The 72089-nt window shown below is 45.2% G+C and overlaps 1 protein-coding gene across 1 annotated transcript; it reads left to right on the top strand.

The window, feature by feature from the left end:
- The first annotated feature begins 36307 nt into the window (after positions 1-36307).
- LOC137545096 (OX-2 membrane glycoprotein-like) lies at positions 36308-60828 on the top strand. The gene is made up of 5 exons (XM_068266207.1): positions 36308-36364; positions 42447-42788; positions 49394-49708; positions 59223-59353; positions 60332-60828. Exons 2-5 carry the CDS (start codon positions 42467-42469, stop codon positions 60407-60409), a joined length of 846 nt encoding a protein of 281 aa, XP_068122308.1. The 5' UTR covers positions 36308-36364; positions 42447-42466; the 3' UTR covers positions 60410-60828.
- The last annotated feature ends 11261 nt before the right edge of the window (positions 60829-72089 follow it).

The following is a 72089-nucleotide window of genomic DNA, read 5'->3' as shown; positions in this document are numbered from 1 at the left end:
GCTCATCCGCCAAGCTATTATATTGCCCTCTGATGTATTTATACATGTTAATTAGATCTCCTCTAAGGCGTCTTTTCTCTAGACTAAATAAACCCAGTTTATCTAACCTTTCTTGGTAAGTGAGACCTTCCATCCCACGTATCAATTTTGTTGCTCGTCTCTGCACCTGCTCTAAAACTGCAATATCTTTTTTGTAATGTGGTGCCCAGAACTGAATTCCATATTCCAGATGTGGCCTTACTAGAGAGTTAAACAGGGGCAATATTATGCTAGCATCTCGAGTTTTTATTTCCCTTTTAATGCATCCCAAAATTTTGTTCGCTTTAGCTGCAGCGGCTTGGCATTGAGTACGATTATTTAACTTGTTGTCGATGAGTACTCCTAAGTCCTTCTCCAAGTTTGATGTCCCCAACTGTATCCCATTTATTTTGTATGGTGTTAGACCATTGGTACGACCAAAATGCATGACTTTACATTTGTCAACATTGAATTTCATCTGCCATGTATGTGCCCATATAGCCATCCTATCCAGATCCTGTTGCAATATAACACTATCTTCCTTAGAGTTGATGATTCTGCACAATTTTGTATCATCTGCAAAAATAGCAACATTGCTCACTACTGTATCCACTAGGTCATTAATAAATAAATTGAAGAGCACTGGACCCAGTACAGACCCCTGTGGGACCCCACTGCTAACAGTCTCCCATTTTGAGTATGATCCATTGACCACAACTCTTTGTTTTCTGTCCATTAGCCAGTTCCCTATCCAAGCACACAGACTCTTCCCCAGTCCTTGCATCCTCATCTTTTGCACCAGACTTTTGTGGGGAACAGTGTCGAAGGCCTTAGCAAAGTCCAAGTATATCACATCTACAGCATTCCCAATATCCATATTAGCATTCACTACCTCATAAAAGCTGAGCATGTTAGTCAAACAGGACCTGTCTTTAGTAAACCCATGTTGATGCTGAGAAATAAGATTATTTTCTACTATGAAGTCATGTATAGTATCTCTTAGTAACCCCTCAAATAGTTTGCATACAACTGATGTTAAGCTTACAGGTCTATAATTTCCTGGATCTGATTTTTTGCCCTTCTTAAATAATGGGAAAACGTGGGCTGTACGCCAATCCACTGGGACTCTGCCAGTTGCAAGAGAGTCACAAAAGATAAGATAAAGGGGTTTATCTATAACTGAACTTAATTCCCTTAGGACCCGAGGATGCATGCCATCCGGGCCAGGTGCCTTGTCTATTTTTAATTTATTTAGTCTTGCCTTTACTTCTTCCTGCGTTAAGTATTTAATATTACAGTTAGAAGATTGAGACTCTTCCGCCTCTGTAATTTGCAACAGTGCTGTTTCCTTTGTAAAGACAGAAGCAAAGAAAGCATTTAATAACTCTGCCTTACCTTGGTCATCCACCATTGAGTTCCCACCCTCATCCTTTAGGAGTCCTATACAGTCAACCTTTCTTTTTTTAGAGTTGATGTACTTGTAAAACTTTTTTGGGTTAGATTTGATATCCCTAGCGATTTGATTTTCAGCTTCGATCTTTGCCAGCCTAATTTCTTTTTTACAATTTTTATTGCACTCCTTATAATTGCTTAGTGCAGCCTCGGTCCCCTCCTGTTTTAGGACCTTATAGGCATTCTTTTTCCTCTTCATTTTATCTTTAACCTTTCTATTCATCCATAGAGGCCTTTTTTTATTCCTAGACATTTTGTTTCCATATGGGATATACATACTACAATATTGATTGAGAATACGTTTAAAAGCTTGCCATTTCCCTTCAGTGTCCTCCCCTTGTAGTACATTATCCCAGTTCACCAAACTTAGTGCCTGCCTGATTTGATTGAACTTTGCTTTTCTAAAATTCATAGTTTTAGTGGTCCCGCTGCCCCGTGGCCTATCAGTCACCAGATCAAACGTTATCATGTTGTGATCACTATTTCCCAAATGTTCTTGAACCTGCACATTTGATACATTATCTGGTCTATTCGAAATGATCAGATCCAGTAACGCATTCCCCCTAGTTGGTTCCGTTACCATTTGAGTCATGTAATTGTCCTGTAGTGCTGCCAGAAATCTGCTGCTTTTACCAGAATGGGTAGCCTCAATACCCCAGTCAATGTCTGGAAAGTTGAAGTCGCCCATAACTATGACCTCATTTTTACTTGCCGCTTTTTCAATTTGCTGTAGTAATTGCAGTTCTGCAGCTTCATTAATATGAGGTGGTCTGTAGCATACCCCAATAAGCAATTGGCAACTTTTATTTCCACCATGAATATTTACCCAAACGGACTCCACATCTTCGCAATCTTCCTCCATCTCATCGTTGAGGACAGCTGTAAAAGAATTCTTAACAAAGAGACAAACCCCTCCACCTTTTTTCCCTGTTCTATCCCTCCTGAACACATTGTATCCTTTTAAATTGGCTATCCAGTCATGACTTTCATCCATCCATGTCTCGGTTATTCCCACAATGTCATAGCCTTTGTCATTCAGAATGAACTCTAGTTCATCTATTTTATTTGCAAGGCTCCGAGCATTGGTTATCATGCACTTTATATTTTTACCACCACATTTACCAATTTTGTTTACCTGAAATGGGCTACTTGAAGTTTTACCAACCTCCTTAATCTTTACACTGTCCCCACCCCCCTCTCCACCCCCCATAATGTTAGGCTCCCACTGTCTTTTTACCTTATCTTGTCTATATGTTGAGACTTTATCCTCCCGCCTCCCCCCAGATCCTAGTTTAAAATCTCCTCCAACCGTTTAGCCATCTTCTCCCCCAATGCAGCTGCACCCTCCCCATTAAGGTGCAGCCCGTCCCTGCTGTAGAACCTGTAGCCGACTGCAAAGTCTGCCCAGTTCTCCAGGAACCCAAACCCTTCCTTCCTACACCAATTTCTCAGCCACTTATTTAACTCCCTAAGCTCCCTCTGTCTCTCAGATGTAGCACGTGGCACTGGCAGTATTTCAGAGAACACCACCTTGGAGGTCCTTGCTTTAAGTTTATCTCCAAGTACCTGAAAATCATTTTTGAGGACCTTCCATCTCCCACTAACTTTGTCATTGGTGCCAATGTGTACCATGACAGCCGGGTCTTCCCCAGCCCCACCCAATAATCTGTCAATTCTTTCCGCTATATGCCGAACCCGAGCACCCGGGAGGCAACAGACTGTACGGCATTCACGGTTTCTTCGACAGATTACCCTGTCTGTGCGCCTAATAATTGAATCCCCTACCACCAGTACCTGTCTAGCCTTAGCTGCACTCCTATTCCCTTTCTCGTTACAGCAGTCTGCCCCTTGGTTGCTAAGGAGCACATCCTGCTGCAGCATTGCTACTCCAGAGTCGTCCTCACCAATATTACGCAAACAAGCATACTTATTAGTGAGGGACAACTCGGGACTAGCCTCCCTGCCACTTTTTCCCCTACCCCTTCTAACTGTGACCCAACTAGCGGCTACCTCTGCTTCTTGCTCCGGCTTTACTCCACCCGCCTCATCTTCAAGGGTTCCATCAAGTGTCTGGATCGTGAGATCCAAGCTCATCTCCATGATTTTGTTCTTTTAAAATGCTGTGTAAGCTATCGTATAATTGTTTATTGTTTATTGTATATATATATATATATATATATATATATATATATATATATATATATATATATATATATATATATATATATATATATATAGCTAGTCCCTCAACAGGACCCTTAAAATGCCAACTTTCATTCCAACTGACTAGTTGCTTCAGCAGCTACAATTGTAACCCTAAAGGACTGAATCAGACTAACATAAGCTATCTTTATATCAGTTCAACACCATCTTTTTAAATTTTTGTTTAATAAATGTTATAAAATCGTTTAGGCTATCTCTACGTTATTTTAATGTTGAACCTGTGTAGTTGTTTGCAGCTGCAGAGTCATTTTGCAGGAAAACAACAGGAAACTCTCGTCAGGTTTGATACCTACCTAAGTAGGGGAAAAGCTCTAGACACCATAAAGCCTTCCCAGTCTACCCTACCCTGCTCTCTGTTTCACCATTCACTGCTCAGCCTGCTTCTTATCAGCCCTGATAAAATCCCCGACTGAGCTTTCAGTCTGGCTTTGGTCAGAAATCATTAGAGCTGAGTCTGTCTTCTTTGATGTCTTTTTCAAGCCCAAGCCTGCTCCTTTCTGGCTCTGCTATAATGACTCAGTCAGGGATTTTATCAGGGCTGATAAGAAGCAGGCTGAGCAGTGAAGGATGAAACAGAGAGCAGGGTAGGTGTTTTCGCTAATCTTCCCACTGATATATATGGTAAAATACATGAGGGTGCTTCATCTCTGTTTCACTTTAAAGGAGTCATTAGGCAAAGTGACTTAGCTCAAGGATGAGCAGAAACGATGTTAGTGCGAATTTACGCATCGTAGTTCACATCTACGCAGTCTAATTTTCTGCGTGCAATTGTATGCTTACAAATGTACGCATTGGAAAGGGGAATGTATGCATAGAATAGTTCCTGGTGGAAGCAATTCAAGAGGAATTAATGCATAAATTGTTTTGCATATGGGCATAAGCATCCGCATACACTACGCTTCGCACTATGCGTAATTGCGTATTTTAACGCGTAGTCTACTACGAAATGCATATGAAGCGAATATTTGATTTCGAAGCCGTACTTTGGCGAAGCGTAATTCCGTAAAACTACGCGTAGTTCCAGCGTAGTGAAGTTGGCTGACTATGACCATCCCTGACTTAGCTAAAACACGCATGTCTGCGTGTAACTAACCTTTTTGTCCAGTGGATCACGGCCTCTGTTCCCCTCTTTAATGTATACTTTTGCTGCGGTACACTCTGGCCGGGGACCCGACCTCGAGGTTGGGCTCCCCAGCGACCCAGAACACCTTGGTAATGCAGGCGCATTGCTGCTGTCCTAGCTGCGGGACGCTAGCGCAGTGAGGTCACATTGCGTGCTTCCGTACGGTAACGTATGGCTGCGCACGCATACTAGAGCCGCCGGAGGAAGGTTTGAGCTTACCTTCGTCACTCGCAAGCCAAACCCTCCTCTCCTGTAGTGATGGGCGAACCTTTCCCGAACACTTACTGTTCGGGTTCGGGTGACGTCATTGAGCGCGGCTGCCCCCTCCCACCACCAGGGGGTGCCGGTCCTCCCGAGAGCCGGCCGGCCCCTCCACAAGCCCCCCCGCGCCATGATACAGCGGGTGCGGGGGGGCTTGTGGAGGGGCCGGCCGGCTCTCGGGAGGACCGGCACCCCCTGGTGGCGGGAGGGGGCAGCCGCGCTCAATGACGTCACCCGAACCCGAACAGTAAGTGTTCGGGAAAGGTTCGCCCATCATTACTCTCCTGCCGCCGCCCACTAAACACTCCCACTCCCTTCAGCCTCCAGCGCTCTAGTACGTGTACGCAGCCGTACCTCAAAGTACGGAAGCACGCATTGCGGACCAACTTCCCCCTGCGTTCCACAGAAAGGAAAGGGGAAGTTGGCATAATTAAAAGGGTGAATTACTTCTGGGGCATGAAAATCTAATGGCCCGAATTGCGGAGGAGCTGGGGAAGGGTTCTCAGCAAAAAAAAAAAAATATGCGATCCTGCTCAGGTTACTCGTGAACAGCTACAGGTAGGCCATTTAATTAGGTTTATGTTTGCCTGAGTAGTGGCGAAGGTTGCCCAAGTAGTACTGAAAACCTAGCAAGCCAAATGATTTCAACCGGTGATGACACAGGAAAGGTGGGATGAGAAGGTTCTATGGTATCCAGAGCCTCCTCTCTGCTTAGGTAAGTATCAAACCTGAAGCGAGTCCCCATTTCAGGTTTGCTATAAAGGGAACCTTAAAGCTAATGGGAATCCATGATTAAGTAAAAAAAAAGTTAGATACTCACCTAAGGAGAGGGAAGGCTTGGTCCTAATGAGCCTTCCCTCTCCTCTCCGGGTGCCCTTGGTGCTGCGCTGGCTCCCCCGTTCAATTCCCCTGCCACGGGGACTTCGGAAGTCTTTGGGAACCGAGTCCTCCCGAAGACAGGCAGCTCCACACTGCGTATGCGCGAGTGCATCATAGAGGGCGCTCACGCATGCGCACTGTGGAGCGACCCATCTTTGGGAGTACTCGGGCTACCGAAGCATTTCCGAAGCCTCCCTTCGGCGGGGGAACAGCGGTATTAGACCGAAACAGTCGAATATTGCTACCATGGAGCAAGCGCAACAGCGGGGACTGGGAGAGGAGAGGGAAAGCTCTATGGGACCCAGAGCCTCCCTCACCTTAGGTGAGTATCTGACTTTTTTATTTATAAATGGGTTCCCATTCACTTTAAGTGAAAGGAAAAGATAGCATTTACTTACCTGGGGCTTCTTTCAGCCCCCCACAGTCTATTAGGTCCTTTGCTGTCCTCCTGGTCTGCTCTGTTTTGCCACTTTGGCCTCAATTAAAGTTTGCAATTGACCCAGTTGTAAGCTAGTGCACATGCGTGGCCCCAGCCACATGCTTCCTCATCTTCCACTGCTCTGTGGCTGCGCAGTTGCAAGTTTCAACATACCCGGCCATGGGAGTGCGATTGAAGAGGAGGAAATGGCTGGTACAGCGCATGGGGGTAACAGTGACACAGCAGTGCAGACTGAAAAGACAGCAAGGAACCTGATAGACCGAGGGGGCTGTAAGAAGCTACTGCACATGCACAGAATACTCGCAGCCACGGGAGTACAATTGAGGAAGTGTGCAGCCTGCACCACACATACACATTGAGCGATGACTCGAAGAGTGGTTCTAGACTTTTTGCCACCTGGGGCAAACTTGTATGGATGCCTCCCCCCCCCCCCCCCCCGCTCATGATAGTTAGCCTTCAGTGGGCGGCAGGCCCGGCCCTAGACTTTTTGCCGCCTGAGGCAAACTTTGAAGAAATCGCCCCCCCCCCCCCCTTCTGCCAGCCCCCTGCAGCCATCCTGTTCCGTGCCAGTCCTCAACGATCCTCCGTTCCCCACTGCGTGCTAGTTTGTGTCCCCAACAGGCCACTGCACCTGCGCAGCTCTGGCCACGTGTATCTTTGCTCGCGTTTCTGTCTGCAATAGTGTCCTGCAAAGGCGCAGGCTGCTATTGCGGACGACTAGGCGAACAAGGCTACATGTGGCAGGGCCGCGCAGGCACAGTAGTCCATCAACTTACAAGTCGACTGGACCGAAACTAGCTGGTGGCGGGAGAACGGAGAATGGTGGACCGTGGAGGACCAGCACAGGACCGGATGGCTGTCCCCAGGTAAGTGAAACACTTTTTTTTAAATTTTCAGGTCCGCTTTAATGGCTCATAATGGCTGACTGTACTGTCTGTAGGCAGAAGGCATGTAATTTGATGGCCAGGCCATGATGGTACAGCCATTATGAGCAATCATATCTGAGGAGACAACGCGTGTGCAGGAGCCATTTCCTGCACGCGTTGAATAGGCTGCGGCGTGTCGTCGGGAATCTGCGGTGCGACGCGGAGTAGCGGCGGTAGTAATTCATTAACCCGACGGGAAAACGCCAATTTCCGGCGATACAATGCTCCCGGGTGCGTCATACCGCAACGCATCGAAACGCAGCACCAGGTGTGAAAGGTAAAATGAAAGTCTATAGACTTTCATTTTATCTTCGTCAACGCAAAGTCTCCATGCTTAAAGCTAATGTGAACCGATTTTTTTTTTTTTTTTTTAAAAGTCAGATACTCACCTAAGGATAGGGATTCCCTCTCCTCTCCGGGTGCCCTCGGTGCTGCGCTGGCTCCCCCGTTCGCATCTTATGTTTCGGCTGCCGAATTTGATCTAGAATGCCTTTTTAGCGTAGAGTGGTAATGAAACTCAGCATTTCCTCTTGTTCTAAAAGATTATTTACAGCGTAAAATCTACTACAACACAAGAAAATGTTGTAGCAGAACAGCATTCAAACAGTTAAGCACAGCACTTTGTTCTTCAGTGGAAAGCTCCTCAAGCTTCTGGCCCCATCTGAAAAGGTGATAATATTTATTTTGTTTACATTCCTTTGTCAGATACATTTAGTAAACATTAGCAACCTGCTGAAACTGAGCTGTACTGAGCTGAGAAGCAGAAAGAGTTGGAAAAAGTGATCACTAGCTAGATTTTTTTTATATGAATACAGCAGCTATGCTATAAAATGCAATGGCAGCTTTCAGAGCAATTAAACTGTACTCAGGGAATTTTTAAGTTACAGACAACAGACATTACGTTGCACAAAAGCAAATATACAACTGTGTGAGTAATTAGGAATTAGGAAAACATCTTTTTCTGTTATGTCACAGTTGTATTCATCTTTAACCTACATAGGTCAAGAAAACATGTTTGAACTGAATACATCTAGGGAAATATAGCTCTAAAAAGCCCACAGGCTTTTGTTTTTGGTCATGTTAGAAGTAATTGTCAATAGTGGTGACTCCTAAATCAGTTCTGCCCTTTCAATCTGTAAAGTCCCAACAATCCAAATAATGGGGAAAAGTCCCAAACAGGCTGTTTACAATCATGAGTTATGTAAGTCCAGACAAGTAAGGAAAACACCTTGATGAGCTTGCCCAGACCTTGTCTATTGCAGCACATATACATTGTAACAGTGACCAGATACCTATACTGATCAATTATTGATGTGAAAGGTCTCCTGTTTTAAAGTCTGTCTATATTACCATGGGTGTAGCAATCACCCCTGCGACCCCTGCCAGCGCAGGGGGGCCCAAAGGCTTTGGGGCCCTTCCTCCTCCCTCTCCACAACCACAAGCGCAGCCAGTTAACAAAAAACATCCCCGCTCACTCACAAAATCTGTGTACAGGAGCGTGTGTAATTTTTCATGCTTCCAGACATAGCAGAACACTCTCTGCTGCCATTCCTCGGCTTCCAATCACGTGACCCGCATGGAGTTTGGGGACCAAGGGGGCCCCATGCTATCATTTTTGCAGGTGGGCCCTACTAAGTCTAGTTACGCCCAAATGCTATCAGCTTCAGGAAGAGTACTGCCATACCAGTGCATTTCCCCAGCCTCCCGCTGGAAGAGGAACTGGAACTCATGACAATCACCTTGTCCCTCAGCTTAAGCAATTTATATCTTTTTGCTAGGTATGACTTTCAATTTGAATTTTCAACTGACGTGAAATATAATGAATTCTAAGGGTCTGATTCACAAAGCGGTGCTAACCCAGTTAGAGACTTTAAGCGTGATAACCATTGCACCACACTGGTGAAAAGCCAGTTTAGGCGTGATAAGTTTAGGCGTGATAAGTTTAGGCATGATAAGTTTAGATCACGCGCAAAGTCCCGCACACAAAGCAGCGCCATTAAACTTTATGCGAAGTGCACCAGACTTTGCTAGCGCAAAACTTTAGATCAGCTGTGCACTGCGGTGCTAACCCAGTTGGTGCTTAAACTTATCACGCCTAAACTGATCACGCCTAAACATATCATGCCTAAACTTATCATGCCTAAACTGAGTTTAGGCATGATAAAGGGCTTTTCACCAGAATGCTAACTGTTAGCACCGCTTTGTGAATCAGGCCCTAAGCAAGATATACAAGAGAAAATGAGTTATTTTTGCAAAAGGTGTTTTCTCATGCCCATAAACAGGTAGTCCCTGGTTAAACGGTCTCTCTGGGTTAGATAAAAACAAAGAAACCGAGAGCCCAGTATAGTGTAGTATGTATTGGAACCAGACGTAAAATTGACAAGTAAGTAATATACTCACAAACATGGGTTACCACCTAGGTAACCACTGTATAGGCAGGTGGGGAGATTAGACCTGTCCCCACTCAGGATTAAGATGTCGCTCTCTGTAGAAGGAAAAGAGGGTATAACACCCTTCCACCAGGGTGGAATCTTTGACAATAAGCTGTGCAGAGGCGCCAAAAGGATAAAAGTATACTAAAAAGTTTAAAATATTCGGGTGGCGGTGGTGGACCGGTCACTCCAAAAAGGACACGAATTCTGTCACTTGATGAACAGATAATTTAATTTAATACTCCACAATTAATTCGCAACGCGTTTCACGGGCACAATCCCGCTTCATCAGGCAATAGACATACGGAGTATCACTATAAAAATGACAGAGATGAAGGCGTGTCAAAGAGCTGCAATGTACATATGGTTGTACAAATAATAGTGGTACATGATTGGTCTAAGTAATCACGCATAAATTGTATTATGCATACATAATTCACATGAGTAACATAAGTAATAAGGTAAAAGTAATGGGGTGAATTAAGAGTGGTAATTACTTAGACCAATCATGTACCACTATTATTTGTACAACCATATGTACATTGCAGCTCTTTGACACGCCTTCATCTCTGTCATTTTTATAGTGATACTCCGTATGTCTATTGCCTGATGAAGCGGGATTGTGCCCGTGAAACGCGTTGCGAATTAATTGTGGAGTATTAAATTAAATTATCTGTTCATCAAGTGACAGAATTCGTGTCCTTTTTGGAGTGACAGGTCCACCACCGCCACCCGAATATTTTAAACTTTTTAGTATACTTTTATCCTTTTGGCGCCTCTGCACAGCTTATTGGTTTCTCTGGGTTGTTGTTTTTTTTTAAAAACAAAAACAGACGCTTCTACCGACCCCTGCAGCTGTCGCGTGCCTGCACCGTTCTCTACGATCTTCCGTTCCCCCACCACCGTTCAATTATTCATCTATCTAGACCAGGGGTCAGGAACCTTTTTGTCTGAAAGAGCCATAAACGCCACATATTTTAAGATGTTATTCCGTGAGAGCCGTACAATATGTTTCAAACTGGGATAGCGTGCATGCGCAGCAGAGGGCTCATGTTCCTGTTGCCATGGTGATGTGTATACAGTTGATCCTTACTGGCAGCGGAAATGTCAGACACGTCTTCAGCTTCTCTTGGGTTTCAGCAACATCAGCAATTTCTCCAAAAGCCAGACAGGAGAAATACAGACTAACAGCTTGTACAATTAGCTAGCTGACTTGGGGGTTGGTTCACTTTGTAGGTCCCCGCACTTTGGCCCAATAGGCTGCTTGTCAAGTGAGAGTGTGGGGATCTCGTCCTACAAAGTCACTGAACCTGACAGTGTCCAGAGTTGGACAGTTGGAACAGCCGTTTTGGGGGGAGCGTGAGTAAGTTAGTAGTGCATGCTACAGCAGTAACGTTCCTACTTTGAAAATGTTACTTGCTCTGCCACACTGAGCTGTGCTGCTTGAGCAGTGTAGTGTAGCTTAGTGAATCAACCCCTACTGATTTGTCTGTGAGCCAGATGTAGCCATCAAAAGAGCTACATCTGGCTCCTGAGCCATAGGTTCCCTACCCCTGATCTAGACGAATACAACTGCGCCTCCCGGAGATGCAAGCGGGAGCTAGGAAACGCGCGGCCGCAGGCGCAGTTGTATTCGTCTAGTTAAACGAATAATTGAACGGTGATGGTGGCGGGAAACGGCAGATCATAGAGGATGGCGCAGGCACACAACAGTTGCAGGGTACCTGTGGTAGAAGCCCCAAGTAAGTGTCAGTTTTTGTTACTCCCACAGAATCCCTTTAAAGAGACACTGAAGCGAAAAAAAAAATATGATATAATGAATTGGTTGTGTACTATGAATAATTACTAGAAGATTAGCAGCAAAGAAAATATTCTCATACTTTTATTTTCAGGTATATAGTGTTTTTTCTAACATTGCATCATTCTATAATATGTGCAGATTACACAACACTCAGCTTTCAAAATGAGTTTTTCAGAGCAGTCTGTGAAGTAATGAACTCTCCTCTGGCAGAGGAAAAGTAAACAGTTCAATTACAGTTGAGATAATAAAAGTCAGATAACAGCCCTCTCCACAACTAACTTAGTCGGAGAGCTTAATAGCTTTTTTGCATAGAGATAACAACTGGAGTTTCTCAACTCTTCCTGTACTGGAAACAATTAGACTGATGTATCTGATCTTAATGTTTTATTTCTTAGCTGTACTACTCATACAAATCATAATATCATAATTTTTTTTTTGCTTCAGTGTCTCTTTAAAGGAATACTACCACCGTTTACCTTTTTTTTCCTACATATCATAAATAGGCAGAAGGGAGTTTAACATGATCTGTAGTCCTAGTAGAAGGGCAAAAAAACATCAGATATGTCAAATATTACTATCATTGCTCATATTTTATATTAAACCCAGTAAAATGCAGAACTTAGCAATAATGCCCCTTTAACACAAAATAAATATGGCAGCCTCCACAGTAGCTTGTGCAGCAAGGGATTACCTCTGTCTGATATCCCCCCCCCCCCCTACCCCGTACCTTAAAACATGTTATGTACAATACTAAACATATTAATAACCAGGCTGTATTGCTTGGTTTATTTTGCTGCCTGAAAGAGTTAATTTCTAGACATGGAAGTGACAGCTTCAGTCTTGTCATCAGCTTGTCAGGAATACAGTAAACATCACTGATAAACAAATTGCAGCCATAAAAGTTTTCCTGGCAGAATACAACTTCAGAGGACAGGGAGGGATTAACTACATGAACTATTGACCTTTTTCTAACTCTGGGACATTTAATAGGCTTTCACTGATTAAAGACAGTAAAACATTCAACCTACTTTGTAAATGTTTAAATTTGAAATAAAACTATGGGATATCTAAAAGAAATGTCAATTTTAGGAGATGGAGGATAAATATAGTTGTTTATTTCATCAGTTTATTTTCACCTCAGGTTCACTTTAAAAAAAAATCAGATCATTCTAGTGCCAGTCAGTGAAATCCAGCATCCTTCTCCGCGTACGTTAAAAAGGGGCGCTGGGAAAAAAGGGCGCGGGGTTTTAAACGATAAACATGGATAACGTTTAAAAATATAATGTACTATATTTCGTTTAAAAATAATGTTTTATAAAGTTATAAATCAGTAAATAATGTGCACGAAATCGGCAATTGTGAAAACGTTAATCTTCAGTTTAAAAAGTGAAACGTATAATAACGTTTAAAAAAAAATCAGTAAGTAACCCTCCCTGTACCTACCCCTAACCCCTAGACCCCCGTATTGGTGCCTAACTCCTAGACCCCCCTGGTGGTAGAGATGAGCTGAAATTTTCGAAATTTCGAACTGCTTTTATTACGAATGCGAAATTTAACATTACGACCCAAATTCGTAATTTCGTAATTAATTTTCAAATCGTAATTTACAATTTCGTAATCGAAATTTCACTCCCATAATTACGAATTTCGTGTGTCCAACCGAAATTTTACTTTTTCACGTTTGTAAGGGTTTGTATCCCTCTAGATGCCTAAAATGAATAGCACAGCCAGCCAGCCTCCTCCTCCTCCTCCTCCTCCTCCTCCTCCTCCTCCTCCTCCTCCTCCTCCTCCTCCTCCTCCTCCTCCTCCTCCTCCTCCTCCTCCTCCTCCCTCTCTCCCTCTCCCTCTCCCTCTCTCTCCCCCTCTCTCTCTCTCTCTCTCTCTCTCTCTCTCTCTCTCTCTCTCTCTCTCTCTCTCTCTCTCTCTCTCTCTCTCAGAGATCTGTAGTATTTCAAAACCATACTCACATTCATGACATGTCCAGGGATCAAACCCAGGCCAACCACATGGAAGACAGCTATGCTCACCACCATACCACCAAACACACACTAAATAGACTGCTAACCTAAATCTTACTTGTAGACAGTCATATGAGACACATGCTGGGTGCAGGGCTTTGTGATTGGACCATGGACCATGCGATAGAGTGAGGTGCAAAAATGAAATCATGCCTAGCAGAGGATGGTTTCACAATGCTAAATGCTAGGCTGGCTGTGGTGCAATTGGTTAGTGCATCTGGCTGGTAACAGCAAGGTTACAGGTTCAATTCCATCCAGGCATGTCTTTTCCTTTTGCGTTCAACAGTTGTCCAAACAGAGCCAACAGAGCCCCAGATAGCCATGTAGAGTTAGGTCACAGCTAGCCTGGCTGTGGTGCAATTGGTTAGTGTGTCTGGTTGGTAACAGCAAGGTTACAGGTTCGATTCCATCCAGGCATGTCTTTTCCTTTTGCGTTCAACAGTTGTCCAAACAGAGCCAACAGAGCCCCAGATAGCCATGTAGAGTTAGGTCACAGCTAGCCTGGCTGTGGTGCAATTGGTTAGTGTGTCTGGCTGGTAACAGCAAGGTTACAGGTTCGATTCCATCCAGGCATGTCTTTTCCTTTTGCGTTCAACAGTTGTCCAAACAGAGCCAACAGAGCCCCAGATAGCCATGTAGAGTTAGGTCACAGCTAGCCTGGCTGTGGTGCAATTGGTTAGTGTGTCTGGCTGGTAACAGCAAGGTTACAGGTTCGATTCCATCCAGGCATGTCTTTTCCTTTTGAGTTCAACAGTTGTCCAAACACCGAGCACAAAGTTTTGCATGCGTAAAGTTTTACGCACGCAAAATACCCCATGGGGTTCAATGGCGCAGCGCGCGCACGCAAAAGGAAAAGACATGCCTGGATGGAATCGAACCTGTAACCTTGCTGTTACCAGCCAGACACACTAACCAATTGCACCACAGCCAGGCTAGCTGTGACCTAACTCTACATGGCTATCTGGGGCTCTGTTGGCTCTGTTTGGACAACTGTTGAACGCAAAAGGAAAAGACATGCCTGGATGGAATTGAACCTGTAACCTTGCTGTTACCAGCCAGATGCACTAACCAATTGCACCACAGCCAGCCTAGCATTTAGCATTGTGAAACCATCCTCTGCTAGGCATGATTTCATTTTTGCACCTCACTCTATCGCATGGTCCATGGTCCAATCACAAAGCCCTGCACCCAGCATGTGTCTCATATGACTGTCTACAAGTAAGATTTAGGTTAGCAGTCTATTTAGTGTGTGTTTGGTGGTATGGTGGTGAGCATAGCTGTCTTCCATGTGGTTGGCCTGGGTTTGATCCCTGGACATGTCATGAATGTGAGTATGGTTTTGAAATACTACAGATCTCTGGAGAGAGAGAGAGAGAGAGAGAGAGAGAGAGAGAGAGAGAGAGAGGGAGGGAGGAGGAGGACTGGCTGGCTGTGCTATTCATTTTAGGCATCTAGAGGGATACAATCTTTAAAATACTAAATTTCGTAATCGTAATTACGAAAATTTGCGTAATTTGCGAAAATTACGAAATTCCGATTACTGTTAAAATCGTAATTGTAGTAATTTCGCGAAATTTCGGAAATTCGTAATTAGGTCATTACGCTCATCCCTACCTGGTGGTGCCTAAACCTAAGACCCCCCTGGTGGTGCCTAAACCTAAGACCCCCCCTGGTGGTGCCTAAACCTAAGACCCCCCTGGTGGTGCCTAAACCTAAGACCCCCCCTGGTGGTGCCTAAACCTAAGACCCCCCCTGGTGGTGCCTAAACCTAAGACCCTTCTGTAGTAGCAATCCACATAGGACTCAACCCTTCAAGGAATGATTTCCATCAAAATATTTATTTGTGCATAGCGGTTCTACAGCATATAGATACGCACAACGTTTCGGGCGAAGGCCCTTTCTCAAGTGCTCAAATAATCTGGTGAAACCATGTAGAATATAAAACAAACCTTAACACACCACACCCAAATCATTGGGGGGCGGGTACATACTTAAAGGTACATTAACCCTTTTAGGGTCAGAGAACGGCAAAACATACATTCATAAGAAGCATCTGAGACTGAAATCTTCGTTTAAGCCATATGGTGACTGAGTGCCCAGCCTCTCCATCCACCAAGCCTCACGTCTAAGCAGGGCAGTCCTGCGGTCCTGACCTTCATGGAATTGCACTACCTCCAAAACCAACCATCTCAGCTGACTAACATTATGACCTAAATCCTTGAAATGTCTTGCTAAAGGGGGATCCCGATTTCTATCCTCCTCACCCCTTTTGTTTTTATTGGGGTTTTGTATGTTACTTCTATGTTCGTTTAGTCGAGACCTGATGTCCCTTTTGGTCTGACCTACATAGGCCAACCCACAGGGACATTTTATACAATAAACCACCCCTTTAGTGTCGCAAGTGGCATAATCTCTTAGTTGTATTGGGGTTCCCTGCCGTGGATGTCTGACCTCTGCCCCCCTAATAATGCCATTACAATTTTGGCAATGTAAACACGGGAAGGTGCCTACTTTTGGTGGTCCCAAAAACCTTTGTACGGGTCCACCCGTTCTCCCAATATCTGCACGGACCAAATGGTCCCTGATAGACTTACCCTTTCTATATACGAATCTTGGGGGGGTCCTACATATAGGAGACAGCTGGGCATCCACCTCAATCACCGGCCAAAACTTCAACATCGTGTCTCGTAAAACAGCAGACTCTCTGCAAACTGTAGTCACAAAATTAACTTCATTACTGTCTTCCTGCTTCTCCCTATTATATGTTCTCAATGCTTCTCGATCGAATCCTCCCACCTCTACTGCTATTTCCTCACATCTTTTTTCACTGTAGCCCCTTTTAATAAAATCTTGCGTAAGGAGTCGTGCCTGTTTCATGTACAGCTCATCTGAGGATGTAATCCTCCGCACTCTGACCCTGGTGGTGCCTAAACCTAAGACCCCCCTGGGGGTGCCTAAACCTAAGACCCCCCTGGTGGTGCCTAAACCTAAGACCCCCCCTGGTGGTGCCTAAACCTAAGACCCCCCTGGTGGTGCCTAAACCTAAGACCCTCCTTAGTGATCACTGTATTGTGTGTAGAATAATGTTTTAGAAACAGTAAGGGATAAAATATATTACAATTTACGTTACGTACTGATCGCTTTGTTTCGTGAATAATAATGTTTTACAAACAGTAAGGGATAACATTTAAAATAATGTTTTATTGAAATAGGAAACGTAAATCATCACAAGCAGTTATAAAACATGAAAAATCTTCGGGCGCCCTCTTGGAAAACGTTATTATTCTCAGGCGCCCTTTTTTCCTGTTCGGCGCCCAGTAAACGATAATTATTATGGGAGTGAATGGCGGCGCCCGATTTGTCCACTAGCCCCCTGCGCCCTTTTTTACTGTTACCTCCTTCTCCTCCCCCCTCTGTCCATCCCATGAGTGAGCCTCTTTTTTGTGACGCTGCTGGCACCTCTTTTCATCAGCTGCTCAGAGAGTGAGAGAGGCAGCCTCAGCACTGCACTAGCTCTATATGCAGCCAGACTGCCAGAAACTGTGTGTTCTGACCCCAGCAAGGAACTGACTGAATGTCCCAGGCAGCAGTCAGCAGGCAAGGCATGTCAGCCTCATAATGCAGAGGAAGGCAGAGTCACCTACACACAGCTGCCAGAAGCAATAGTGTTCTGACCCCAGCAAGAAGGTGACTCAGATCTCTTTCTCCACAGTTCTCATAAATCTCTTAGGCTCATAATGCAGAGGAAGGCAGAGTCACCTACACACACCCCATCTGCTGGAACGTCACAGACCGCCCTGCACAAGGGGAGACCACACTGAGCACACAGTGACTCACAGCCAGTGTCAGCAACAGCCAGCCAGCAAGTGAGTGGAGGCAGCAATGGGCTGCTCCAGAGAAGTAACTACAGTACACCAAACTGTTAAAATGGAATAAAAATATATACAGTATATACTTTTTTTCTTTTAAACTGAAAAGATGTGAGTGCAAATGGATGCTTCCCTGTGCTATGAAACCCCTATTGGTATGTTCCCATTATGTGTGCTGCCGAATATGAACGTGCTGCCTATTGGGTAAGCTGAAATGTTGCCTGGCTGTATAATTGACTTCAAGTTTGATGCTTAAAGGACACCTGAAGTGAAAATAAACTTATGTGATAATGGATTATATGTGTAGTACAGCTAAGAAATAGAACATTAGTAGCACAGATATGAGTCTCATATTGTTTCCAGTACAGAAAGAGTTAAAGGGAACCGAAACTGAGAAGGATATGGATTTTTCCTTTTTAAAATAATACCAGTTGCCTGAATCGCCTGCTGCTGATCCTGTGTCTCTAATACATTCAGCCACAGCCCCTGAACAAGCATGCAGATCAGCTGGATTAGCTGCATGCTTGTTTCAGCTGTGATTCAGCCACTACTGCAGCCAAAGAGATCAACAGGAAGCCAGGCAACTGGTATTGTTTAAAAGGAAACATCCATAACCCTCTCAGTTAAGGTTCCCTTTAAGCAACTTCAGTTGTTATCTATGCAAAAGAGCATCTCTGAGCTCTTCGACCAAGCTTGGTCAGCTGCAGTCCTGTTTTCTGAAGCACTTATCTCAATCTGTCTCTCACTGTTTCTTGTTTGTTTACGGCTTTACTGCAGGAAAGTTGATAGGGTCATTAGCTCTGCTTTGTTTCATCATTTAAAATACAGTGTAATTTCTAAACTGCAAATATTAGAAAATGATGCAATGTTATAGAAAAACAGCTCTATAACTGAGAGAACAAATAAGTCTCTTTTCTTTGTTACTAATGTTCTATTAATTATCTGTACTACACATACAACTCATTGTATCATTATTTATTTATTTATTTTTTGCTTTAGTGTCACTTTAACTAAGAAGAGGGAAGACACTGGATACTATTGTGCCTTCTCATTCCTCCCTGCTGCTCATCATTCCTGGATTATTGCTTTTTTTAAACTTACTCAATCTGTCTTACTCAACAGTGCAGTAACGACAGCCACTGTCCTCAGAGGAGCTCACAATCTAATCCCATATTTAGCCAAAGTGCAATGTCCTATCATATTATTATTATGTACTAGCTGATTGCCCGGCGTTGCCCGGGTATGTATTTGGCTGGTTTTTGGCTCTGCCTACTTTTTCTAACCCTAACACACAATTACTCACTGACCAAGTTTGTGAGCTTTGCGGTCTTTGGTATCAATAATCTGCATTGAAATGAAACAAATCTGATTGGGTGTGTGTGGCTCCACCCCCTTTTTTGAATTTGAACCCCAGTCACCCAATAAACAACTGTACCAGGTTTGAGGCCTGTGCCATTAACAGTTCAAGAATGGTAGCAATTAAATATTCCCCTTGAAAAGCAACAGGTGAAGTTTGATTCACTTTTGTAGGCTCCACCCACTTTTCTGATAATTAATCCCAGTCACCCAGTGACCAACTGTGCAAAGTTTAAAAACCCTGCCATTAACAGAATGGCTGCAGTTTACATTTTCCCAGTGAAATTTGTATTTGTCTCCACCCACTGATGACCCGGCGTTGCCCGGGTATGTATTTGACTGGTGTTGGCTCCGCCCACTTTCTAACCCTAACACACAAACACTCAATGACCAAGTTTGCAAGCTTTGGGGTCCTTGGCATCAATAATGTGTATATTTCCATAGAAATTAAACAAATCAGATAGGCTGTTTGTGGCTCCACCGCTCTCCAGCATTTGAACCCCAGTCACCCAATAACCAACTGTAGCAGGTTTGAGGCATCTGCTATTAACAGTGTACAAATGGCAGCACTTTAAATATTCCACTTGAAAATAAACAGGTTAATTTTGATTGGCTATTATAGGCTCCACCCACTTCCCTGAATATTAATATCAGTCACTCAGTGACCATCTGGGCAAAGATTGGGAACTCTGAAATAAACAGTGTAAGAAGGGCTGCAGTTTACACTTTCCCAGTGAAATTTGTTTGTGGCTCCGCCCACTTTTTGTAACCTGGACACAAAGTCACTACTCAATGCCCAAGTTTGTGAGTTTTGGGGTCCTTGGCATCAATAATTTGTATATTCCCATGAAATGAAACACATCTGATTCACTGTTTGTGGCTCTGTCCCCTTTTCTGAATTTGAACTTCAGTGACCCAATGACCAATTGTACCAGGTTTGAGGCTTGTGCCATTAACAGTGCAAGAATGGCAGCAATTTTAATATTCTCCTTGAAAAGTGACATGTGATTTTTCATTGGCATTTTTAGGCTCCACCCACTTTTCTGAATATTAATCCCAGTCACCCAGTAACCAGCTATGCTAAGTTTGAGAACCCTGCCATTAACAGTGAAGAAGGGCTGCAGTTTACAATTTCCCAGAAAAATCTGTTTTAAACTCCACCCACTTTTTGTAACCTTGACACACAGTCACTACTCAATGACCAAGTTTGTGAGCTTTTGGGATCCTGGCATCAAAATTGTGCTAATGGAAGCAGTTTATCCAGCAAAGAAATCTGGCTGTTTTTGGCTCCGCCCCTTTACTAAATTTGAACCCCAAACACTTAACGACCGACTGTAGCAGGTTAGAGGCCTCTGCTATTAACAGTGTGAGAATGGCTGCAGTTTCAATATTCCCCTTGAAAATCAATAGGTGAATTTTGATTGGCTCTTGTAGGCTCCACCTACTTTTCCGAATATTAATCCTAGTCACCCAGTGACCAACTGTGTGAAGTTTGAGAACCCAGCCATTAACAATGTAAGAAAAGCTGCAGTTTACATTTCCCCATGTAAAAAGTTAGTTGTTTTTGGCTCCGCCCACTATTTCTAATCTTGACATACAGTCACTCAATGACCAAGTTTATGACCTTTGGGGTCTTTGGCATCAATAATTTGAAATTAAACAAATCTGATTGGCTGTTTTTGGCCCGCTCCCTTCAGAATTTAAACCCCAGTCTCCCAGTGACTGACTGTAGCAGATGTTAGGCCTCTGCCATTAAGAGTGCATGAATGGCAGCAATGTAAATATTCCCCTTGAAAATCAAAAGGTGAATTTTGATTGGCTGCTGTAGGCTCCACCCACTTTTCTGAATATTAGTCCCAGCCACCCAGTGGCCAACTGTGTCACGCTTGAGAACCCTGCCAATAACAGAATGGCTGAAATCAATCTAACAAATCTGATTGGCTGTTCACCCCTTTAGTGAATTTGGACCCCAGTCACCCAATGACTGACTGTATCAGGTTTGAGGCCTCTGCCACTAACAGTGCATGAATGGCAGCAATGTAAATATTCCCCTTGGAAATCAAAAGGTGAATTTTGATTGGCTGTTGTAGGCTCCACCCACATTTCTGAATATTCATCACAGTCACCCAGTGGCCAATTGTGTAAAGTTTGGGAACCCTGCAATGTAAAAAATGAAGTTGTTGGCACCGCCCACTTTTTCTAACCTTGGCATACAGTCACTCAACTATCAAGTTTATCAGCTTTGGGGTCCTTGGTATCAATACTTTGTATATTCCCATTGAAAAATAAACAAATCTGGCTGTTTGTGGCTCCGCCCCCTTCCTGAATTTGGACCCTAGTCACCCAGTACGAGGTTTGAGGCATCTGCTTTTACCAGTATAAGAGGATGGTAGCAGATGAAATATTCCCTTTGAAAATCAAAAGGTGAATTTTTATTGGCTGTTGTAGGCTCCACCCACCTTCCAAAATCTTAATCTGTCACCCAATGACTAACTGTGCAAAGTTTGAGAACCCTGCCATTAACGGTGTAAGAATGGCTGCAGTTTATATTTTCCCAGTAAAAGTTGTTTTGGCTCCACCCACTTTTTGTAACCTTGACACACACAGTCACTTAATGACCAAGTTTGTGAGCTGTCAGGTTCCTGGCATCAAAAATGTGTGAATGAAAGCAGTTTATCCACCAAGGAAATCTGATTGGCTGTATGTGGCCCCGCCCCTTTCGTGAATTTTGACCCCAGTCACCCAATGACCGACTGTAGCAAGTTTGAAGCCTCTGCCATTAAAAGTGTAAGAATAGCAGCAGTTTAAATATTCCCCTTGAAAATCAATAGGTGAATTTTGATTGGCTGTTGTAGGCTCCACCCATTTTCTTGAATCTTAATCGCATTCACCCAGTGACCAAGTGTGCCAAGTTTGAGACCCCTGCGATTAACAGTCTAAGAATGGCTGCAGTTTACATTTTCCCATTTAAAATGAATGGCTGAAATTTGATTGGCTGTTTTATGCTCCGCCCACTTTCCCTGGATTTGTAACCTCGGTCACCAAGTGACCACCTGTGCCAAGTGCGGGGACTCTGGCTTGATTACTGTGAGAATGGCAGCCTTTTCCATTTTTTCCATTGACTTGAATGGGTGGAATCTGATTTGCTGTTTGTAGCTCCGCCCAGGTGTGCAGGGGGGACCCGAGACCCCCAGAACATATCATCCCAGGTAGTAAGGGATCTGTATACCAAGTTTCGTTCAAATTGGTCAAGCCGTTTTCGAGTGATCGCGGCACATACACACACACACACACACATACATACATACACACATCCGATTTTATATATATAGATTTATTGAAAACTGACCTATTCTGCTGCACATTACAGAGTACATAGTCATGTCACCCACTGTCCTTGAGGAGAGGAGCTCACAAACTAATCCTATAATAGTTATAGCCTAATGTCCTACCATATTATTATTATTATGGCCTCGATTCATAAAAGTGCTGTCGGTAAGGTAAACTCGAGCGGGGAAACACCGCTGTTGGTATTTCAGCCTTCAGGGTGGTAATTCATAAAAATGTTTCTAGTTGTGATAGGCGTGCGGAGATATTCCGCTGTAGGCAGGCGTTAGGCATGCGGAAACAGGAGAAGCTGGCCGAGTCCCTCCGTGCGGTGTTCTCTCTGCAGCTGCTTGGGAGGTCTGTCCCATTCACTGCAATGTATTCCGCACACTTCTCGCCACATCAGAGGTAGCGGTAATCCCCGTCTGCATACTGCTTCCTCTAACCGTTATGAATTGACATTTGTTACTTTTGTTAAGATAATCACCGCGCAAGGCAGTGATTTATCACTCTGCTCGCGAATGTCGGCTTTTCATGCGTAAAAAGCCTTTATGAATACAGATTTTGCTGTGTGGTCGGTAAAGTGAGCCGTTTTCAGCATATCCGCATGCGGGAATGCTTTATGAATCGAGGCCTATGTATTTATATAGCACTGACATCTTCTGCAGCACTTTACAAAGTAAATAGTCATGTCACTGACTGTCCTCAGAGGTGCTCACAATCTAATCCTACCATAGTCATAGCCTAATGTCCTACCATATTATTATTATGTATTTATATAGCACTGACCTCTTCTGCAGCACTTTACAGAGTACATAGTCATGTCACTGACTGTCCTCAGAGGAGCTCACAATCTAATTCACACCATTGTCATAGTCTAGTGTCCTGACCATCCTCAGAGGGGCTCACAATCTAATCCTACCATAGTCATAGTCATGTCACTGACTGTCCTCAGAGGAGCTCACAATCTAATCCACACCATTGTCATAGTCTAGTGTCCTGACCATCCTCAGAGGAGCTCACAATCTAATCCTACCATAGTCATAGTCATGTCACTGACTGTCCTCAGAGGAGCTCACAATCTAATCCTACCATAGTCATAGTCATGTCACTGACTGTCCTCAGAGGAGCTCACAATCTAATCCTACCATAGTCATAGTCATGTCACTGACTGTCCTCAGAGGAGCTCACAATCTATTCCTACCATTGTCATAGTCTAGTGTCCTGACCGTCCTCAGAGGGGCTTACAATCTAACCCAATTCATAGTCATAGTGCAATGTTCTACCATATTATTATGTATGTATTTATTTTTTGTATTTATAAAGCGCCAACATGTTGTGCAGCTCTGGACATTAGTTAAGGTTGCAGACAATATTTAGGGGTGACATACAGCAATAAGGCAACACAGGAATACATGCAAAGCAGACCACGCAGCACAGTATAGGTTTGACTCACTAGACCGTGATAAATCATATCATGGCCGCTTTCATGCGCAATTTCGGGTTTGCGCGCGATCGCGAATTATCGTGAATTTTCGTGCAAAAACACAATTATTTTCATGTAAAAAATGTGCGATTGCATGAGAAAACGCTATTGCATGTGTTAATTCGTGATTGCGTGCGATAATTTGCGCTTGGAAACGGCCATGATATGTGTTATCACGGTTTAGTGAATCAAGCCCTATGAGTACAAGGTCATGCTTAGTCACTGACATCTTCTGCAGCACAGAGTACATAGTCATGTTACTGACTGTTCTCAGTGGAGCTTACAATCTAATCCTACCATAGTCATATTATAATGTCCTACCATATTATTATTATTATTATGTGTTATTATAGTTCTGACATCTTCTGCAACATTTTATAGAGTACATATAGTCAAGTCACTGCCTGTCCTCAGAGCTCACAATCTAATTCCTACCATGGTCATAGTCTAATGTCCTACAATATTATTATTATGTATTTATATAGCACTGACATCTTCTGCAGCACATTACAGAGTACATAGTCATGTCACTGACTGTCCTCAGAGGAGCTTACATTCTAATCCCTAACTCAGTCATAGTCAAACTTTGTAGGAAACTAAAGAACATAGATATCACCCCTGGCTGGAACTTCTATCCAGGCTGCATTCCCCAGCGGCGTGCCCACAAATCTGTTAATTACACGAGGCGGCAGCAGGGGGCCTGAATCATAATAAACATATTACCTCTCTATAATATCCGGTGTTGGTACCTAATGATTCTTTCACCCACATGCACTAGACCCACATCCACACTTCATTATTGAGGCAGCGACTGGGAGTAGAGGTCTGCGTGGGTCTAAATTTTCAGACCCGCAACCCGCTTTCTGGTGATTCTGGTACCCGCATCCGCAGACCCACTACCTGCACCTGACCCGATTAAATACCTGAACCCGACCCGCATTTTGGGTAACCCACAGGTACCCACGGGTACCCGACCTGATGCCTTGTATGGGTGTAATTTTTCAGACCCGCAGCCCAATTACCTGCACCCGGCCCTCAACCCACTCCCTGGTGAATCTGGTACCCACACCTGACCCATACCCACAGACCCGCTACCCGCACCTGACCTACAACCCGATTTAAATCAAAACAGGTATCCGACCTGCATTTTGGGTAACCCGACCCGATGCAGGCTTCTAACTGAGAGCCTCTTCCATCAATAACAACATGGCCAGTAGAGCCAGTATAGGTCACTTACTAGGCTAGGTTCACAGTAGCTGTTGTGTTTCCTGTGACAGCAGGAACGCAACGGATCGGTAAAGCAGCGCTGCACATTGTCTGTGCATTGCGTCACTAGTGTTGGGCGAACACCTAGATGTTCGGGTTCGCGAACGTTCGCCGAACATCGCCGCGATGTTCGGGTGTTCGCGCCGAACTCCGAACATAATGGAAGTCAATGGGGACCCGAACTTTCGTGCTTTGTAAAGCTTCCTTACATGCTACATACCCCAAATTAGCAGGGTATGTGCACCTTGGGAGTGGGTACAAGAGGAAAAAAAAATATTTGAAAAAGAGCTTATAGTTTTTGAGAAAATTGATTGTAAAATTTCAAAGGAAAAACTGTCTTTTAAATGTGGAAAATGTCATGTTTCTTTGCACAGGTAACGTGCTTTTTGTCGCCATGCAGTCATAAATGTAATACAGAGAAGAGGTTCCAGGAAAAGGGACCGGTAACGCTAACCCAGCAGCAGCAGCACACGTGATGGAACAGGAGCAGGCGCAGGAGGAGAAGGCCATGCTTTTTGAGACACAACAACCCAGGCCTTGCATGAGGACAAGAAGCGTGCGGATAGCATGCTTTTTACCGCCATGCAGTCATAAATGTAATAAAGATAAGAGGTTCAATAAACAGGGACCGGGCGTCAACGCTAACCCAGCAGCAGCAGACGTGATGGAACAGGAGGAGGCGCAGGAGGAGAAGGCCACGCTTTCAGGTGCAACTCAGGCCTTGCATGAGGACAAAAAAATGTGTGCGCAAAGCAATGCAATGAGTAGTTTTCAGGACACAATGGGCTATTCGGAGGAGCTATTCCCACCCCCACAATCTTCTACCTGTGAAAGGTCAATGAAACAGCCACAAATGTTGTGCCCGGATTCACAACCTTTTTCTGTGGAAAATGCACCTTGCACTGAAATGCAAGGCGAGGCCGAGGATGAACATGACGTCAACAACTCAACATGACGCAAAATGGGGGCGGAACAGAAAGCTGCTTTCAATGTTTTAAAGGCCTTAATTGCCTCCGGTGGCCAGTTAGATGCATCATTCATCACACCCAAATCCCAGAGCAATGTGTGCAGGAATTTGAATCGCAGGAGGTGTACCAAGATCATCTGGACAAGTGACCAAGTGACCAAGTGACAAGTGACCAAGTGACAAGTGACAAAGTGACAAGTGACAAAGTGACAAGTGACAAAGTGACAAAATGACAAAGTGACAAGTGACAAAGTGACAAGTGACAAGTGACAAAGTGACAAGTGACAAAGTGACAAAGTGACAAAGTGACAAAGTGACCAGTGACAAAGTGACAACTGAGAGGTTGTTCTGGGGAGCTCCACTGCACTCAGTCGCATATGAGGAGAGGTCTCGTCGGGACTGCTGATCCTCCTCAGCTTGCTCAAAGCCTTGAGGGTTCCTGAAGATCCTCTGCTTGGAGTTCGCCGGGGTTCAGCTTGGTGTCGGGGTCGGCGGCGTCCTCCTCACTCCAACGTGGCAGATCTTCTGTTGAAGGAAAAAAAAAAAAACATTGTTAAAAGTCCAGTACCGCTTCTGAAGGACTCACCAAGAGATGCAGGAGCGCTTCAATCTACCGCACCATCGCTCGCTGGGTGATGTCCCTCCCTACGCGCTGGAATTCTACGCTGCACATGCTAGCACGCTTTTGCGCAGTGCCGAGGCGCATTCCAGCAGCTAGCTACCAAGCTTCTGTGGATCTGATTGGGCCACCATGTTGGATCTCTGCCAAGTCCTCCAAAATTTTGAGCAATCCACGTTGCGTGACTGAGCAGTGACAACTCTACAGTCAGCATTACAATACCACTGCTGTGTTTACTGAAGAAATCAATGTTGAAGATGGAAACCGCTGGCATGATGCAAGTGGGGGATTCTGAAGATGAAAACGATCAGCGTGATGATACCAACATCAGGCAACCTGCCTCAGGAAACGCTGGTCCCAGCTATGACAAAGAACAGGACGAGGAACAGCTGGAGTTGGAGCAGGAATTGGATGCCCCCACTGCCGAGGGACAGAGCGGTGCACGTTGGACTTCCACAATTTAGCGATGCTGGTGACGAATATGGTGCATCACAACAATCACAACGCTCACAAGAACATGAAGACAGAGGAGTCTGGCAGGACTCTCTGGCACACATGGCTCAATTCATGCTAGACTGCATTGAACGCGGCCCGCACATTCATTATTATTCATTATTCTGGACAACACCAATTACTGGGTTTATACCCAGTTTATACAAACACAATGTTAAAAAACTGATTGAAGAAAGTGTCAGACAGGTCAAAAATGGAACAATTCCAGCAGGCCCTTGAGGATGGAGACTAGGGATGCTCGGAAAATTCCGCGGAATTATAAATTCCGTGATTCCGGCCAGAATTAGGTCAATTCCGATAGTCAAATCGGAATTCCCATACCTCTCAAACGGAATTCCACAATTCCGCCAGAATTTTCCGGAATGACATAATCTCTCTCTCTCTCTCTCTCTCTCTCTCTCTCTCTCTCTCTCTCTCTCTCTCTCTCTCTCTCTCTCTCTCTCTCTCCATCAGGGAATTGCAGATTTTCAAAACAGCTTATATACCATAGCTGGGATTTGAACCCAGAACCTAGTGTATAGTAGGTATCTGTCTTACCCTCTAGACCATGACCCACACTACATGCTAAAACTGCCGGTAGCATAAACCATACTTCCATTATGATCAATTCGATAGAAAAAGTAGCATGATTAAGGATTTGTACTTTTTGAAAAGCATGCTTATTTATATACCATAGCTGGGATTTGAACCCAGAACCTAGTGTATAGTAGGTATCTGTCTTACCCTCTAGACCATGACCCACACTACATGCTAAAGCTGCCGGTAGCATAAACCATACTTCCATTATGATCAATTCGATAGAAAAAGTAGCATGATTAAGGATTTGTACTTTTTGAAAAGCATGCTTATTTATATACCATAGCTGGGATTTGAACCCAGAACCTAGTGTATAGTAGGTATCTGTCTTACCCTCTAGACCATGACCCACACTACATGCTAAAGCTGCCGGTAGCATAAACCATACTTCCATTATGATCAATTCGATAGAAAAAGTAGCATGATTAAGGATTTGTACTTTTTGAAAAGCATGCTTATTTATATACCATAGCTGGGATTTGAACCCAGAACCTAGTGTGTAGTAGGTATCTGTCTTACCCTCTAGACCATGACCCACACTACATGCTAAAGCTGCCGGTAGCATTAACCATACTTCCATTATGATCAATTCGATAGAAAAAGTAGCATGATTAAGGATTTGTACTTTTTGAAAAGCATGCTTATATACCATAGCTGGGATTTGAACCCAGGACCTAGTGTGTAGTAGGTATCTGTCTTACCCTCTAGACCAGGGGTCCCCAAACATTTTGGGTTGAGGGCCGGGTCAACATACTTCAGACCGCTGGTGGGCCGGAGTAAACATAAAATGATGTAGAAGTCTTTGCGGACCAGACAGTGAAGCATACCCAGGTGACAATCTGCAAGCCAATTGGACAGCAGTGTCACCTGATGTGGAATTTGATTGGAAACCAGCAAAATTTCTGCTTTCTGGCTTCCATGTGGATGGGGGGTGCTGCACTGCTATTCCATATGTGGACCACCAATATTTAAAGATGTAGCTGACTGCATTTATAAGCAATACATTTTCTGTGTGGGGGGCCGGTAAGAAAGCCTTAGGGGGCCACATTCGGCCCGCGGGCCTTAGTTTGAGGACCACTGCTCTAGACCATCAACCACACTCAGGGCCAGGCTTTAGCATGTAGTGTGGTCAGAGGTGGGACAAGGTCCTTCAGCACCCAAGGCTGAGACAGCAAAGTGCGCCCCCCCATCCCTCCCACCCCAGCTGTCACACACTGATTGCTATTACACTAAGAGGTGCCCCAGCCCCCCCCCCCCCCCCACCCCCAACACCTTAATCTCTACTTATCTGGCTTGCTGTCGCTGCCATGTATCACCTTTTCTTATTTCTTTCTGCTTCAAACACAATTGGGAATGACAGCTGAATGAATTGTGCACCCCCTCCTACACTGCGCCCTGAGGCTGCAGCCTCTCCAGCCTCAGCCTTACTAGTGGGCTCCTCTCCTTCTCCCCGCTCCGGAATGGCTCACAGGCCGCAGCCCGGGCGACACTCGGTAGAGTGTCGGGATGCTCCTTCCGCGTATGACGCGGCTGACGTCACACGCCGGCCGCCTCGCATCATCACGGCGGCCGGCGTGAAAGTACTGCGCATGCGCGATTAAAGCGCGCATGCGCAATACTTTCACGCCGGCCGCCGTGATGACGCGAGGCGGCCGGCGTGTGACGTCAGCCGCGTCATACGCGGAAGGAGCAGCCCGACACTCTGCCGAGTGTTGCCCGGGCTGCGGCCTGTCAGCCATTCCGGGGCGGGCAGAAGGAGAGGAGCCAGGACGCCGGCGTGGGACCTCCCGACCAGCACTGGGCTGGAGAAAGCCCCAGGTGAGTACAACTTTCTTTTTTTGGGTGAGCTCGGAGTCCCTTTAAAACACTGCTCTGTGTTAAATCCAATTTTTTTTCTGGGACTTTTGATGTGTATTTCACTCAACCATGTCTTCTTCCAGGTATTAGACCCCTTAAAACATCTTTACTATAATTTTTCTAGTCAGCAGAAATGTTTCAAAATTTTTAAGTTCACCTCCCCATTGAAGTCTATTGCAGTTCGCGAAAGTTTGCGCGAACCAAACCTTCCGCGAAAGTTCGCGAACAGGGTTCGCAAACCAAAAATCGGAGGTTCGCGACATCTCTATGTACAAGAGGCATTATTGTGGAAAAAAGAAATTTCTCAGCTTTTATTTACATTTGAGCAAAAAGTGTCCAGTCCAAAATGATTCATACCCTTCTCAATAATCAATAGCTTAGAATTGAATGTGTTGAATTAGTTCATGCTTCATTAGCACTATCCAGGAGCGCCACGGGGAGGCTTCCCAATGCCCCCATACAAACGGGGAGCCGCGGGGCCCCAAGCTCTCTCACTTCCCGGAGACCACAGCAGCACCCCGGAGGAGGAGGCTGGGGAGCGCAGGCGACCCCCCCAAGCGTGGCCAACGCACTTACCTTAATGTCCATTGCGTTCTGCTGCTGAGCATGACTTGGGGGCACCACATAAGACAGGAGTGAAACATGGGTCACCCCAAGCTTGTAGAGCTCAGGGTTTGGCTCACACAAAGAACCCCAAGGGGGGGGGGGACCGGCGCAGACAGCTTACTCCAGGGCTCACACCACCTAGAACAAGCCATCAACCCCCCGCCTCCAAAGGGGGGATAGAAATGAAATCCTTACACAAAGAATTAAATGTGTGCATTAAACACCAAGTGAACACCTGACTTATCTAGCTTTGAAAATTTGGCCTTATTGGCTATTCATGAGGCAATGCTCATGCAAAAATGCATTTGCTTTCGCATGCCAAACTATGCAGGGTCAAAAACCAACACTGCAAAGCAGTTGCCCTGCGGGAATTAGTTCATGCTTCATTAGCACTATCCAGGAGCGCCACGGGGAGACTTCCCAATGCCCCCATACAACCGGGGCAACCGCTTTGCGGTGTTGGTTTTTGGCCCTGCATAGTTTGGCATGCGAAAGCAAATGCATTTTTGCATGAGCATTGCCTCATGAATAGCCAAAAAGGCCAAATTTGCAAAGCCAGATAAGTCAGATGTTCATTTGGTGTTTAATGCACACATTCAATTCTTTGTGTCAATAATCAATAGAAATGCCTTTATTGGCTATTGGCTTTATTGGCAAGAAGGCCGCAATAGCAGTATAGGGGGTGCTATTGTGGCTGGGAACGCGAAGAATCACTCGCGTTCCCTTGCCTGTCAGCCGGTGACGGCGAAACCGGAAGTCGTCGCCGGCGGGTCCAGGAGCATCGGACCGGAGCTGCGAGGGCACTGATCAGCTGCAGGGGGCTGAGGGGAGCCCCAGGTGAGTTAACCTCATTTTTTAGCCCTGACTTAAGTATCCCTTTAAGGACCAGAGCCTTTTTCTCCATTCAGACCACTGCAGCTTTCACGGTTTATTGCTCAATCATACAACCTACTATCTAAATGAATTTTACCCCCTTTTCTTGTCACTAATACAGCTTTCTTTTGGTGCTATTTGATTGCTGCTGCACATTTTAGTTTTTATTATATTAATCAAAAAAGACATGAATTTTGTCAAAAAAATGTTTTATTTTACTTTCTGTGATGACATTTTTCAAATAAAGTAAAATTTCTGTATACATTTTTGTCCAAATTTATTGTGCTACATGTCTTTGATAAAAAAAAAAACATTCAGTGTATATTTATTGTTTGGGTAAAAGTTATAGCGTTTACAACTATGGTGCCAAAAGTGAATTTTCCCATTTTGAAGCATCTCTGACTTTTCTGACCACCTGTCATGTTTCATGAGGTGCTAAAATTCCAGGATAGTATATATACCCCCCAAATGACCCTATTTTGGAAAGAAGACATCCCAAAGTAGACATCCAAAGCATGGTGAGTTCATAGAAGATTTTATTTTTTGTCACAAGTTAGCGGAAAATTACACTTTGTGACAAAAAAAAAAAAAGTTTCCATTTCTGCTAACTTGCGACCAAAAAAAATGAAATCTGCCACAGACTCACTATGCTTCTTTCTGAATACCTTGAAGTGTTTACTTTCCAAAATGGGGTCATTTGTGGGGTGTGTTTACTGTCCTGGCATTTTGGGGGGTGCCTAATTGTAAGCACCCCTGTAAAGCCTAAAGGTGCTCATTGGACTTTGGGCCCCTTAGCGCAGTTCGGCTGCAAAAAAGTGCCACACACTACATAGGATCTTCCCATCTGTATCTAATCTATGTTGGAGATGTGGCCTACACGAGGGTACACTACTTCACATATTTTGGTCATGCCCGTTGATTGAACGCTTCTGGAGACAGATCCATTTTTGGATAGAAAAGATCTTAGGAGATAAAATTGTTTTTGCACCAGAGACCTTTCTTCTCCATGACACCTTTGAACCTCTGAAAAGTTATAAAACATCTCTTACAATACACATGATAAATGCAGCAAGAGCTTTGATTCCCCTGTGTTGGAAATCCACCACACCTCCCTCAATCAAAGCCTGGATCAAGCGCATGGATTCAGTGGAATCCCTTGAGAGATTAATTCTCCTATCTCAAGATAGGAATGATCAATATTTGATCACCTGGTCGGTTTGGGTGGAATTCCAGTATTCACAGGACTGCAAGGCACTTCTGGAAGCTTAGGTTTCAAGACAAGTACCAAACCCTCTCTACTCCTTTCTCTATTCTATCTCACCTTTTCTCCTTTTATCTATCTACTTTTGGCACGGAAGGATGTGCAAGCATCCTGGAAGATGGCACACGAGCAGGTTTAGAATTTCTGATATAAATCTGCAAATATAAGTCACTACTGGAATTTAGATGTTTTATTGACTCATGCTTGACTCTGTCTGATTGATAACTGTATGTTCAATACTTTGTATGACTGCTACTGTAGTGTTATGCTGATTATGCATTCGTTTAATATGTGTATTTCATACTTGTTCAATAAAAATCTTTTATTGTGAAAAAAAAAAAGTGCCACACATGTGGTATTGCCGTACTCAGGAGAAGTAGTATAATGTGTTTTGGGGTGTATTTTTACACATACCCATGCTGGGTGGGAGAAATATCTCTGTAAATGACAATTTTTTGATTTTTTTTTACACACAATTGTCCATTTACAGAGATATTTCTCCCACTCAGCATGGGTATGTGTAAAAATACACCACAAAACACATTACACTACTTCTCCTGAGTACGGCGATACCACATGTGTGGCACTTTTTTGCACCCTAACTGGGCTAAGGGGCCCAAAGTCCAATGAGTACCTTTAGGATTTCACAGGTCATTTTGAGACGTTTGGTTTCAAGACTACTCCTCACGGTTTAGGGCCCCTAAAATGCCAGGACAGTATAGGAACCCCACAAATGACCCCATTTTAGAAAGAAGACACCCCAAGGTATTCCGTTAGGAGTATGGTGAGTTCATAGAAGATTTAATTCTTTGTCACAAGTTAGCGGAAATTGATTTTTATTGTTTTTTTTCACAAAGTGTCATTTTCCGCTAACTTGTGACAAAAAATAAAATCTTCTATGAACTCACCATACTCCTAACGGAATACCTTTGGGTGTCTTCTTTCTAAAATGGGGTCATTTGTGGGGTTCCTATACTGCCCTGGCATTTTAGGGGCCCTAAACCGTGAGGAGTAGTCTGGAAACCAAATGGGGGCTGGAACTGCAGGAGAGTGAAGACTTGGCCATTGGGACTGATCCTCTCCCTCAGACTCTGTAGGATGGGGAGTATAGTCATTGTGACATGAAAGGTATGTAGATTAGATTTGCACAGGAGGAAGGGAGCTGTATATGGAGCACAGACTTTGCAGGCAGCGTCTGTTCAGCTGCACTATGTGGCATGTGTAGTGTGACAGGATGCCCTGCAATGTGAGCCTCACTGTCTGTTATTGCTGTGTGACCCCCCTGTCTGTTATTGCTGTGTGACCCCCCCTGTCTGCTATTGCTGCGTGCCCCCCCCCCATCTATTATTGCTGTGTGACCCCCCCTGTCTGTTATTGCTGTGTGAGCCCCTGTCTGTTATCGCTGTCTGTGTGACCCCCCCATTCCTCTGTTATTGCTGTGTGACCCCCTATCTGTTATTGCTGTATGTGTGACCCCCCTGCCTGTTATTGCTGCCTGTGTAACCCCCCTGTCTGTTATTGCTGCCTGTGTGACCCCCTGTCTGTTATTGCTGCCTGTGTGACCCCCCCCCCCTGTCTGTTATTGCTGTATGTGTGAACCCCTGTCAGTTATTGCTGTATGTGTGACCCCCCTGTCAGTTATTGCTGTATGTGTGACCCCCCTGTCTGTTATTGCTATTTGTGTGACCCCGTCAGTTATTGCTGCCTGTGTGACCCCCCTGTCTGTTATTGCTGTCTGTGTGACCCCCCTGTCTGTTATTGCTGTCTGTCTGTGACCCCGTCTGTTATTGCTGTCTGTGTGACCCCCCCTGTCTGTTATTGCTGTCTGTGTGACCCCCCTGTCTGTTATTGCTGTCTGTCTGTGACCCCGTCTGTTAGTGCTGTCTGTGTGACCCCCCTGTCTGTTATTGCTGTCTGTGACCCCCCTGTCTGTTATTGCTGCCTGTGTGACCCCGTCTGTTATTGCTGCCTGTGTGACCCCCCCTGTCTGTTATTGCTGCCCGTGTTTAAAGAGAATCTGTATTGTTAAAATCGCACAAAAGTAAACATACCAGTGCGTTAGGGCAGTGTTTCTCAACATTTTATTAGTATGTACCCCTTTTAAAGCCCTGTACTCGCCAAGTACCCCCTAGCATATTAAACATTATCGCAAGTACCCCTTGACAAATGTATGTATACATCATATTACATGATAATTGGTTCTAAACAATTTCCAAGCATTTACTATTGCTTTTATTTAGCTAAAATACTAATTTGGTGTTGTTTAAATGGGATTTATCATTTTCTAAAACTCTAAATTTGTTATTCTTGGTTAAGTATAGCAAGTCTGAGTACCCCCTGGAACCATCAGAAGTACCCCCTGGGGTACGCGTACCGCATGTTGAGAACCTAGGCGTTAGGGGACATCTCCTATTACCCTCTGTCACAATTTCGCCGCTCCTCGCCGCATTAAAAGTGGTTAAAAACAGTTTTAAAAAGTTTGTTTATAAACAAACAAAATGGCCACCAAAACAGGAAGTAGGTTGATGTACAGTATGTCCACACATAGAAAATACATCCATACACAAGCAGGCTGTATACAGCCTTCCTTTTGAATCTCAAGAGATCATTTGTGTGTTTCTTTCCCCCTGCAGCTATCTTCCACTGAAGTCTGTTTCTTCCTGCAGAGTGCAGACAGCTCTGCCTGTATGTAATTCATTAGTATGTGAAAGCCCAGCCAGCTCAGAGGAGGATTTATCCAGCTTGTAAAAGATAAGAGAGAAGAGAGAAGCTGCACTAATCTAAATAATACACAGGCAGTGTGCAGAGAGGGGCCTGGAGAGGGGAGATGCATCACAGAACCACAACACTGAAGAACTTGGCAGCCTTCCAGACACAGGCTGACAAGTCTGACAAGAGAGAGATAAGTTGATTTATTACAGAGATGGTGATAGTAGAACGTGCTGCAGTAAGCCAGAACACATTAGAATAGCTTTTGGAACTTGTAGGATGATAAAAAACAGGATGCAATTTTTGTTACGGAGTCTCTTTAACCCCCCTGTCTGTTATTGCTGCCTGTGTGACCCCCCTGTCTGTTATTGCTGCCTGTGTGACCCCCCTGTCAGTTATTGCTGCCTGTGTAACCCCCCTGTCTGTTATCGCTGTCTGTGTGACCCCCCCCTGTCTGTTATTGCTGCCTGTGTGACCCCCCTGTCAGTTATTGCTGACTGTGTGACCCCCCCTGTCTTTAATTGCTGTCTGTGTGACCCCCCTGTCTGTTATTGCTGTCTGTGTGACCCCCCCTGTCTTTAATTGCTGTCTGTGTGACCCCCCTGTCCGTTATTGCTATTTGTGTGACCCCCCTGTCTGTTATTGCTGTCTGTGTGCCCCCATCTGTTATTGCTGTCTGTGTGCCCCCCATCTGTTATTGCTGTCTGTGTGCCCCCCTATCTGTTATTGCTGCCTATGTGACCCCCTATCTGTTATTGCTGTCTGTGTGACCCCCCCCACCTTCTGTTATTGCGGTCTTTTGGCTGCACAAGGGGGATTTAACCCTCTGTAAAGTGCTGCAGAAGACGTTAGTGCTACATAATTGCATTGGCAGAGTACATAGTCATGTCAATGACTGTCCTCGGAGGAGCTCACAATCTAATCCTGCCCATAATCATAGTCTAATATCCTACCATATTATTAATATGATGTATTTATTTATGCAGTACTGACATTTATGCAGAGTACAGAGAGGGAATAAGAAGACTGACAAAAACACAGACCACTATAACAAATGTGCATGAGAAAGGGTGCAGTTTTTACAGGGGAGCCTCTGACCGGGGTGGGGCACGCAATTTTGGTGTTTGCCATTGGCGCTATATTACCCAGATACGCCCCTGCAACGCAGTAAGGGGGGGGGGGGCAGCAGGTACAAACAGCAGCAGGGGGGGGGGGGGGGCCACACCTCGGGCTGCCATCAGAACTCCTCCTTCCAGCAACGACACCTGGGGGGCCCCATCCAAAGTTTTGCAGGGGGGCCCCGTGATTTCTAGTTATGGCCCTGGTTGTTGGGAAATTTTGAAGCTGTGAAATGTATGAGCAAAGGGAATTTCCTTGAGACTGCCTATATATACACACAGTCACAGAAACAGAAGTGCAGCCACTTGGTCTCTCTCAGGCAGCATGTCCTCCCTCAGTCACTGGGTGATCTGGCTCCTCCTCCTCCTCTTCTGCTCCACACTGCATGGTGAGTTCTCTATTAACTCCTTAAGCTAAACTGTTCTCTGACTTGTTTCTGCTCAGCAGGCAGAGACAGCCACAGTGATGCACTTATTTGTTGTTCAAGGGATTTTTCTCCTATACTAAGTTTTTGTTTCTGCATCCCTTGACTCTACAGAGTGGTCTGCTATGTTTTGTTTTTTTATTTTTGTTTGTTTGTTTTTTATGGAAAGCATGCAACCGTTTTCATTCTGCCAGAACTTTTGGAAGAGGACAGCCTACTCTAAACCTGAACACTGGAGAACAGTCTTGGTTACAGATATCATTTTGCCTTGAATAAGAATTATTCTGACTGGTCTGACAGAGACAATCAGATTCAAGGCTTCTGACTGATGATGATGACGGGGGCCATCCTACAAAGAAAGCATCATTTGGAGCCTTGTAATGACAACTAAAGATGTCAAGAACATAGAATTTTCTGTTCAATAACGGCGAATGCGAACTTCCGAAAAATGTTCGCGAACAGGCGAATCTGGCGAACCGCCATAGACTTTAATGGGCAGACGGATTTTAAAACCTGCAAAGACTGACCACAAAAGTAATGGAAAACTTGTTTCAAAGGGTCTAACACCTGGACTGTGGCATGCTGGAGGGGGATCCATGCCAAACGTCCCATCAAAAATTACGGAGTTGACACAAAGTCAGGTTTTAATCCCTAAAGGGCAGAAATCACATTATGCACAGCTCTGGATGTCAGTGGGCTGTGGATTGTCTCACACAGAGAAATGCAATAGTACTATCAGAATACATCGAAATAATAATGCACTGGAGTGGTATTGTGCCTGTCACTTAATGAGGCAACAGTAATAGTGTGCACACAGCTCTGGGTGTCAGTGGGCTGTGGAGTGTCACACACAAAAAAACCACAGAAGACCGAGGTGCTAGCCCTTTAAAAGGGCTGTTTGCGATGCTTTCACAGCAAGTGAGGAACAAGAACACAGGCCTAGCTAATGCTTAAAGGACTTCCGAGGCCAAATGTTCCAAAAAAATAAAATAAAAAAGTTAGATACCTGCATAACTTTGGAGGACACGGAGGACGCTGTCCGCGCCCTCCGTGCCATTTTGCCGGGTCCCCGCCGCTCATAGTCCCCCGAACGGCTCACGACCCCACGGCCAGGCTCGGGCTCTCCTGCCTGCATAAAGATGGCCGCCGGCACTGGCCGCGGCTGTGCACTCTGCATAGTCGCTAGTGCGGCTGCGCAGCTCTAGAACCAACCCCCCAATCCACGCTACAGGAAACAGCCTGTTGCGTGGATCGGGGGTTTGGCCCTAGAGCTGCGCAGCCGCACTAGCAGCTATGCAGAGTGCACAGCCGCGGCCAGCGCCGGCAGCCATATTTATGCAGGCAGCAGAGCCCGAGCCTGGCCGTGGGGTCGTGAGACGTTCGGGGGGGCTATGAGCGGCGGGGACCCGGCGAAACGGCACGGAGGGCGCGGACAGCGTCCTCCGTGTCCTCCAAAGTTATGCAGGTATCTAACTTTTAAAAAAAATTTTTTTTGAACATTTGGCCTCGGAAGTCCTTTAAGAGATCTTTTTTTTTATTCGAGCAAGAAACCTGGGCCCATATGCAATTTACCCTCTCTCCTGAGTTTTCTCCTAGGTGATATTTTCAAACTTGTCAATAAAATGCCTTTCAACCCCCAGCAAACAAAAAAAAGTACTCAAGAAAATATTGATAGTACGTTGTCACCTACTTTTTGGTACTTTTTTTTATTGTAAAGTCCTAAAAAGTTATTCTAAATTGAAGATGAAAAATTATCTCCGAGGAGAAAACTAAGGTGAAAAAGTTAATTGCATACGGCCCCTGATCTTCCATTTTTAATATATATATCAGGAGTGGTGGATTTTTCTGAGAAATGCTTTATGAAAATTGAATGGTGTAGGGTGGATTGTCAATATCTTAATATATACACCAAGCTATTTTCTTAGTTTTCAATCTTTTTTTTTTTTTTTTTTTCATAAGTGGGTAACAATTTAATCCATGAGTAGTAAATTGGTCAGATTTTTCAAATGTTACAATCAATCAAAAAAATTGATTGTAATCCTTGAATTGAAAAGAAATTTAAAAAAATTAGGTGTGTGGCCTCCTTACGTCATTCATATGCGCAGAGCACTCCCGGCAGTGGTCCCGTGCTGTAGGATGCATGCAGCTGGGCCGGTGCCTGTGCTCTGATGTCCGACTCCAGCGACCCGGAAGAGGCTGCCGGGGGCATTTAGCTACGAAAGGAGGGGGACAGAGGAGAAAGGGGGCATGCAATTTCATCATTATGTAATTTTCACTGCAGTTCCTCTTTAAAGAAGCCCAGAGATGAAGAAAAGGGTCTGTTTTTTTTACTTCCCGGGTCTTCCTCCAGCCCCATAAGCATTGATGCGTCCCTCGCCGTCCTCCTGCTGTCCTTCGTTAAGCCTTAAATCTTAAATCTTCTCCGGTATACGGCTCAGTGACGTCAGGGGGCCTTCTGCGCATGTGTGGACCTTCTGCGCAAGCGCAGAAGGCCCCAACTGACGTCACTCAGTCAGACTGAGCCTGACTGAGCCGCGCACTGGGGTTTGATTGCGTTTGAAGGGAGGAATCCGGGCAGACTGCGGGAGGCACTCGGGAGGACAGCGAGGGATGCATCCATGCTTTTTGGGCTGGAGTAAGCCCCGGGTAAGTAAAAAACTGCCACTTTCTTCATCTCTGAGTCATTTTAAGGACCCCTGGTAGTTAATGTAAATCATGAGGTTAATTTTCTATTACTGTGATGTGATTGCGATCTTACTTTTCCTGGTTGCAGAAGTTCTGCCTGCTGCATGTTTTGTACATTTGTGCCTACATTCCTAGCAACTGGTGAAAATTGCTGTGTTTTGTGGAAAACAGGCCTATAAGTGGTAGTTGCTCTGTGCATAATGCACAGCATCATCCTCATTTAGTTCTATGTGCCAGTGCTTCTGGATGGTATGTTGGAAAATGTTTCTGAAGAAAATACAGTATGCCTCACAGTTTGACTTCTCTTGGGAGTCTTTTGTTCAGCGTTGCAAGGAGAATGGTGATGAGAAGTCTGAGGAGGGTAAGAGGAAGCCTTCAGCCGGGACATTTTACTAGTTACCTACAGGCTTTCTGTATCTTTGAGCGTGTAATGGGTGAAAAGTACTCAGATTGTTCAGATAACTAACCAGCAATGTTTCAGTGTATGGAAGCAATATTGGAAACATACAAGTCCTTTTGTCAGGAATACTGGAAGCATAAAAGCACTTTGTCAGGAATACTGGAAGCATGATGCAAGTCCTTTAGCATACAAGTCCTTTGGTCAGGAGTATTGGAAGCATACAAGTCTTTGGCATATAAATCCTTTGGTCAGGAGTATTGAAAGCATACAAGTCCTTTGGCATACAAGTACTTTGGTCAGGAATATTGGAAACATACAAGTCCTTTGGCATACAAGTAATTTGGTCTATAGTATTGGAAGCATACAAGTCATTTGGCATACAAGTCCTTTGGTCAGGAATATTGGAAACATACAAGTCCTTTGGCATGCAAGTAATTTGGTCTATAGTATTGGAAGCATACAAGTCATTTGGCATACAAGTACTTTGGTCAGGAATATTGGAAACATACAAGTCCTTTGGCATGCAAGTAATTTGGTCTATAGTATTGGAAGCATACAAGTCATTTGGCATACAAGTCCTTTGGTCAGGAATATTGGAAGAATACAATAATTTGTCGCAGTAGGCATGTTCTTGCCACGTTTGATTTGGGCACAGGAAGAAGCCAAGAAGGCTCTCCCTGCGTAAGGTAATCTAGGGCAATGTTCCCCAATCGTTTCTTCAAGGCCCACCAACAGTGCATGTTTTGTGGAAATCCTCAGAGGTAGTCATCTCTACTGAGACACTAATTGCTCCACCTGTGAATCTTTTTGGTTTCTTGCAAAACATGTACTGTTGGTGGGGCTTAAGGACAGGGTTGGGGAACTCTGATCTAGGGGAATATAAAAAATATATTCCTCTACTTGAAGGGAGAGTGGCCGAGAACCAAAAGAGGGCTTCGGGCCAGTGGCAGTTTTGTGGAGTAGAATGTGGGAAGCCTCTGGAGGATCCAGAGGCTTCCCTCCTCTTAGGTAAGTAACTTCTTTTTGGACCGCTTTGGTTTTTAATTTAATTTATGGCTGTTAAAGTACACCTGAAGTGTGAGGGATATGGAGGCTTCCATATTTGTTTACTTTAGATATACTTCCTGAACAGCACACCTCACTTGCTATGGATCCTTCCAGCACGGTCTAGTCTGTGTGGCCTCCAGACTTGAAATCCAATTAAGTAGTCGACCAGCAGTGAAGATTTTTAATTTTCTGTTTAATTCACAAAGACAGTGAATATATAGCCATCACCCGGTGTAGTTATCAGGTGTAAGCATAGCTCTCAGGTATACGTAGCTCTCAGATGCTCACAGCGCTGTAGGGCACACTTGGAAGTGAGTGTGTCTACATTACAGCTGGGCAGTAAAGCCCAACGGACAGTAGCCGTTTCGAGTGGTCTCCCGCTCTTTGTCAAGTGCAGTGGCATGGCAATGGCATACCTGAGAGCTATACTTACACCTGATACCTACAACGGGTGATGGCTGTATATTCACTGTCTTTGTGAATTAAAGGGAAACCGAGCAGTGCGTGAAATTAAAAGAGTACACTAACCTGGGGCTTCTTCCAGCTCACCGTAGGTCGCGAGGTCCCCCGGCGTCCTCCTGGCTCCTCTCCTTCTGCCTCCGCCGTTCTCCGTAACCGGCATCACACGGTGAAACTCGGCCTGGGTGTCATCACGCCGGCCGCTTCGCGTCATCAGGGTGACCAGCGTGACAGGTCTGTGCCGGGTGTACTCTTTTAATTTCACGCACTGCTCAGGGTCTCTTTAAACAGAAAATTGAAAATCTTCACTGCTGGTCGACTACTTCATCATATTTGTTTACTTTGAAACAATACCAGTTCAGGACTAAATCTAGCTACAATGGGGCTCTGGGGCAAATGTAACTTGGGAGGCCCTGACATTCCACTTGATACCAAATCACCCAGGGCCCCTGAGCCATCTGCCAGGCCCGTGCCAATATGCCCCCCCCCGGCACACAATATCATTAGGTGTCCATAATATGCTCCCCAGAGACGATTTTTTGAGGTTCCTATTATTCACATACTCTTTTTCCTATACGGAGTGTACACACAGCATCCCCACTCTCATGGGTCACCATAGCTGGAGGGGGGCAACTTTTAGCCACAGCATCATTGCACAACTGTGCGGGAGCAAAATACTGGGGCCTGCTGAGTGTACTGTGCATGCGCTGGGCCCTAACAGGTTACAGCTGCAAACTGGGCCTTCAGTAGAGACAGAGGAGAGGCCGCACACAATAAGGAGCTTGGAGGTGGATGTACGCATAAGTATTGTTGTGCCACCTGGTTAGTTGGGTGCAGGGCAAGCTGAATGACGGCTCACCCTGCTGCTACTAAATCAACGGGCAGCGTTAAATACTACTTTCCCTCCGAGTTGTAGCAACTCAGAGGGAGAAGTAATTCGGGGGCGGGTAATCACCAGAACCCTGAATTACACTGAAGTGGGGTGTGGACTGTAGCATTGCATCTATTGCCACGCCGTCATCTGGTGGTACACTCCTCCGTATGTGGGCCCAGATGACCTGCTTCGGTCTGAATGCCTTATAGAAAACATCTAGGTTAAGTATATCTTGTAACTCCCTTCCCCCCGATACCCTTTGCAGACAGAGAATTTTGCAAAGCTGTTTTGCATACATCATAAAAATGACTGTGGTGCCCACGTGTCTCTCCCCCTCCCCCACCCAAAAAATATATACATATAAAGCAACGTAAACCAACTATTTGAAATAAGTAATAGTGTAAATGTGGGTGTTAAGCTTGTTTGATACTTGAGGTAGAAGATAGTATGATGAATGGTCAGTAAAGTAAATTTTTGTTTTAATAGACTTCCTCTGCCTTTATTTATTACTACTTTGAAAGAAAACACAAACACAGGTTAAGGACTCTATTGTTTTTATATAATTTGCTTTGTCATTTAAGGTTCGATCAAGGTGATAAATATGGAAAAACGAGAAGCGACAGTTGGGGAAAATGTCACACTTCAGTGCCAGTTGGAGACCAACCCATCGAACATCTTCCAAATAACCTGGCAAAAAGATACAGGCAATTTCACCGGGCCGGTGGCCACCTGCAGCAAATTCTATGGAGAGAAGCTACTGGGGTACTCTGCTGGCAGAACTGCCCAACACACTGTAGATACCCTCAACGTGTCCTCCATCACCATCAATCCCGTCACCCTGGAGGATCAGGGATGCTTTAAATGTATCTTCAACGTTTATCCATTTGGAGCAAATGCAGGAACCATCTGCCTGGATGTCTATGGTAAGAGTCTGGTGTCCTAAACAGCACCCTTCATGTGCAAGTACTCTCCTTCTACTTTCTGTTTTGAGAGCGAGACAACAGGTAATTTGGGCACCTGGAAATTTGGGCACAGGCCACAATCCATGTGAAGAAGGAAGCCGGACCAAGCACTGAGCCCAAAGCCAAGCAGTTGAAGGCCACGGATGAGGTACCTAGTGTGGGGCTTCAGAAGCTCAACACACACAAATTACCTGGTGCCTTTTTTACAACCTTCCTTTTAGATAACATACTGAATATACTATACCCAACATGCTATGCACAAATATTGTGACTGCTAAGTAGCGTGACCATTTCTTAGGTAATGCTAGGGCATGTTACTCTAATAGCTCTCTCATTACCTCACAATTGCACAACGTGTGCTACTTTGTCACCATAATTAAAGGTAAAATTGTTGTGTGCTGCTTGTGCAGGGCAACATTACTGGACATTTGTAACATTTAGTAATAGTCCTACTAAAACTTTTTTGTTTTCCTGTATAGCTAGTGTGACAAAGCAAGTGCTTTTATCTATACAAACGAGGCAGTTCTACAGCAGGTGGTATTTAGCCCAATGCCATAAAAAGTAAACAGTAAATAAAACAGTTTTATCTGATCTATTTACCATTAGTACTACACAGTCAATCAACTAACCCCCTCCCCGTCCCTCTGGTGCTCTGTGTGCATGGACGGGAGCACTGCTGCAAAACTTCAGAAGGTCCCAGGCAGCTATGGTGGCAGGCTTGTGCCATGGGTGCCACAGCAGCATGGGTGCCATGCTTGCTCCTGTTCTGTGCCCTCATGCCTGCCCCCGTGTCTCCCTGTCACTCAAACCTCAGATCAGATTAATTCTTTAGGGCTCTTTCACAGTGCGACGGTAAAGTCGCACGTTAAAACAACATATAACGCAGAATAACGCACTGCAATGAAAAATCAATGCGCCGTTCACAGTGCACACGTTGCGTTGGTGTCTAACGCTGCAAATTAAATGAAAGTGCTGCATGCTGTGCGTTATACACGTTATTAGCTGCGTTAGACTGTTTGCACATGCTCAGTAATCAAACCACGACGTCCTTATGTGAAAGTAGCCTTAATGTGATTCCTTAGTGTTAGAAAACAGGACAGAGAGGGAATAAGAAGAAATATTTCTAAACAAGTAACTTCAGCAATATCAAAGCCAAAATAAGACAGGCAGCCATAACATATGTATGCGAGAAAGGATGCTGTTTTTAGAGGGGAAGGGGGCTCTGACTGGGGGTGGGGGGGGGGGGGGGGGGCGATTTCAGTGTTTTCCATAGGCTCTATGTTACCCAGATACGCCCCTGTATGGTGGTCTCAAGAAAGACACGGGATGTCTTTGGAGGATTCAAAGGCTTCCCTCTTCATGGGTAAGCACAGGGCCGGATTTGTACTCTTTAGCGCCTTAGGCCACTGTCTCCAGCCGCCCCCCTTCAGTATAGGTAGCGAGATGACCCCTCTCCCCTACCCTCTAGTATAGGTACCCTTATGACCCCCCAGTATAGGTAGCTAGATGACTCCTCTCCCTTTCCCTCCAGTATAGGTAGCCAGATGACTCCCTTAATCCCTCTCTTTCCCACACCTTTCAGTATAGGTAGCCAGCTCACCTTCACACCCCAGCAGCCATCAGTGTCACTTATTTCTCTGCTTGTCTTCAATGCAGAAGCTTCCTCTTCCTTTCCATCTCCAATGCTGACCAAGTCCATAGCTGCCGGCCAGAATGCAAACATGCATAGAGAGCAAGGTGACTGCTGCACAGGCAGCTAGCAGCGGAGTACCTGCATTGCAGCATTTGCAAACTAGCAAATGCTGCACCAGTTTAGCTTGCTGCTTTGGTGCCCCTGCTCCTGTGGTGCCCTAGGCCATGGCCTAGGTGGCCTTGGCCTAAATCTGGCCCTGGGTAAGCAGCAAACATATTTGTAAACCTCCACCCCATGTTTACTTTAAAGTGTACCTGAGCTGGAGCTCGGGTACAAAATAAGATACATACTTAAAGAGAGGGAAGCCTCAGGATCCTATTAAAGCTTCCCTCACTGCTCTGATGTCCATCATCGCTGAGCACGCTGTGCAGCTATTTTGGCAGGATTCTTTCTTCTCCTCCTTTAGCTGTTCTCCTGGTAGTTATGCTACTGTTTAATTGGATGCATGACAGAAAAAATACTATGCTAAAAATAGATCCGTAGATACTGTATATTTTTCTGTCCCTCTGTGTTTTTGAAAATCACTAGTTAAAACTGTTTACGTAATAACTCCCAGAGAAAGGCAGCGATAAGCTTGTGTCTTAAAATAAAGCTAATGGCCCCTATGCAATTCCCTATTTTGACGGATATTTTTACACCCTGACATAAAATGCTTTTTAAACCACTAGCAAACAAGAAAATACTCAAAAGAATTTTGATAGTACTTTTTACCACCTTTTGTAAACCTTTTCAGTTGTAAAACGCTTTAAAGTTATTTTGAAGAGAATATGAAAATTATCTCCTAGCAGATAACTCAGGCGAAAAAGTTATTTGCATGTGGGCCCATATCACTTATAAAAGTATATTGCATTGTTGAAGTGAGCTATTTAGAGTACACAAAAGTTTTGGCAAACTAGTACTTTCCTATGACTCTCTGGGGAATTCTGTGTGATGCCGCTGAAAGTCCAAGTCTTGGTAAGAATTAGGGGAATTTGAGGAAGTTACCATTAGTAATCTAAGTCTATTACTGTACTTCAGACTTACAATTTCCCTAAACATACACACCAGGAGACACTGGTACTTTACTATGATGAAGCGTCTGAGTCGTTTGTCACTCCCCCCTCTACGTGGGCCCCTAGCTATGCTATTGGCTCATAGTTCACCTCTCTGGTTTCACTTTGCTTTGCATTTACAAAGCCAGCTTCCCAGCAATCAGCTGCTGCTCAGATCTCTCTTCTTCCAATTGCCTCTGTGTACATAGAATATACTCTCGATGAAATGAAACATTTTCACATATTTGGTGTGTGGGTGTGTGGCATGTATAAATAATGATAATAATATTGAATCAATATTGGGGGAGGATAAACTCACACTGTTGTGAACCAAACAGATTTAACCCGGCCAATTGCTGTGTCACTCAAGCACACAGCAGACAGTACAAACGCCTGAAGTGATCACTTTAAAATGAATATTGCATTGAATACAATGTATGAGAAAAGCAAGTCTCAGTCATTATTATTATTTTTATTATTATTATCATCATCAGTCATGCAGTGTAAATAAAGGGTAATGAATGAATGGACTGGAACTGATGCGGTAAAACCCCCTCCCTTCCCTTTTACAAAAGCGGATCATCTAGTCTATTTTGGTTAACAGTTTCAGTTTAGCTTTCTTAGAAACCAGCATTTGGAGAGAATTTGTGACCTGTGCCACGGCTTTTCCCAGCTTTCCTGCTTCTGGTTTCACTTTCATTTCCGGAAGGGAAATACTCAGAAATAAAGGACAAGACTTTTCAAGACCTCCTCAGCATTCTGGCAGGGAATCCCCTCTATCACATCACTCTTGTCCCCCCACCCCTCCCCCTTGTGTTTATAGTGCATGTTTGAGTAAAGTCCATCCACAAGAGAAGATCGCTGTACACACGCTATCTGGATCTTGGCTGAGGTAGCCAGTCCGGGCAACCCCTGCTCAGAAACTATGGTGTTTATGGGGGTCTCGTATCTTCCCCGATGCGTTGCCAAGAGATCAATGTGGATCATCTTGTTAGTGCGAAGTCTAAGCATGTTGTTTGCCTACACGCCTACATTGCAGGGCGAAGGCAATGATGACATCTCGCTACTAAGGTTATTTAACGTTTTAGAAATGTCCTAAAGTGTTAAATAACCTTAGTAATAAGAAGTCATTGCTGGCATCTAGCATTATTTTATATTACCTGCTCCCAGCGATCGCGTCTCTTCCACTTCCTGGTTAGTTTGCAGGAGTCTTGAAGCCAGCCAATCAGCATGCGAGAACTGAAGCCACATGGTGATTGGCTGGCTGCAGGACAGCTGCAAACTAACTACGAAGTGGAGGAGATGCGATTGCCAGGGACAAGTTAATGTATACCTCCACCCATGCCTACTCTCACACTGAACAGACCCTCTAACTATGCCTAACCCTAAGACCCCCCCCCCCCCCCCGTGCCCAACCCTAAAACCACTCCACTCCCGCTGCCTAAGCCTAACCCTAACCACTCCACGTCTGCTGCCTAACCCTAACCATTCCACTCCCAGGTACCCAACCCTAACCACTTCACCCCTGCTGCCTAACGTTAACCACTCCATCCCTGCTGCCTAAACCTAATCACTCTACCCCCATGCCTAACCCTAACCCCCCCCCCCTTAATTGTACCTACTACCTGCCACCATCAGTGCTAATAGTAAAAGCCGTGATTAGCGACAAGTAGGTTGAAGAGACTCTGTAACAAAATTTTCATCCTTATTTCTTATATCCTATAAGTTCCTATACCTGTTCTAATGTGGTCTGTGTTACTGCAGCCTTTTCTAGTTGCACAGTGGCTGTGTTATCTCTGTTATATGATCTAATCCTCTCTCTTCTGTTGGCTCTGTTGGCTGAGGGATGGAATGTGTGGAATGTGCTGCACTGCTTGTCATTGGCAGAAGCTATACACACCCTCTCCAAGCTCTGTATGAGTCAGAGACTGAGCTACTCTCAAGCCTATCACACTCTAGTTAGAAGCCATGTCTTTTGTTTGTAAACACTGCCTAAAAATGGCAATTACAAGGCAGGATTGCAGCAGGTAGTGGCAGAAACAGCACAGAGGGGCCCAGGAGAACATAATGAATAGAATGGTATGCTTTTTATTGTAAGAATTTTAGAGTACAGATTCTCTTTAAATTGTGGTGCCCGATAAATAGCGCTTTAATTTAACCTCCTTGCAGCTAATCGTGTTTTTTTGTATTGTTGCCTATGGTGGTGCTATTTCTATTGAAGCTTTTCCAGCGCCATTTTTATCTGCTCTGACTCTGTAGGCCCTCTTCCTTCCTTTCCCCTCCTCAGCAACTGAGCTTAGTACTCCATAGAGTTTCACTGAGTGATGTGGGAGAAATCCTTCCAGCTGTGACATCTCTAAGCATGAGCCACTAACAGTGGTGCCTACAGGCATGTGCCTACTGTGCCTTATGGTAAATTCAGCCCTTGTTATTAACCCCATTCCTTAGACATGCAGGACGTCTTTTCTAGAACTGGGAAGGTCACATGGCTTCTGCTTCACGCTTAATGGAATACAGAGACAACTTAAAAAAGTTGGCTTTTACTTAACTGGGGCAGTAGTAGACTAGTGCATGACCCAGATGACCAGTGGTTCATGCACTAGTCTGACAGCAGAGGGGACCCTGGAGGACAACAAGAGACCTTCAAAACTACAAGGACCTGGAAGATGCACTTTCTTAGGTGTTATAAATTGTAATGCACACCACTGCAGCACAAGCTGTTCTCATCAATGAGGTTAGTGAGGAGCAGCATTTCACTAGCCTCTTTGGCTTAGAAGCCAAACCACATCTCTCTGCCCACTCCTTTCCAGACCTCAGCTTGCCTTTACCACACTCTTCCTGCTCTAACACACCTTGTTTTGTTTCTGACAGTAGCCAGTGCTGTTGAGGTAGTAAGGCTGGGAGATGAGATCTCACGTAGAGCCTGCCTCTTGGTCCCCTAATTCTAGATAACTCGGGTATTAAAGGTGTACTCTAACCCTAAACGAATCCAATGTCTACTTCTAAACTAACCTTAACTAACTTTAGACCTAACACTTTTGATTTTTCTGATCCTCAAACTTGAAAGATATTTATGTATGGACATTGAAGTCTGAGGATGTATCTAAAAACGTCAACAAGCTTGGATTTAGGAATTCCCAAAAATATGGGCTTGATTCACAAAGCGGTGCTAACAGTTAGCACGCTGGTGAAAAGCCCTTTATCACGCCTAAACTCAGTTTAGGCATGATAAGTTTAGGTGTGATAAGTTTAGGCGTGATAACTATAGCACCAACTGGGTTAGCACCGCAGTGCACAGCTGATCAAAAGTTTTGTGCTAGCAAAGTCTGGTGCACTTTGCATAGAGTTTAATGGCGCTGCTTTGCGTGCTGGACTTTGCGCGCGACCTAAACTTATCTAAACTTATCACGCCTAAAATTATCACGCCTAAACTTATCACGCCTAAACTGGCTTTTCACCAGCGTGGTACAATGGTTATCACGCCTAAAGTCTTTTAGGCGTGCTAACTGGGTTAGCACCGCTTTGTGAATCGAGCCCCATGACTTTGCTGGCTTCGTGGCTGTTTTCTTCAACTGGATTTTGTTCTGCATTGATTTCTTCTGTACATTGTCAGTCCAATACTTTGGCTGCCTCCGCCACCAACCTGGTCACCCCCCAAATGTGCCTGTGCAATGTAATCAGCCTGTAGGCACCGCTGTTGGTTGTCATCAATTAGGTGGACATGTTACAGATTTTCATCCAATAAAAAATCGGATGGTCCATCGGGCCGCAAAATTGCTATGTGTTCAGGCACCTTTATTCAACTGTACAATTTATCTTTTTAATTTTCATTTTCTTTTTAGAAACAAAGATATCAGATCCCATGTTGGACGTACACCATGTTAATTCTTCAGATCCTTCAGAGCCAGAGACGTTTAATGTTGTCACCTGTTCAGCCACTGGCTGGCCAGCCCCTGAGATCTCCTGGACTGTTACAGATGGTCTGCAAATAACACCCGAGAATTTTACCATTGAAAACCCCGATAGGACAGTAACCATCATCAGTAACTTCACTCACAGGATCACAAAGTCTCTGGAGGGGGCAGTGGTTACCTGTGTGGTGAGACACCCGGCACTGCCCTCTGATAAACACCTCTCTGTAAATCTAGATGAGAAAGGTAAGCTACAGCATGACGTACTTTATTTTGCCATTTCCTTACACCAGGCATAGTGAGGTTGGAGTAAGAGCTTAAAGTATACTGTGTTGCCCTAAATGTGCAAAACTTCTTATAACTGTATGGGCTTTTGGGGGCAAAGAGCATTTATTTACCTATGGGGTGGCTGCCCGGTAGCACCCAGTGCTGGCGCTTCCATCGAGGCAAAGGGGACAATTTCCCCAGAGCCTGTGAGCCCCCCCAAGGTGCCCCCCTCCCCATCAGCTATGGTGGCCCATGAAAATGGATACTGTGTGTACATGCCATATAGCAAAAGGAGGAGGTGAATAAGGAGAACCCCAAAAATGCTTTTTATGGGACATATTGGCACCTAATGATATTGTGTGACCTGGGGGAGTTGGATCGAGCATGGAAGCTGGCTCAGGGGCCCTGAGGGTGATTTGTTTGCAGGGTGGGCATCAGAGGGGCCCCCAAGTTACTTTTGCCCCAGGGCCCCATTATAGCTAGAACTGGCCCTGGTAGCACCCCCTGTCCATATTAGCCCCAACTTCTCTGTCCCTGTGCAGCTGGTTGAAATTCCTACAGTGACTTCCTGTGTCCCTGGCCGCTGCAGCACATGGCCGAGACATGCAATACCTGCCAGAAGAGGCAAACACCGACCAAATAATTTATGAATAAATATTGGAAAAAAAATTATCAATTTTATTAATTACGTTATTTGGTTACATCTTCCGGCCATGATATCTAATCACATCAAAGGGAGCTACGTCTCCCAGCATGGTTCCTTGCGCGACCCGGATTGCATTGCAGCTGCCAGGATTGCAGGACATTACTGCGCAAACCAGCCGCTCTGTGGCAAAGCAGCATAGAAAATGAAAGCTTCCATATAAATATTGTCTACCGAGCAGCTCTCTGTAGGTAAGTAAATGCCTGCTTTATCCCCCCCCCCCCCCCCCCCCTTAAAGTGTACCAGAGATGAACACTTATTAAAGGAAACTAAGCACCCTTTCTTTCACTGGAAGTACTCCTGCCATAGAAACTGCCATCCCCCCCTTCCCTTCTCAGTCTTTATTTATAGAAGTCAGAGCTGCTATCTTGACACATTCACTCTAGATAATCTCTTTAACCACTTGAGGACCACAGTCTTTCTACCCCTTAAGGACCGGCCACTTTTTTTCCATTCAGACCACTGCAGCTTTCACGGTTTATTGCTCGCTCATACAACCTACCACCTAAATGAATTTTGGCTCCTTTTCTTGTCACTAATAAAGCTTTCTTTTGGTGCTATTTGATTGCTCCTGCGATTTTTACTTTTTATTATATTCATCAAAAAAGACATGAATTTTGGCAAAAAAATGATTTTTTTAACTTTCTGTGCTGACAATTTTCAAATAAAGTAAAATTTCTGTATACATGCAGCGCGAAAAATGTGGACAAACATGTTTTTGATTAAAAAAAACCATTCAGTGTATATTTATTGGTTTGGGTAAAAGTTATAGCGTTTACAAACTATGGTGCAAAAAGTGAATTTTGCCATTTTCAAGCATCTATGACTTTTCTGACCCCCTGTCATGTTTCATGAGGGGCTAGAATTCCAGGATAGTATAAATACCCCCCAAATGACCCCATTTTGGAAAGAAGACATCCCAAAGTATTCACTGAGAGGCATAGTGAGTTCATAGAAGATATTATTTTTTGTCACAAGTAAGCGGAAAATGACACTTTGTGACAAAAAAAAAGAAAAAAAAAAAAGAATCCATTTCTTCTAACTTGCGACAAAAAAAAATGAAATCTGCCACGGACTCACCATGCCCCTCTCTGAATACCTTGAAGTGTCTACTTTCCAAAATGGGGTCATTTGTGGGGTGTGTTTACTGTCCTCGCATTTTGGGGGGTGCTAATTTGTAAGCACCCCTGTAAAGCCTAAAGGTGCTCATTGGACTTTGGGCCCCTTAGCGCAGTTAGGCTGCAAAAAAGTGCCACACATGTGGTATTGCCGTACTCAAGAGAAGTAGTAGAATGTGTTTTGGGGTGTATTTTTACACATACCCATGCTGGGTGGGAGAAATATCTCTGTAAATGACAATTTTTTCATTTGTTTTACACACAATTGTCCATTTACAGAGTTATTTCTCCCACCCAGCATGGGTATGTGTAAAAATACACCCCAAAACACATTGTACTACTTCTCCCGAGTACGGCGATACCACATGTGTGGCACTTTTTTGCACCCTAACTGCGCTAAAGGGCCCAAAGTCCAATGAGTACCTTTAGGATTTCACAAGTCATTTTGCGGAATTTGATTTCCAGACTACTCCTCACGGTTTAGGGCCCCTAAAATGCCAGGGCAGTATAGGAACCCCACAAATGACCCCATTTTAGAAAGAAGACACCCCAAGGTATTCCGTTAGGAGTATGGTGAGTTCATAGAAGATTTTATTTTTTGTCAAAAGTTAGCGGAAAATTGATTTTTATTGTTTTTTTCACAAAGTGTCATTTTCCACTAACTTGTGACAAAAAATAAAATCTTCTATAAACTCACCATACTACTAATGGAATACCTTGGGGTGTCTTCTTTCTAAAATGGGGTCATTTGTGGGGTTCCTATACTGCCCTGGCATTTTAGGGGCCCTAAACCGTGAGGAGTAGTCTGGAAATCAAATTCCGCAAAATGACCTGTGAAATCCTAAAGGTACTCATTGGACTTTGGGCCCTTTAGCGCAGTTAGGGTGCAAAAAAGTGCCACACATGTGGTATCGCCGTACTCGGGAGAAGTAGTACAATGTGTTTTGGGGTGTATTTTTACACATACCCATGCTGGGTGGGAGAAATAACTCTGTAAATGGACAATTGTGTGTAAAAAAATCAAAAGATTGTCATTTACAGAGGTATTTCTCCCACCCAGCATGGGTATGTGTAAAAATACACCCCAAAACACATTGTACTACTTCTCCCGAGTATGGCAATACCACATGTGTGGCACTTTTTTGCACCCTAACTGCGCTAAAGGGCCCAAAGTCCAATGAGTACCTTTAGGATTTCACAGGTCATTTTGCGGAATTTGATTTCCAGACTACTCCTCACGGTTTAGGGCCCCTAAAATGCCAGTTCAGTATAGGAACCCCACAAATGACCCCATTTTAGAAAGAAGACACCCCAAGGTATTCCGTTAGGAGTATGGTGAGTTCATAGAAGATTTTATTTTTTGTCAAAAGTTAGTGGAAAATGACACTTTGTGAAAAAAACAATAAAAATCAATTTTCCGCTAACTTTTGACAAAAAATAAAATCTTCTATGAACTCACCATACTCCTAACGGAATACCTTTGGGTGTCTTCTTTCTAGAATGGGGTCATTTGTGGGGTTACTATACTGCCCTGGCATTTTAGGGGCCCTAAACCGTGAGGAGTAGTCTTGAAACCAAATGTCGCAAAATGACCTGTGAAATCCTAAAGGTACTCATTGGACTTTGTGCCCCTTAGCGTACTTAGGGTGTAAAAAAGTGCCACACATGTGGTACCGCCGTACTCAGGAGAAGTAGTATAATGTGTTTTGGGGTGTATTTTTACACATACCCATGCTAAGTGGGAGAAATATCTCTGTAAATGACAATTGTTTGATTTGTTTTACACACAATTGACCATTTACATAGAAATTTCTCCCACCCAGCATGGGTATGTGTAAAAATACACCCCAAAACACATTATACTACTTTTCCTGAGTACGGCGGTACCACATGTGTGACACTTTTTTGCAGCCTAGGTGCGCTAAGGGGCCCAACGTCCTATTCACGGGTCATTTTGAGGCATTTGTTTTCTAGACTACTCCTCGCGGTTTAGGGCCCCTAAAATGCCAGGGCAGTATAGGAACCCCACAAGTGACCCCATTTTAGAAAGAAGACACCCCAAGGTATTCCGTTAGGTGTATGGCGAGTTCATAGAAGATTTTATTTTTTGTCACAAGTTAGTGAAAAATGACACTGTGAAAAAAACCCAATAAAAATCAATTTCCGCTAACTTTTGACAAAAAATAAAATCTTCTATGAACTCGTCATACACCTAACAGAATACCTTGGGGTGTCTTTTTTTCTAAAATGGTGTCACTTGTGGGGTTCCTATACCGCCCTGGCATTTTACGGGCCCAAAACCGTGAGTAGTCTGGAAACCAAATGTCTCAAAATGACTGTTCAGGGGTATAAGCATCTGCAAATTTTGATGACAGGTGGTCTATGAGGGGGCGAATTTTGTGGAACCGGTCATAAGCAGGGTGGCCTTTTAGATGACAGGTTGTATTGGGCCTGATCTGATGGATAGGAGTGCTAGGGGGGTGACAGGAGGTGATTGATGGGTGTCTCAGGGGGTGGTTAAAGGGGAAAATAGATGCAATCAATGCACTGGGGAGGTGATCGGAAGGGGGTCTGAGGGGGTTCTGAGGGTTTGGCCGAGTGATCAGGAGCCCACACGGGGCAAATTAGGGCCTGATCTGATGGGTAGGTGTGCTAGGGGGTGACAGGAGGTGATTGATGGGTGTCTCAAGGTGTGATTAGAGGGGGGAATAGATGCAAGCAATGCACTGGCGAGGTGATCAGGGCTGGGGTCTGAGGGCATTCAAAGGGTGTGGGCGGGTGATTGAGTGCCCTAGGGGCAGATAGGGGTCTAATCTGATAGGTAGCAGTGACAGGGGGTGATTGATGGGTAATTAGTGGGTGTTTAGGGTAGAGAACAGATGTGAACACTGCACTTGGGAGGTGATCGGACGTCGGATCTGCGGGCGATCTATTGGTGTGGGTGGGTGATCAGATTGCCCGCAAGGGGCAGGTTAGGGGCTGATTGATGGGTGGCAGTGACAGCGGGTGATTGATGGGTGGCAGTGACAGGGGGTGATTGATGGGTGATTGACAGGTGATTGACAGGTGATCAGTGGGTTATTACAGGGAAGGACAGATGTAAATAATGCCCTGGCAAATTGATAAGGGGGGGTCTATGGGCAATCTGAGCGTGTAGGCGGGTGATTGGGTGCCCGCAAGGGGCAGATTAGGGTCTGATCTGATGGGTAACAGTGACAGGTGGTGATAGGGGGTGATTGATGGGTAATTAGTGGGTGTTTAGAGGAGAGAATAGATGGAAACACTGCGCTTGGGTGGTGATCTGATGTCGGATCTGCGGGCGATCTATTGGTGTGGGTGGGTGATCAGTTTGCCCGCAAGGGGCAGGTTAGGGGCTGATTGATGGGTGGCAGTGACAGGGGTGATTGATGGGTGGCAGTGACAGGGGGTGATTGACAGGTGATTGACAGGTGATCAGTGGGTTATTACAGGGAAGGACAGATGTAAATAATGCCCTGGCGAATTGATAAGGGGGGGTCTGAGGGCAATCTGAGCGTGTAGGCGGGTGATTGGGTGCCCGCAAGGGGCAGATTAGGGTCTGATCTGATGGGTAACAGTGACAGGTGGTGATAGGGGGTGATTGATGGGTAATTAGTGGGTGTTTAGAGGAGAGAATAGATGGAAACACTGCGCTTGGGTGGTGATCTGATGTCGGATCTGCGGGCGATCTATTGGTGTGGGTGGGTGATCAGTTTGCCTGCAAGGGCGGGTTAGGGGCTGATTGTTGGGTGGTAGTGACAGGGGGTGATTGATGGGTGATAGGTGATTGGCAGGTGATTGACAGGTGATCAGTGGGTTATTACAGGGAAGGACAGATGTAATTAATGCACTGGTGAATTGATAAGGTGGGGGGGGGGGGGGGGGTCTGAGGGCAATCTGAGCGTGTGGGCGGGTGATTGGGTGCCCGCAAGGGGCAGCTTAGGGTCTGATCTGATAGGTAACAGTGACAGGTGGTGATAGGGGGTGATTGATGGGTGATTGATGGGTAATTAGTGGGTGTTTAGAGAAGATAACAGATGTAAACAATACATTTGGGAGGTAATCTGACGGCGGGTTTGCGGGCGATCTAATGGTGTGGGTGGGTGATCAGATTGCCCGCAAGGGGAAGGTTAGGGGCTGATTGATGGGTGGCAGTGACAGGGGGTGATTGATGGGTGATAGGTGATTGGCAGGTGATTGACAGGTGATCAGTGGGTTATTACAGGGAAGAACAGATGTAATTAATGCACTGGCGAATTGATAAGGGGGGGTCAGAGGGCAATCTGAGCGTGTTGGCGGGTGATTGGGTGCCCGCAAGGGGCAGATTAGGGTCTGATCTGATAGGTAAAAGTGACAGGTGGTGATAGGGGGTGATTGATGGGTGATTGATGGGTAATTAGTGGGTGTTTAGAGGAGAGAATAGATGTAAACAATGGATTTGGGAGGTGATCTGATGTCGGATCTGCGGGCGATCTAATGGTGTGGGTGGGTGATCAGATTGCCCGCAAGGGGCAGGTTAGGGGCTGATTGTTGGGTGGCAGTGACAGGGGGTGATTGATGGGTGATTGATGGGTGATTGACGGGTGATTGACGGGTGATTGACAGGTTATCAGGGAAGATAGATGCATACAGTACACAGGGGGGGGGGGTCTGGGGGGGGGTCTGGGGAGAATCTGAGGGGTGGGGGGGTGATCAGGAGGGGGCAGGGGGCAGGGGGGGGGATAAAAAAAAAATAGCGTTGACAGATAGTGACAGGGAGTGATTGATGGGTTATTAGGGGGGTGATTGGGTGCAAACAGGGGTCTGGGGGGTGGGCAGGGGGGGGTCTGAGGGGTGCTGTGGGCGATCAGTGGGCGGGGGGGGGCAGATCAGTGTGTTTGGGTGCAGACTAGGGTGGCTGCAGCCTGCCCTGGTGGTCCCTCGGACACTGGGATCACCAGGGCAGGAGGCAGCCTGTATAATACACTTTGTATACATTACAAAGTGTATTATACACTTTGTAGCGGCGATCGCGGGGTTAACATCCCGCCGGCGCTTCCGTATGGCCGGCGGGATGTTACGGCGGGTGGGCGGAGCCAGTTGCCGGGGGAAGCGCGCGTCATCAATGACGCGATCGCTCCCCCGGCATGCCTAAAGGACGCGCCGCCTGAAGGCGTATTGCGGTCCTTTAGGCGTCCACTTTGCCGCCGCCCATGGGCTGTGGGCGGTCGGCAAGTGGTTAAAGGGGCACTACAGCGAAAAACTGTAAAATTTAAAATATGTGCAAACATATACAAATAAGAAGTAAATTTTTTTCCCAGAGTAAAATGAACCATAAATTACTTTTCTCCTATGTTGCTGTCACAGTAGGTAGTAGAAATCTGACATTACCGACAGGTTTTGGGCTAGTCCACCTCTTTATAGGGGATTCTCAGGGATATATTTATTTTCAAAAGCACTTAGTGAATGGCAGTTGCTCTGTCCAACTGCCAAACAACTGTGTAGGGAGCAGGGAACCTGGCCAGCATCATTGTTTAAATCCTTTTTAGGGACTATCTTTAAAAAAGAGTAAAAGCCTTGCTGAGAATCCCCTATAAAGAGATGGACTAGTCCAAAACCTGTCACTTCTGACAGATTTCTACTGCCTACTGTATGTGACAACATTATAGGAGAAAAGTAATTTCTGGCTCATTTTACTCTGGAAAAAATGTACTTCTTAGCTGTATGTTTGCACATATTTGAAATTTTACAGTTTTTCGCTGTAGTGCCCCTTTAACCATTTCAGCCCGCAGGGATTTTTCACCTTATGCATCAGAGCAATTTTCACCTCCCATTCATTCGCTAATAACTTTATCACTATTTATCACAATTTATTGATCTATATCTTGTTTTTTCCATCACTAATTAGGCTTTCTTTGTGTGTTACATTTTGCTGAGAATTATTTTTATTTTTTATAAATGCATTTTAACAGGATTAATAAGGAAAAAATGGAAACAATTCATTATTTCTCAGTTTTCGGCCATTATAGCTTTAAAATAATCCATGCTATCATAATTAAAACCTATGTATTTTATTTGCCCGTTTGTCTCGGTTATTATACCATTTAAATTTTGTCCCTATCACAATGTATGGCGCCAATATTTTATTTGGAAATAAAGATGCATTGTTTCCGTTTTGCGTCCATCACTATTTACAAGCTTATAATTTAAAAAATGTTCGTAGTATACCCCCTTCAAATGCATATTTAAAAAGTTCAGACCCTCAGGTAACTATTTGTGTTTTTGTTTTTTTTTAAATTGTAATTTTTTTTCCCATTAAACATTTTATTGGGGAAATATTTTGGTGTGGGAAATAAACAGTTAATTTTTAATGTTGTTATATGTATAAATTGTAATGTAAAAAATATGTAGATGTAGTTTTACTATTTGGCCACAAGATGGCCACCTTCAGTTTTTTTCCCTCCTTGTGCTTCTTGCTAAGTGGAAGCACAAGGGGGATGCAGAAATGTTGACGCGTAGAAAGACTGAAGCCTCTTGTAAGAGTGCTTCGGTTTTTCTGCGGGGGACACGGATCGGTGATCGGGAACCATGTTCCCGTTCACTAATCCCAGGGCTACTGGGGGACACCATGGGAGCGCCGCAGCAGAGCAGCCGCCCGGACGTGAGCTTCACGTCCGGGGTGGCAGAAATGGTTAAAGAAATTATCCTAACTACCCACTCCCCTCTGTTGATGAAAAGGTATTGTTTACTTTTTGGTAATGACTACAATAAAACAATTAGCTTCCTAAAATCTCTGAGGCCTGGGACTGCAAGCCTTCTGAAGCAGGCTAATAAAACTACTTTGCATGTAAAATAAAAGGTAAAATGGAAGTTTATATTAATAATAAGACATATTGTTGGCATGCATTTTTCATGTGGTATTGTGATACCCTGGGTACTAATAATGGACTTTAAAGAATTATACGTACCTGGGGCTTCCTCCAGCCCCTTCCGCACCGATTGCTCCCACGCCATCTTCCTCTGCCTTCTTGCTCTCCCGTTAGTAGTCCTGTAAGTTTGACCAGTCGGGGCGCACTGCACATAGAAGCCTCGGGCATGTATAAATCTTTTATAAGTGTTCGTCTCAGGGTCACTTTAAGGGGAGTTTCGTTTAAGGAGTTTTAAATTTTTTTATTGTAGTCACCTTTGAAAAAGTGGCCCTGTAGTGACCTATAGTAGAATGCAGTAAAATGATTTAGGATTCCCACTTTTCTGGTCATTTTCCTGGTTTCAGCCTCAGAAACACTTCCTATATCTACACATTGCTGTATAGTGAATGTAGCCCTGCCCTCCAAGTGGTGCTTAGCCTAGGCTGATTAGCTATGTGGCACTCTCCTCCCAGAGTATTCTGGGAGACCAGGTATATTTTGTACTGAATTTTGAACTCTCAGTAACCAAACATTCTGCAGGGATCACCTGACTGGACTAAAAATGTAGCCACCGGTGATGAATTTCACAATGTAAATCAGGGAGAGTAAAGATTTTACAATGGGAAAACTAAAACAATGGGATAACTAAGTCATTTATAAATAAATATTGTAAAAAAAAAAAAAAAGTAATTTATTCATTAAATTATTTAGACTACAGTTCCTGTTTAAATGAGCATTGTGGTAATGGTCTTCCTTTTATTCCCCAGGATCCAAAGTGGCTGATTCTCAGTTATATAGTGTTATTATCGCTGTTTCTTTATTTCTGCTATGCATGTGTGCCTTCTGCGGAGGATTCATCATGTGCTGTAAATTGTCTAAGAAAGGACACTCTTTTTTGGTGAGTATTCCAAACATTTTCTTATATTTTCTTTGTTGTAAGGTACGTAAGGTAAATGTTCTATGTTGGGTAAAGCCCATTTATGTGCCATAATGGCATACTCTGATTTCTACTACTTACTGTAAGTGACAGCAACATAGGAGAAAAGTAATTTATGGTTCATTTTACTCTGGAAGAAACATGCTTCTTATTTTTATGTTTTTACATGTTTTCTAAATTTTAAGATTTTCGTGACAGTGGTCCTTTAACCTCTTGAGGACTGCTGTGTTAACCCCCCCAAAGACCAGGCACATTTTCATTAAATTGGCCACTGCAGCTTTAAGGCCAAGCTGCAGGACCGCAAAACACAGCACACAAGTGATTCCTCCCCCCTTTTCTCCCCACCAACAGAGCTCTCTGTTGGTGGGGTGTGATCGCCCCCCCAGTGTTTGTTTGTTTATGTGTGTTTGTTTTTTGTTTGTTTTTTTTGAATAAAACTGGTGTTTTTTTCCCTCTGCTGTATACCCCCCTCCCTCCCTCCCCCTGCCGGCCAATCCCTGTGATCAGCTGTCATAGGCTTCAACCTATGACAGCCGATCACCTCCGTGGCTCAGGAGGGGACAGCCGTGTCACACGGCTGTCCCCAGTACAGCGCTGCTGCTGATCGCAGCGCTGTACGGGTAATCAGACGGCGATTACGCCGTCTAACAGTCCCGCTCGGAGACTGAAGAGGGGGCGGAGCTCCGCCCTCCGAGAATGAGATGCGCGCACAGCGTGCGCGCGATCTCATTCAAAACAAAGCCCCAGGACTTTACGCCAATTGGCGTTAGGCGGTCCTGGGGCTGCCGCCGCGGCCACGCCCAAAAGGTTAATGCCAATGTTGTGATTGTTAGTGGTTTATGATGTGAAAACATATCAGAGTGCTCTTGCTTACTGTTACAAAAGGTCTGTTGTTAGTCTTTGTCATTTTTCTAATGCATTGTCTTTTTTTGCTTTTAGGGCATGCAGCCACGGCAACGAATATCTACTGTGAGCAGCCAGGAACAGTCCCTATTGACAGTTCACTGTAAACAATGAGAAAAATTGTGTGTTTTTGTTTGATAAGCTCAGGAGAGAATTTTGGGTTAAGGAGCTTGCACACAATTAGGCAGCTTTTCCACAAAACTGTGAAGAATGGGAGTACAGCACATACCCTGGGTACTATTAGAAACACTACCTCTTCCCCTCTTCTGTGTAGAAGAATGCACTGTTCCCTCAGGCCTGGAACCCAATAGGCGAGCTTTAGCAGTGCTCGGCAATCGCCGGCAATCGACCAAAACTCTTTGCCTGTCTATCCTTTAGATTGTAAGCTCGCAAGGGCAGGGCTCACTCCCCCTTTTGTGTCTTGGAAATCTTTATACATTTTATTTATCATGTTACGTTTATCACTATCATTACCAATTCTGTATTTTGTATTCTGTATTTTGTATCATTTTTTGTATTTTGTCACTAATTATGTATCTTGTATATTGGTATACACCATTGTCTGTATTATTATGTAACCCATGTTTGTTTCTTCTTTGTACAGCGCCACGGAATATGTTGGCGCTTTATAAATCGATAATAATAATAATAATAATAATAATAATGTCCCGGGGGTGGGGGTGATCCCACTTGCAGCCTTAAAGGGACTCCGAGCAGTGCAGAAACTATGGAAAGATACATAGCATTTTAAAGCTCTCTTTCTCCTCTTTCCAATGATATATAAACCACTGCCCTACGCCTTTTAGTTTTCGCTATTTTCGCGATTTAAATTGCTGCGGTCGCGATTTCGATCGCGAAAATAGAGAAAACTAAAAGGTGTAGGGCTACGATTTAGGGGTCGTCAGAAAGAGGAGAAAGAGAGCTTTAAAATGATATCCATCTTTCCATAGTTACATTGTATTACACAGGGCGACTTTTTCTGCTGAATGCAGCTGCTGACTTTGAGAAAAAGTCGTCCTGTGTAATACAAGATAACTATGGAAAAATGGATATCATTTTAAAGCTCTCTTTCTGACGACCCCTAAATCGTCGCCCTACGCCTTTTAGTTTTCTCTATTTTCGCGATCGAAATCGCGGCCGCGGCAATTTCAATCGCGAAAATAGCGAAAACTAAAAGGTGTAATGTGGCGGTTTATATATCATTGGAAAGAGGAGAAAGAGAGCTTTAAAATGATATGCATCTTTCCATAGTTTCTGCACTGCTCGGAGTCCCTTTAAAGAGGAACTCCAGTGAAAATAATGTAATAAAAAAAACTGCTTAATTTCTACAATAATTATGTATAAATGATTTAGTCAGTGTTTGCCCATTGTAAAATCTTTTAATTCCCTGATTTAAATTCTGACATTTATTACATGGTGACATTTTTACTGTTGGCAGGTGATATAGCTGCTGCATGCTTTTTTGGCAGTTGGAAACATCTGTAAACAGCTATTTACCACAATGCAACAAGGTTCACAGACAGGAAACTGCCAGGAGTACCACGGTCCTCAGAGTTTCTTGTGGGAGGGGTTGCACCACAATATCAGTCATACAGCGCCCCCTGATGGTCTGTTTGTGAAAAGGAATAGATTTCTCATGTAAAAGGGGGTATCAGCTACTGATTGGGATAAAGTTCAATTCTTGGTCGGAGTTTCTCTTTAAGATTGCTTGCTTGCAGCAGTTTGGTAGTGATCTCACTCAGAGTAATCACGTCAGTTGCAAAAGTAGCCAAACCGCGGGCACTTTGGCTGGTCCCAGCCCTCATTGGGCTGTTATCTTGCTATAATAAACTGAATAACCTTGCATGCAAGGAATGTGATGAAGGCTAAAACATAACTTTTAATTAACTTTTACATTGTATGTTATCAGCACTACTTGTTTGTGTCCTCTTGAGTTAAAAGTTATGTTTTTGCCTTCATCGCATTCCTCGCATGCAAGGTTATTCAGTGTATTTCAAATTCAGATGTGTGTAATTAATTTGCAGTTATCTAGCTGTCAGATACAGATCCTTCCATGTCATAACAAAGAAAATATATCCCACTTTGGGATATCAATAAGACCCAGTTGGGAATACAAAGGGGAGAGAGTCTGATTCCCCATCTCTCTTGCAGTACCAGCCTGTGGGTAAGCTCCATTTTGCATATTGTACTGCTGCACTTTATTCATCAGACGCACTTTAGATTTGTGAATTCTCAACACGGTCTTATTGATTTCAATCGCTACCTCATTGCAAGAGATAATTTATGCACCAGGCACTTTGTGGATTGTTTTGAGCACTTATAGATATTTTTTTGGATTGATGATTTGTAATGTGTATTTATGTACTTCGCACATTTGATATGGCACAGGATGCTTTTCCCAGCTTATTGTATTGAGAAGAGCAGTGTATTATTGTATATTAGTAAAAAGGCCCGCCCGTTAAAAAACGGGCGCTAGGTCACAGCCGCTCCCCCCTCGCAATGTGCGCACATACCCGTCCCGCTTGCTCGTTCCCCACCACTGTAGTCTATGCACACAGGGAGCTGCTTGCTTGGCAGTTGGAAAAAGCTGTTATTTCCCACAATGCAATGAGAACCTCTGTGAACCACACACAGCAAACTGTCAGATCCGGCCCTGTGTCCTAACTGCCCTGGCTGCGCACATGCTCAGTACAAAAAAGCCAGGGACACACAACCATTCAGTTGATGATGCAGGGACACTTGCATTTTATTGTATAGGATAAACCGGCATCTTGAGGCCAGTTTCACACTAGTAACCAGCGTTTTGAATGCGGTACGATCTGCAACACTACGATCGGTACGATCTGCAACACTAAAAAAGAGACTTTGAAGATGCCTGCAGTAATGCGCGGTAATGAGCCTTCATGAGCCTTCACGTACTTACTGGCAGCAATTCAAATCTTAAAGGAATCATCAGGCAAATAATAAAAAAAGCTGATTTACTTACCTAGGGCTTTCTCCAGCCCCTTGTAGCCGACTGTCCCACACTGATAGCTCCGCTCTCCGCCGAGGCCCGGGGTCCCCGCACGGTGCAGAGGATAACCTCGAGGTCGTCCTTACTGCGCCTGCGTGAAGCGCCGCTGTCAATCAAGGCCATGCTGTCCGTGGCTTACTGCACAGGCGCAGAACTACTGCACCTGCGCAGTACGCCACGGACAAGTCGGCTTGATTGACAGCGGTGATTGCAAGCGAGTGTATTGACAAAACTTGCTGCAGCGCATGCGCACCACAATGTGAACTTGAAAAACTTGAAAATAGCTGTGGCGCCATTGACTTACATGACTTCCGGTCAACGCACGTCACCGCAGATGTTGACCCATAACATGCTGTTACTCGTGCGTCAGATCATATGTTTCCAGGGCATCACATCTCATCTGACATGTCCCATAGACTATCATTGCTTTAGCGCTATCCTGTGTTAAAACAGGGTAACACAACAAAATGAAAATGTGGCTTTGGAAAAGGGGCCTCAGAGTTCTCATTAGGGGAGATTTTAAATGTTTTTATGTTTTATTTTTACCAGGATAAGTCCGTAAAAAATGTGAGATTGCTAACAGTGAATTTTTTTTTTACTATTATTCATGATCGTCCTGATATCCCACAGTGGGACATACTTTCTTTGTTATGACGTTTCTGTAACAGTTCCATAAGAGGAAGCTTATATTTTTTCTTTACAATTATCTCTACAATAATTATGTTTACAGATCCTTCCATAAACTGGCCCCATTTTATGGACAGGCAGAGTACAGAGTATAAAGAGGCATATGTTAATGAACAGCAGGCTGGCTCATTTTAATACAATTGTCTTTGGAAGTTTATTTTATAAGACTTTTAGTGAAAAATAAATAAATAAATATATGGGAAAAAAATTATCATCATTTAATTTACTTTTTGGAACATGAACAGACTGGGAAGGGGGGGGGGGGGGGAGTGGGGGGAGGATGGCAGCTCCTACAGCTATTAGAAACCAGGGCAAACTGCAGGAATAAATAAAGCTGCTCGATCCCTTTAACATTAATTTACATTTTTTAAAGCGACTGCTCATGTAACCCATTTTGTAGCGAAACAAAAGACTGCAGTACTGATTCACAGGCTGAAGAAAGCCTCCTGCTGGTGAGCAGCAGAAAATCAATCTATTCTACCTACACACTGCCACCAGCAGACATAATGTGGTAATGTTCCTCACAATTTGTAGCCAGGGGCGTAACTATCGACCCTGCAAGGGATGTAGCTGCAGGGGGGCCCAGAAGCCGCAGAAGAAGTTTATTTTCCCCGTCCTGAGAGGCCGACAACTAAGGGCAGGGAGAGAAAAAGCTTTCTGCTCTCTGCCTAATTGTGCTAATAACTGCATCTGCTAAACCACCGATAAGGCATCATACAAAGTTTTGTAGACCAAGAATTGTATACAGTCCCTATTTAGTCTGCAGCAGGCTCTTGTGTACAGCGCCCAACCCCCAACCTCTCTACCATGGGCATCCGCACATATGGCAAAACCGGGCATCTGCCCGACCCTGGCCGCCCGCTGCCCCCCCTGGCCACGTGCCCGTGCAGCCAGCTGGAGGGGAGCAGCGCAGAGAAGAGGGAGAGCTATGGGCACAGCGGGGAAGGGCGGACGTCTCCCCCCCCTTCCCTCACCTTAGGGGGCTCTCCATCCCTCGCTCTCCCCTCCGGAACGAAGTGTGCAGCGGCTGGGCAGCGGGCGGAACTTACCTCGTCTCGCTCCTGCGCCGGAAGTTCTGGTGCCGCACTCTGGACCAGACCAGAGTAGCGGCTAATCCATCCGGCGCCTGCGACGAGATGAGGTAAGTTCCGCCCGCTGCCAGCCGCTGCACACTTCGTTCCGGAGGGGAGAGCGAGGGAGGGAGAGCCCCCTTAGGCGAGTGCCCATAGCTTTCCCTCTTCTCTGCGCTGCTCCCCTCCTACTGGGGCACACCTGGCTACTTATTCTGGGGACATATACCCCTGACTACATATACTGGGCACATATACCCCTGGCTACATATACTGGGCACATATACCCCTGGCTACATATACTGGGCACATATACCCCTGCCTACATATACTGGGCACATATACCCCTGCCTACATATACTGGGCACATCTACCCCTTCCTACATATACTGGGCACATATACCCCTGCCTACATATACTGGGCACATATACCCCTGGCTACATATACTGGGCACATATACCCCTGCCTAGATATACTGGGCACATATACCCCTGGCTATATATACTGGGCACATATACCCCTGCCTACATATACTGGGCACATATACCCCTGACTACATATACTGGGCACATATACCCCTGGCTATATATACTGGGCACATATACCCCTGCCTACAGATACTGGGCACATATACCCCTGACTACATATACTGGGCACATATACCCCTGCCTACATATACTGGGCACATATACCCCTGCCTACATATACTGGGCACATATACCCCTGCCTACATATACTGGGCACATATACCCCTGGCTATATATACTGGGCACATATACCCCTGCCTACATATACTGGGTACATATACCTCTGGCTACATATACTGGGCACATATACCCCTGCCTACATATACTGGGCACATATACCCCTGACTACATATATTGGGCACATATACCCCTGGCTATATATACTGGGCACATATACCCCTGCCTACATATACTGGGCACATATACCCCTGCCTACATATACTGGGCACATATACCCCTGACTACATATACTGGGCACATATACCCCTGGCTATATCTACTGGGCACATATACCCCTGACTACATATACTGGGCACATATACCTCTGGCTACATATACTGGGCACATATACCCCTGCCATGGGCATCCGCAGAAAATTTTCCAGGGGGGGCAAAAAGGGGGGGGAAAGAGGGGAGGTGCCGCGGCGAAAATTTGGGGTGGTGTTGTGTAGCGCGCCAAAAAATGGGGCTACGTCAAACGGCACGCGTAGCGCACCGCGCTGAAAAATGGGTGTGGTCATGGACCAGAATGTGGGTGTGGTCGTGGGTGGAGACAAGTTTACATGAACTAAGCAATGGTGGGACATTAGATTAGGACAGTGGTGGCGAACCTTTTGGAGGTCGAGTGTCCAAACCGCAAAGTCACTTTACTATCACAAAGTGCCAACAGCAATTTAAACTAAATACAAACGTTTTAACTCATACATGAACATTATGGAAAATCCAAGTTGAAAATAAACTGTGAAGATAAACAATTTCATCCATCCTACTCCTGAAAAATGTATTCATTTTTTTAGAACCTCCCAGTTTCATTTTCTGTTTTAAAAAGCGGAAAAAGTAGGTTTAATGCTATTGTCTCATATGATGATGATTCAGCTTTTTCCATAGTCTCGCAGTTATCAATCATGTGACCCCCAACAAGACAAATTCAGCAATCATGAGCCCCCCCCCCCATCAAGACAAATTCAGCAATCATGAGGCCCCCAACATGACCAACTCAGCAACAGTGGTGCTCGGATACCCCTTTTTATAATTCGAGTTTGGTCGAATTCGAATAGTAAATTTTTCGCGATCGGTCAAATATTCGAGTCGAATATTTTTTACTATTCGATTCGACCTCGGACTTCGAGCTCACTATTCGAGTCGGTATTCGAGCTCATTATTTGAGCTGACTATTCGAATTGGCCTTAAATAGCTTCCAACACTTGTTTTGAGGGTGAATGATGCAAGAAACATCTTTTTTTCCAAGTAACAACAGCAAGTGATTATGTGGGGATGTTCCTTTAAAAAAAAAAAAAAAAGGTGGAAAGAGAAGTTGTGTCCAAAATTTTGTTCAGTACTGTATATACTTCTTCTTCTTCTTCTTCTTCTTCTTCTTCTTCTGTATCTTCTATATCTTCTTCTTCTTCTTCTTCTTCTTCTTCATCTTCTTCTTCTATATCTTCTTCTTCTATATCTTCTTCTTCTTCTTCTTCTTCTATATCGTCTTCTTCTTCTTCTTCTTCATCTTCTTCTTCTTCTTCTTCTTCTTCATCTTCTTCATCATCATCTTCTTCTTCATCTTCTTCTTCTTCTTCATCTTCTTCTTCTTCATCATCTTCTTCTTCTTCATCATCTTCTTCTTCTTCATCTTCTTCATCTTCTTCATCTTCTTCTTAATCTTCTTCTTCATCTTCTTCATCTTCTTCTTCATCTTCTTCTTCTTCATCTTCTTCTTCTTCATCTTCTTCTTCTATATCTTCTTTTTCTATATCTTCTTTTTCTATATCTTCTTCTTATTATTATTTTTCTATTTTGTCTTCTTATTTTTCTATATCTTCTTCTTCTCCTTCTTCTTCTCCTCCTTCTTCTTCTTTTTCTATATCTTCTTCTTCTTCTATATCGTCTTCGTCTTCTTCACTTATTTCTCTTTTATATTTTTTTTTAAAAGAAATGCAGCTATTTTTGAGCGTAATAAATAGCTGGTGGCGCACGCATGTTGGAAGCGCCATTGTATGTGCTCCCTGGCAGTGGAAACACACAGACAGCAGGAGGTAAATTCAGCAGCAGCAGCAGGAGGAGGAGGATGATTGTGTGGCAGCAGGCAGTCAATGAGGCAGACAGCGAGACATAATAGGCTGTGTGGTACCTAGCGGTGGTACCAGGCCGTAAATACACAGCATGAGGTTCCAGACAGCGGTCGTGAAGCCCACATCATGTCCAATACACAACTGGGACAATACAGTTTTCAACCCGGACACCTCTAAAAATAATATCACACAGTATTAATAAAAAGTATATATATTTTTTTTGTTTTTTTTAAAGAAATGCAGCTATTATTGAGCGTAACAAATAGCTGGTGGCGCACGCATGTTGGAAGCGCCATTGTATGTGCTCCCTGGCAGTGGAAACACACAGACAGCAGGAGGTAAATTCAGCAGCAGGAGGAGGAGGATGAGTGTGTGGCAGCAGGCAGTCAATGAGGCAGGCAGCGAGACATAATAGCCCTGGTACCTAGCGGTGATACCAGGGCTGTAAATAAACACAGCAGGCAGGAGGTCCCAGACAGCGGTCGTGCAGCCCACATCGTGTCCAATACACAACTGGGACAACACAGTTTTCAACCCGGGCACCTCAGAAAAAATTAAACCTTTTTTTTAATGTTTTTTTTGTTTTGTTTTTACAACAAATTACACAGATATAGCTATTGTTTGACGTAATAGCTGGTGGCAGAGTGGCAGCAGAAGGTAAATCTGTGTACCCTGGCAGTGGGAAACACAGACAGACAGCAGCAGCAGCAGCAGGAGGAATGGAGGAGTAATGTTAGCAGCTATTGTTTGACGTAATAGCTGGTGGCAGAGTGGCAGCAGAAGGTAATTCTGTGTACCCTGGCAGTGGGAAACACAGACAGACAGCAGCAGCAGCAGGAGGAATGGAGGAGTAGTGTGAGTGTGGCAGCAGGCAGGCAGCGTGACATAATAGCCCTGGTACCTAGCGGTGATACCAGGGCGTAAATAAACACAACAGGAGATCCCAGACAGCGGTCGTGTAGCCCACATCGTGTCCAATACACAACTGGGACAACACAGTTTTCAACCCGGGCACCTCAGAAAAATTAAACCTTTTTTTTTTATGTTTTTTTTGTTTTGTTTTTACCACAAATTACACAGATATAGCTATTGTTTGACGTAGTAGCTGGTGGCAGAGTGGCAGCAGAAGGTAAATCTGTGTACCCTGGCAGTGGGAAACACAGACAGACAGCAGCAGCAGCAGGAGGAATGGAGGAGTAATGTGAGCAGCTATTGTTTGACGTAATAGCTGGTGGCAGAGTGGCAGCAGAAGGTAATTCTGTGTACCCTGGCAGTGGGAAACACAGACAGACAGCAGCAGCAGCAGGAGGAATGGAGGAGTAGTGTGAGTGTGGCAGCAGGCAGGCAGCGTGACATAATAGCCCTGGTACCTAGCGGTGATACCAGGGCTGTAAATAAACACAGCAGGAGGTCCCAGACAGCGGTCGTGAAGCCCACATCGTGTCCAATACACAACTGGGACAACACAGTTTTCAACCCGGGCACCTCAGAAAAATTAAACCTTTTTTTTTTTTTTATGGTTTATTTTTATTTATTTTTTTTACAGCAAATTACACAGACAGATATAGCTATTGTTTGACGTAATAGCTGGTGGCAGAGTGGCAGCAGAAGGTAAATCTGTGTACCCTGGCAGTGGGAAACACAGACAGACAGCAGAAGGGCAGTACACAGCAGCCCACTGTAGGTGTAAAATGTGTGGCTGCAGGCGACGTAATAGTCAAAGTGAACCAGGCTGGCTTAGTGAGCAGGAGCCAGGAGGTGGTAAAGGGTGGTAAGGCACATTAACAATGTTTCTTCCGGTAGCCAGTTCATGTCCCCCTCTCGCCGACAACAGGGGCCAGGAACTCGCCTTCCACCCACGCCTGGTTCATCTTGAGAAACTTCAGTCTGTCCACAGACTTGTGAGACAGACGTGAGCGTTTCTCGGTGACCACGCCACCAGCTGCACTGAAGCAGCGCTCGGACAGCACGCTGGAAGGGGGACAGGACAGCACTTCCAGGGCGTACTGCGCCAGCTCGCTCCAGATCTCCAGGCGCTTGACCCAATACTCCATGGGATCAACAGGGGCATCGCTGTCAAGCCCGCTGTAGGACCCCATGTAGTCAGCCACCATACGGGTCAGGCGCTGGCTGTGACCGGAGGAGGATGCTGCTGCATGCACCTCCTCTCTAGTCACTGCTGCCGGAGCCTCTACAGTCCTGTAGAGCTCGTTGCTGAGAGACAGCAGGTCTGTGGGGCGCTTGCTGCTGGATGCAGGCACCTGCTGCTGCCTCTGTGCTGGCTGGACAGTGGGGGTGGAAGGCTGGGGGAAGGCTTCCTCCAAGCGCTCAACAAGGGCCTGCTGCAAGCTCCTTATTTGTTGCGCTGGGTCTCCTCCTGCAGGCGGCAGGAACTGGCTCAACTTCCCCTTGAGGCGTGGGTCCAACATCATGCTTATCCAGATGTCCTCCCTCTGCTTCATCTGGATCACCCTGGGATCCTTGCGCAGGCACGTCAGCATGTGCGCTGCCATTGGGAAGAGGCGGGCCACGTGTGCTGGCACATCGACGGCAGTGCTGTCCTCATCCTCCTCCTCTGCCTCCTCAGCCTCATCCTCTCTTTACCCCCGCATCAACTCAGCTGCGCTGTGCTGATCCCCCTCATCAGCAGCAAGGTCAGGGACCTCCACCAAGTCCTCCTCCTCCTCCCCCTCAGAGGTGGACTGTGCCGCTGCATGCCGCTCCTGCTGGTCCAAGGCTGCCGCTCCCTGTTCCAGCAAAGCATCGAGGGCCCTGTTCAGCAGACAAACCAGGGGCACCCACTCGCAGACCATAGCATGGTCCCTGCTCACCATGTTAGTGGCCTGCAGAAAGGGAACAAGCACTAAGCACACCAGCTGCATGTGCCTCCAGTCATCATCGGGGACGATGGACGGGATGTTGCTGGTCTTGTCCCTTCTCTGAGCGGCGGAAACAGTGGCCAGGGCAAGGTACTGGTTGACAGCGTGCTTCTGTTCAACCAGACGCTCCAACATCGCCAGGGTGGAGTTCCAGCGAGTTAGAACGTCAAGGATCAGCCGATGGCGTGGCAGCTCCAGCTCCTTTTGCACGTCTTCCAGGCTCGCACAGGCTGCAGCCGAGCGCCGGAAGTGACGCACAACGTTCCTTGCCGTTTCCAGCAGTTCGCCCATCCCCTGGTAGGTGCGCAAGAACTTCTGCACCACCAGGTTCAGCATGTGGGCAAGACAGGGGATGTGGGTCAGGTTTCCCCTGTCAATTGCGGCAACCAGATTGACCCCATTGTCGGCCACCACCTCTCTGACTCTGAGGCCTCTGGGGGTCAGCCAAATCCTCTCCTGCTCCTGGAGTTTGGCCAACACATGGGTTGCCGTCAGTTTGGTCTTCCCAAGGCTGACCAACTGCAGCAGCGCTTGGCAGTGGCGGGCCTTCACGCTGCTGCTGAGGTGGGGGGTTTGGCCAGGTGTGCCGGAGGATGGCAGAGGATCGGAGGAACCTGCTGCAGTTCCCCTGACCCTGCGGGGTGGCACCACCCACTGTGTTGCTGCTACTGCTGTTCCTGCTGCTGCTCTCCCATCCTCACCCCCTTCCACCAAGCTGACCCAGTGGACAGTGAAGGACAGGTAGCGGCCTGTCCCGAAGCGGCTGCTCCAGGAGTCCATGGTGACGTGGACCCTTTCACCAACCGCGTGCTCCAGCCCTCGCTCCACATTGGCCATCACAAAGCGGTGCAGTGCAGGAATGGCCTTGCGGGCGAAAAAGTGTCTGCTGGGGAGCTGCCAGTCTGGGGCTGCACAAGCAAGCAGCGCACGCATGTCGCTCCCCTCCTGCACGAGCGTGTACGGCAGGAGTTGGGAGCACATGGCCCGTGCCAGCAAGCCGTTCAGCTGCTGCACGCAACGGCTGCTGGGAGGCAGAGCCCTAACCACCCCCTGGAAGTACTCGCTCAAGAGGCTCTGGCGTGGCCTTTTGCTGGCACGGGAATCAGCGGACACAGCAGAGGAGGCCACTGAGGACTGGCTGCCAGAACAGGCCTCAGTGTCGGCGGCAGGAGTTGCAGAGGGGGGAGGAGCAGTGCGTTTCCGCACTCCTGCTGGTGCTGCTGGAGGAGCAGGAGGGCGGGTGGCTGCTGTTGCTGCTGCTGCTGCTGAAGGCTGTGCAGTGATGGGTGTGGTGCCACTGCCAGCACCAGATGCCTTCAGCCTCTGGAAC

Source organism: Hyperolius riggenbachi, chromosome 2, assembly GCF_040937935.1.
Source record: "Hyperolius riggenbachi isolate aHypRig1 chromosome 2, aHypRig1.pri, whole genome shotgun sequence".
NCBI classification, from domain to species: domain Eukaryota; kingdom Metazoa; phylum Chordata; class Amphibia; order Anura; family Hyperoliidae; genus Hyperolius; species Hyperolius riggenbachi.
Note: the sequence above shows the minus strand (reverse complement) of the source record. Positions and strands in the feature narration are given on the sequence as shown.

Coding starts and splice junctions, on each gene's coding strand:
- LOC137545096 (XM_068266207.1), top strand. CDS start 42,467: ATGGAAAAACGAGAAGCGACAGTTGGGGAAAATGTCACACTTCAGTGC. Junction 49,709..59,222: donor TGTAAATCTAGATGAGAAAG/GTAAGCTACAGC, acceptor TTTATTCCCCAG/GATCCAAAGTGGCTGATTCT. Junction 59,354..60,331: donor AGAAAGGACACTCTTTTTTG/GTGAGTATTCCA, acceptor TTTTGCTTTTAG/GGCATGCAGCCACGGCAACG.